This window comes from Nicotiana tabacum, unplaced genomic scaffold, assembly GCF_000715075.1.
Source record: "Nicotiana tabacum cultivar K326 unplaced genomic scaffold, ASM71507v2 Un00144, whole genome shotgun sequence".
NCBI classification, from domain to species: domain Eukaryota; kingdom Viridiplantae; phylum Streptophyta; class Magnoliopsida; order Solanales; family Solanaceae; genus Nicotiana; species Nicotiana tabacum.
Window position 1 is genome coordinate 19,624 of NW_027438382.1, and position 72,089 is coordinate 91,712.

The 72,089-nt window shown below is 39.6% G+C and overlaps 1 protein-coding gene and 1 long non-coding RNA gene across 2 annotated transcripts; both read right to left on the reverse strand.

Annotated features, from left to right (window-relative positions):
- Positions 1–19,009: 19,009 nt before the first annotated feature.
- On the reverse strand, positions 19,010–23,348 carry LOC142179000 (uncharacterized). The gene is made up of 2 exons (XR_012707145.1): positions 23,225–23,348; positions 19,010–21,102 (listed from the first exon to the last, which is right to left on the reverse strand). It is a non-coding gene; the product is annotated as an uncharacterized LOC142179000 (long non-coding RNA).
- Positions 23,349–36,277: 12,929 nt separating this feature from the next.
- Positions 36,278–37,434, reverse strand: LOC142178999 (defensin-like protein). The gene is made up of 2 exons (XM_075248812.1): positions 37,296–37,434; positions 36,278–36,755 (listed from the first exon to the last, which is right to left on the reverse strand). The coding sequence occupies exons 1-2, from the start codon at positions 37,357–37,359 to the stop codon at positions 36,502–36,504; spliced, it is 318 nt and encodes a 105-aa protein (XP_075104913.1). The 5' UTR covers positions 37,360–37,434; the 3' UTR covers positions 36,278–36,501.
- Positions 37,435–72,089: the final 34,655 nt, after the last annotated feature.

The window sequence follows — 72,089 nt, forward strand, 5'->3', positions numbered from 1 at the left end:
CTTTCCATTTTATTGTACTGTTAATTTCTTATTCGATCCTCGAGATAATTTCATTTATTCAATTAGAGTTCGTGACTCAGTATTACAAGTCTTGGGAGGTTGTATTAAATTATATGTTTTAAAAAACAAAGGTCTTGAATTATGATTATAATCGGCTTACTTAGTCTTAGAGACTAAATGCCACCATGACGCCTGCGGTGGGATTTTTGGATCGTGACAAATTGGTATCATAGCTCTAGGTTCATAGGTTCTACGATTCACGAATGAGTTTAGTAGAGTCTTGCGGATCGGTACAGAGACGTCTATACTTATCTTCGCGAGGCTACAGAACTAGTAGAAAAAACAATTCATTTCTTTCATTCCTTATCGTGCAGCATTTATTAAGCTTGAAGCATATATCTTATGTTCTTTTGCATCCACTCATGTATGAAATTGCGCACTCGGTATCAACTATGCGCCAACAGTTCGTGATACTACAGAGGGGTTATAAGGGAGCCAGGGTTGCTCAACCATTGTTACAATGTGTCGTCCAAATCGAGGATGCAAAATTATTGAGAGATCATTCAGTTGTACACATAGGGGTGCAGCAGGTTCTGACATCTGGTTGATAAGATGTCAATAACGTAGACAAGAGTACATCTCCTAACGTTAGGATTCATCTCCTCAAACTGATATGGGTGATTCACCTATGCGTATGGATGTGCAAGTGTTCTACCACAATTTAAGTCAACAATTAAGAGTAAAGACAATGAATGGCACATAAGAAACGATCACCAAAAAATATATAGCGTAAATAAGACAGCAATGAAATAGACGTCACGACAAGCACAACAAGATTAGCTACATAGAACTGAGAAAATAAAGCAACACGGAGGAAAATAATTAGTAGTATGCTAAGGGAAAAAAACAATCAAAGACAAGTGCACAGAAAGGGGGAGCTCACAACAGAGCCCTCCCGAGGTACCACCTTGTAGTCTCAAATAGTTAAATGAATCACAACTTTCCTTATATCACCGCGGAAGCCTTTATATTTAGTTTTTGAAAAAGTATTTTCCTGAAATAGCATCCCGCGTTTTAACCACCTTATCACACCACATGACTTCTAGTAGTTCCCCTACTAGCCATTTCTCACCGCTTGCGTTTCAACACTCAGACTTGATACCACCGCATGCGTATAAATAACAATTGCATGATAAAAACTTTGTGCAACATAATAACAACTGCACTGTAGAAACCTCATTGTGATGATCCAAAAGGTCATATTTAAATTTCATAATTATTTTTGTGTTTTTAGACCTCAAATAGCACCATTCAGCTTTCCTTGACTTGTGTGCACAGTCCGAATAATTTTTCAAAAAGTTTTTATATGAAAAATTGATTAAAATGTGAAATAGAGCTTTAAAACTCAATTAAGTTGACTTTGGTCAACTATTTTAGAAAAAAACCCGGATCAGTATTTTGACAGCTCCGTAGGTCCGTATCGTGATTTGGGACTTGGGCGTATGCCCGAAATTTAATTTAGTGGTCCCTAGCTCAAGTTATGGCCATTTAATGAAAACTAGAAATTTAATGTCTAAAGATTTCCAAAGTTTGACCATGGATTTGATTTTTTGATGTTGGAATCTGATTCTAGAAATTTGAATAGGTCCGTTATGTCATTTATGACTTGTGTGAAACATTTGAGGTCAATCAAACTTCATTTGATAAGCTTCGGCATCGAATGTAGAAGTTGAAAATTCTTAAGTTCCTTAAGCTTGAATTGGGGTATGATTTGTGGTTTTAGCATTTTTTGATGTGATTTGAGGTCTCGACTAAATTAGTATGATGTTTTTGGACTTGTTGGTGTATTTGATTGAGGTCTCTGGGGCCTCAGGTGGATTCCGAATGGTTAACGGATCAAAACTTCGGACTTAAGGAAAATTTGAAATTTTGGGCCTTCTGGTGTAATCGCACCTGCGGATTTTAGACCGCAGGTGCAAACTCGAAGAAGCGAGCCATGCCTATTATAAGCAAGCAGTGCCTCACAGTAGCGGACAGTCCGCAGAAGCGGATGGGGTGTCGCATCAGCGGCCCACGCATCGCTGATGCGGGAAAAGAGGAAATGGGCAGCCTTTCGCAGAAGCGGACTCTTGTCCACAGAAGCGCTCCCAATTTCTGAAAAAGCAGAACCGCATATGTGGTCAAGTGTCCGCAGATGCGAAAAAGCCTAGACAGAACTCATAAAATCGGAAGTTAATCATTTTTACTCATTTTTGAGTTTTGAGTCTCGGATTTAGGCGATTTCAAAGGGATTTTTGAGTTTTGAGTCTTGGATAAGTGTTCTATAACCAAAAGTGATAATATTTCATAAACCCATATCTATATTCATCATTTATTTCATATTTAGATGGAAGAAATTGGAATTTTTGTAAAACTTTCCAAAATTAAAAATTTAAGATTTGAAGGTCCATTTGACATCGGAATTTGATAATTTTGTATGGTTGGACTCGTCTCGGAATGGATGTTCGGATTTCGTATGTTTTTCCGAGATTCGAGATGTGGGCCCCACTTCTAATTCTTTAGATGAATTTCGGATTGTAATCCAAAAAATTAGTAAATTCATATGGAATTAATTCCTACGATTTGTATTGAGCATATTGAATTGTTTATGACTAGATTTGTTGATTTCGGACACGAATTCGCGAGGAAAGGGTTTATTGGAATCTTGAATTTGGTTGCAAAGCGAGGTAAGTGTAGTGGTCAACCTTGACTTTAGGGAGTAGGATTTATTTGTCTATTTGCTACATGATTTAATGTGCGGGTACAACGTATATGTGAGGTGATGAGTACTTATGTGTTGTGCTTGAGTCAAAGCATGCTGGAGGAATTTATTTCATTTTGAATAATTGCTTATTTAATTAAGATATTTTTGCTTAAGTTTATTATTGATTATTTGATCATTATTCATGAAATGTGTAACACCCCGGAAAAAAAAATAATTTCAAAGCACTTAAGTGTAAGGCCTGGTAAAATTTGCAAAGAAAATAATATTTTATGATGCCGGACTAGGCTTACGTGTTTGAGGGTTGAACAATGCACGAGAATGAAAAGAAAATTTTTTGGCAGAAAAATGTAATTCTGCGGTCCATTATGCGACCACAGAATCACTCTACGGGTCGTATAATGGCCGCAGAAATGAGCAGGAGAAGGGCCAGCCCGGGAAAATTATGCGGTCGATTATGCGACCGCATAACTATTTTGCGGTGCATTATGCGATCGCATAACAGTTATGCGGACCGCATAGTGACCGCATACACAGACAGATTTTGGCCGACTTTGGACACCAATATGCGACCGATATGCGGTCGCATATGCGACCGCAGAACCTATTCCGGAGCTTCATTTTTGGGTTTTTAAAACCCGACCCTACTTCATTAAATATACGTTTTGGGCCATTTTTGAGAGATAATCTGACATTTTAGAGTGAGAGAAGGTGCCCTAGAGTTAGAGGTGTTATCCAATAATTGTTCTTCAATTCTTGCCCAAGTTTTGGTAGATTAAGAAGGGAAACTCACTAGGTCTTCATCCTAGAGGTAAGATTCTACACCCTAACCCTCAATTTTGAATTTTACGTTGAAATGGATAATAAGCAAGATAATTTCTGGGCAAGAGGCTGGGTTATTTTACATGCATGTGTTATCAAAGGGTGTAGAAAGATTGTTGAGCTAAAAATAGTAAAGGTTGGGTTGTGGGATGATGGAATCCTCCATAAAAGGACCTTGAACGTTAATGCACACCTAGTGTTTGATAAAATGCTCAAATGAGCTAGAACCATAATCATCTTCCTAATTGTGGTTCAATTTGTTATATTTCTAAAATAGATTGAAGTTGCTAAGAATTCCGGAACGCTTTAGAGTTTAAGGAAGCTCAATTGAGGTATGTTGGCTAAACTCTTCTTTAAGAGTTAGAATTCTCATTATCCTTGTGAGTTTCGAGATGTTGATTTTAAATCGAGTATTCCAAACAGCTTTGTGATGAAGATATATGTTCAACTCGTATTTCAAATGCTCTTATCATATTGCATTATAAATTGAGGATGTGTTCCAAACTATAGATTACGTATCCACATGTTATAATTTCTAGTCGTGATTTATGTGAAAGGTATTATGCCAATTTGTGTAGAGATTGTGATTGTGATACACCTCCACCCTCATACATTAGGGTGAGGCGGCATGACCGCTTTGTGTGAGGATTATGGTAGAGAGATCGTGATTGTGATACACCTTCACCCGCATATATATTGGGGTGAGGCGGCATGACCGCTTTGTGTAAGAATTATGATATTGTGGGACTGCACCTCCTCCTGCTTACATTGGGGTGAGGCGGTACGACCGCTTTGTGTATAGTTTTGGTATTGTTGTGGCACCACCACCCGCATACATTGGGGTGAGGCGGCATAGCCGCTTTGTGTAAGTTCTTAGTACTGTGGTTATATATCCACCCACATACATTGGGGTGAGGCGGCAGGGCCGCTTGATTAGAGTTGTGGTATTGTACGTACACCTCCACCTGCATTCATCGGGTGAGGCGATGGGGCCGCTTTGTGTGAAGATGGTCACTTAGGATCTCATCTTAAATCCTATAAATGTTGTTGATAGCTTTTAATAAGCTTGCTATGGGTGAGACAGTTATTTATATCATTCTATTTCTGCACTAGTTCATCATAATTATCTTGTATTTCTAAATTCTTAAATTGGTGTTTAGTTTTCATACTAGTACTATTCGACGGTACTAACATCCCTTTTGCCGGGGGCGCTGCATCTTTAAATTGATGCAGGTGGTTCTACAGCAGGAGACATTGATCAGTGATAGCAGTACACCTTCTTTCCAGCTAACTTGGTGAGCCCCACTTTATCCCGGGGTCATGTATCTTTTGTTCTTTGTGTATTCTATTTGAGGTATAGCCGGGGCCTTGTTGCCGGCATTATCATTGTACTCGTCTTTATCTATAGAGGCTCCGTAGACATAGTGTGGGTTGTGTATTGGTGTTGGGAAAAGACAAACTATGTTATGTTATGGTTGTATTACTTGTCCATTTGAGACTTTAAAAATGAGGAAACTATTGGTAAGAAATTGGTAATTGCAAATATGACCACTTTATTGTTTAATTAAGGAAAACATATATTCTCTTTATTCATGAATGAGTTTGGGTAGAAGGAATCTAATAGGCTTGCTCGGTCGGGTTCACTCGGTTGAGCGTCGGTCGCGCTCCTTGGTTTTTTTTGGTCGTGACAAAATGTTATTGATTTAATTATTGTTGAACATGGTGAGCATGAGTGTAAAAGCACAAAGGGTGATGCCGTTCCATTTTTATTATTTATACTATCATTGTCATAGTGAGAAAGAGTGTAAAAGCACGAAGGGTGATGTCGTTCCATTTTCAGAGAGTGTAAAAGCACGAATGGGGATGCCGTGCCATTTTCAGAGAGTGTAAAAGCACGAAGGGTAATGCCGTTCCAAAAGAGAGTTAAAGCACGAAGGCTGATGTCGTGCCAATTATTATTATTTATTTATCAAATTATGGGAGGAATGAGAGTAAAAGCACGAAGGGTAGTGCGGTGCCATTTTCATATTATCAGTTGCTCATTTTATTGTTGATGAATTAATTGGCTGCTACGTTACACTTCTCCTGCTGAAATTTCTATATCATTCCCCTTCGCATGTTCCCTCTCAAATTTATAAATTGTTATTTATTGTGTTATTGTTGTTTCGTATTTGTATATACTTGTACAAGTTATTTACGTATATGTCTTGTCATAGCCTCGTCACTACTTCGTCGAGGTTAGGCTCGACATTTACGGAGTACATGGGGTCGGTTGTACTCATACTACACTCTGCACTTCTTGTGCACATTTTGAAGTTAGTCCTAGCGGCGTACCATGGACTTGCTCGAATTCATCTACCTAGAGGAGACTTGAGATATAACTGCACAGTGTCTGCAGTTCAGAAGTCCCCTTCTATCTTGTCTTAGCTGTGTATATCTTTCAAACAGCTTGGATTTTATTCAAACCATTATTTGTATTATCCTAGTAGCTCGTGCACTCGTGACACCAGATTTGGGGATGTATTTTGATGATTCGGTTGTTGTGGTCTTCCGCACTTTATTTCAGTAATTGACTTCCGTTTAAATTGATTCGTTAAAAATGGTTAAGATTTTTCTAACGTTGTCTTGCCTAGCAAGTGAAATGTTAGGCGCCATCACGGTCCCGAATGTGGGAATTTCGGGTCGTGACACTCGTGCGACACAATAACGACCGCATGACAAAAACCTCGTGCAACACAATAACAATTGCACGGCAGAAACCTCGTGCAACACAATAACAACCGCACGACAGAAACCTTGTGCAACACAATAACAACTGCACAGCATAAACCTCGTGCAACACAATAACAACTGCATGGCAGAAACCCTGTGCAACATAATAACAACTGCACGGCAGAAACCTCGCGCAATACAATAACAACCGCACAGTAAAAACCTCGTGCAACACAATAACAACTGCATGACAGAAACCTCATGCAATACAAGACTGAATACAACAACCACAACGACAATAATACAAGAATACGACAAGTAAATCAACTCAAGAACTCCATAATACAAAGAGACGGAAGAAAGAACTCACAAGGAAAGACACAACCGGAAATAATGGTACAACATAGCAATAGTTCAACAAGGAAGAAATACTGCGTAGAAATGATTCCACAAAAGTGCAATTCAACGATAAGAGGGATAACATGAATCAATGAGTCCAATTAAGGATAAGTCAACAATGATAAGGGATAACAAAACTTCAATTAGGGTGGGCAATTACGGAAGAGATTCAACAAAGTCAATTAAGGATAAGCATATTACAAAAAAGATAATTATAACTTCAACTAATGATAAACAATTACAGAAGGGTTGGCATAGCAAATAAAAAGAGGCAACAACTTCAGTTAAGGCACATAAGAATTTAATCAGCAATAATGGTAAAACATGGATCAATCATTTCCAATTAAGACATGTACGAGTGGATTTAGTAAATGGGGAATTTAACATGATAACACAACTTCATATTAAATGGACATAAGAATCTAAGAGCCCTAAACAGTCAAATTTCTACAAATAAGCCTGAGCACGTACTCGTCACCTCGCGTACACGAACTTCACATGACACAATTAGCACCAAAGACTCAAATCCTAAGAGGTAGTTCCACCACACAAAGTTAGACAAGATACTTACCTCAGAGAAGCTAGATCGTTACTCTAAAATAAACTTCTCGAGTGATACAATCTCCAAAAGGCTCAAATCTAGCCAAAATAACTTCAAATCATAAATGAAACTCATAAGGAACAAATTCTGGATAATAAAGCCACAATCTTTAACAAAAACTAAAAAGTCAACAAAAAAGTCAAACCCAGGCCCGCACCTCAGAAACCTGATAAATTTCACAAAACCCGAATAGACATTTCGATACGAGTTCAACCATACCAACATTATTAATTGCCCACATCAATTCGTCCTTCAAATCATCATTTTACATTTTGAAAGTTTTCTTCAAAAATTCCCATTTTCCTCAATTCAAAACACTAATTATAAGATAAAATCAAACATAGAATCATGGAATATAATAAATTTCGGGTGAAGAGCACTTACCCCAATGATTAGCTTGAAAACCCACAAAATATCGCTCAAATCCGAGGTGTACAACTCCAAAAAGGATAAGAATGGCTAACCCTCGAAATAGAGTACTTTTATATTCTTCCCAGTTATAACACATCGCGATCGCGGAAAACGTAATGCGACCACGTACAAGAAATTACACTGCCCAGAAAAAGCACTACGCGATCGCGTGAATAGCACTGCGATCGCGTAAATGACAGTACACTGCCCCAGCATAAGCCCTATGCGAACGCGGACTGGTCTATGCAAACGTGAAGAAGAAAAGGACCAGCCCACCAAACATCCTTTGCAATATCGGCTGCACTTACACGGTCGCATAGAAGGATATCAGACACTAGAACTTCAACATTCCAAAACTTGAGAAAATGGCACGTAGCCCATCCGAAACACGCCTGGGCCCCCCAGAACACCATCCGAACATACCAACAGGTTCCATAACCTAACAAGGACCCGCTCGAGGTCTCAAATCATATCCAACAACGTCAAAACTAGGAATCGCACCAAGAATCGAACTTATGAACTTTCAAATATTTCAACTTCCAAAACTCATGTCCAATTCCGAACACACGCCTAAGTCCAAAATCACCACACGAAGCTACTGGAATCATCAACATGCCATTTCGGAGTCGTTTACACAAAAGTCAAATTCTGGTACACAAAAGCTTCTAAAACAAGAATCCTTCTTCTAAATTGACCCTGAATCATCCGAAGTTGCTCGAGACCTTATGCCACCAAATGCGACTTTAATTATCCAAATGGTCGATCGGGTCATTACCTTCTCCCCCTCTTAAACGAACATTCATCCTCGAATGTGCCAAGAAACGTCTAGAAGTCATCAAATCACCGAATGTATTCATCCTACATATACCCGCTGGATAACCCACATCACTCAAATCCACATAAGCCCGATGACACCATCTCAACTGAAATATATCCCTTCCACCAATACCAATTAGCCTTAGAACCAAAATTCTTACCATCAGATCATCTCTAAAAGACCCGATTCCTACATCCACACCTAGTATCAGCCTCAACCAGCTGCAACAACTTATGCATACACCTACAAGGTACAACCACACGACGTAACACATCACACATATGCCCATAAAAACATCTTTGTCATAATAGCTGCCCGTAATCAAATCCATTACCGGCAATTAGCCTCATATCTGTTAGAACCCTGTTTTAAACCTCCACAATACTGACAATGATGCAATAAACATGAAGATATGATAACTATTCACCCGAATCAACAAGTCACCACTAACACCACCGGGGCACACACCTCACAAGCAAAAATTCAATAAGCACATCACAAATACAGTTAAATATGCAAGGGGAAACACATAAGAAAAATATCAAACAAGACCGACAGGCACAACTCCCTACCAGTACCATTATACGAATCAATTTAACAAGGAAGAATCAAAGTATCTGAACAAATCACAAGGATCTCATCTTGATATAACATCTATCGTGGCACGTAGCCCGGTTCAAACACATTAAATCACATGAAATCGCTAGGGTCTCACCTTCAACTCTGAATCATAAGTATAATACACATCATACCAACTGAAACCTTCCACTAATTAAATTTCGCCAACAAAAATCACAACACATACTGAACTCTCACACTAGTAGAGCATCTAAATCATAGATCGTAACCAATGACTCAGAGATCACATCAAAACCTACCGTAATGGGTAATAGGAGTCACTTATAGTCTCATAACTCTCAATAATGAATAAGAACATAACGATAGGCACGGGCTACCACTATAGGATCTCCCAACAAGGGTAAACACACAAACAGAGTACAAATCATGAAACTCATCCATATATGAAGCAAAATAGGAGGACTCACCCTGATAAGCAGAACCAAAACAAAACGCGAATGACGCTCCTCTATAAAATAAAAAAAGAAACCATACATGTGCATCATCATCTGGTGTAGTGGCCTCAACCCTACCATAGAAAAAACCTCAATGGGTTGGGCCTCCTCCTCTTAGGCACCCTCTACTTACCTAACCTGCAATCTAAGTTGGCGGTGCAAGGATATTAGCAACTGAAGAAAAACTCATAGCCTGAAGACCCCGCTGTAATACATATGTCCGGAGTCTGGGACAAATCTCTCACCATGTGGCTGGTGTCTCCACACTTAAAGTAACCTCTCTGTTGTCGTATTTGTGGAAGTTGTTCGATACGTGCACCTTGAGAGCCATAGGTACTTGAAACACTGTGTGAAGCCTGAAGTGCAAACTAAACTAGTTTACCCACAAAACCTCGACCATGTCGTACCATGCCTCCAAAATAGGGACCAGTAGATCTCTCCGGTCTATGAGGCCTCTTAGCCTCCCTGACCTCTCTTTCCTGACGTCGCATACCCTCAAATCGTCGGGCGATCGTTACTACCTGCTGAAATGAAACATCCGACTCCAACTCCTAAGCCATGCTGAACCGGATATCATGTATGAGCCCCTCGACTCATCTGCGAACTCTCTCTCTAACTATAGAAACCAAAGTAGCAATATTCCTTGATAAATCACTGAATATAACGACATACTCTAGCCCTGACATAGTGCCCTGTCACAACTGCTCAAACTTAACGCGCCATGTATCCCGAAGGTTCTGGGGAACAAACTCTCCCAAGGACATCCCTGAAAACCGAATCTTTAAAAGTGAAGTTGCATCGGCCGGACTACCAAATTCATACACTTGCCATCATTAATATGCCTCTCCCTTAAGCTGGAACCTACTAAAAGCAATCTCACTCGCCTCCACAATACCCATAATGCAGAGAATATGATAGCATTCCTCTAGGAACCCATGCACATTCTCTAAAGCCAACCAACTGAAAGTTGGAGGGTAATACTTCTCGAACCTTGCAAGTCTAAGATGTTCTTCCTCATATGTTGATTCCCTAACCACTGGTTGAACTAGAAAAACATGCTATGTTGGTATGACACCTGGAACTTGACCAATGCTGGTTCGCTGCTTTGGAGTAAGGGCGGCGAAAGTCCGATCTCCTCCCCCGATATGTGAAATAGGTAGTGCAACTGGAATCAACCCCGGCTGAGTCAATGTACCAAACATACCCAGTAACTGTGTTAAAGTCTCATGAAGTCTTGGGGTAACCATATGCGCCTCCGGTACCTGTCCCCCAATAGGAGCTACTCGCGTCTCCTCAACTATTGCTCCGACAAGCGCTCTAGCAGATACATGTGCTCCTCCTCGGCCTCTACCTCTTAATCTGCCTCGGCCCCTAGAAATACCGGCTCTGGGGGCAGCGACATTAGTAACTTCAACTCGTGTACTCACTATTTGTGAGAGAATAGAATGACAGGTTCAAACTCCGAGATCAATGAACCCGCACGATAGGAATGAAGGGAGTGAAACTTTCCTAATAGTTCTGTAGCCTCTCGAAGATAAGAATATACGTCTCCGTACCGATCCGCAAGACTGTACTAAACTCGCTTATGGCTTGTAGCACCTATGAACCTAGAGCTCTAATACCAACTTGTCACGTCCCCAATTTTCTTTCCATAGGATGTCGTGACGGAACCTAGTCTCTAATATTAGGTAAGCCTAACACTTACTAAATAAATAGAAGAATTCAACCATCCAATAATAAATATGAGATAAAATCTTCTACATAATTACAATTTCCCAAAACTGGTAGTACAAGTCATAAGCTCTGCTGAGTTCACTAGGAAATCAATAAATACAACTATTCGGAATAGAATCGAACAGTACAATGAAAATATCAAAAGGTGACTCCAGGGCCTATGAATGCGACGATAGGTTTACTTTGAGTCTCTGTAGCTCTACCAACCAGCTAATAATCAACAACAACCGTGGCACCTGAGTTTGCACAAAAATGTGTAGAAGCGTAGTATGAGTACACCACAACGGTACCTAGTAAGTATAAAGACTAACATCGATGGAGTAGTGACGAGGGACAGTCAAGACCCCTGCCATACTAAACAACATGAACAAGTGTGACGGTGAACTAACAAAGAAAACAATATTAATATAAAGCTAAGCAGAATAAGGAATATAAAACCATACTTATAATGATACACTAAGACAACAATATTTAACAGGAAGAAATCAAGTAATAATGATATAGAGAAAGCTGAACACAGTATAAATCCGGTGAAACAAAATCTTTTCGATTAATTTTTATTATTTTCATTTAATAAATTGAGAGTAATGGTAAGGACGTCAAGTCAAGTGGGAAGCTAATAAGAGCCATTTGGTTTGCTTAAAAATAAGCTTTTAAGAATTTTTTTAGTTTTTTGGAGTATTTGGCAAAAGAAAAAACTGTTTAAAAAGTTAAAAAAGTGCTTAAAAGGAGCCAAAAGGCACAAGTTGGCTGACTTTAGCTTCTCCGTTTTTGGCTTAAAAGCTATTTTATTTTGACCAACGAAATTACTTACTTATTCCTTATACGAAATTACCCTCATAAAGAAAATCCTAAAATATCAGACTTCTCCCATAATCAACAACAACTCAATAAGAACAACCACTTTCACACCAGGTATGTTCACGCAATTCTACGAGTTATCGAACCTCATAATCACAGCTCACGGGTTCTAATTCTTGAACCCTAATCACTTGGAATCTTGTGCCCATATTTCAATTCATAACCACACGGACGGCTCACATGCCAAGAGGACAATTCTCACACAAAAGGCAAGTAGACAAGAGTACATGTAATGGTCAATAATGTAATGATTCATCTCCTTAAACCGATATAGGTGATTCATCTATATGTATGCTTGTGCAAGTGTTCTACCACAATTCAAGTCAATAATTAAGAGTAAAGCCAATGAATGGCATATAAGAAACTCTCTCCACAAAATATACAGTGTAAATAAGACAACAATGAAACGGACGTCACGACAAGCACAACAAGATTAGCTACATAGAACTGAGCAAATAAAGCAACATGGAGAAAATAAATTAGTAGTATGCTAAGGAAAAATAACAACCAAAGCCAAGTGCACAGAAAAGGGGAGATGACAATAGAGCCCTCCCGAGGTACCGCCTCTTAGTTTCAGATAGTAAAATAAATTACAACTTTCTTTATATCATCGCGAGAGCCTTTATATTTAGTTTTTAAAAAATAATTTTTCCTAAATAGCGTCCCGTGTTTTATCACACCGCATGGCTTATAGTAGTTCCCCTACTAGCCACCGCATGTGTATCAATAACTACAGCATGGCAAAAACCTTGCGCAACACAATAGCAACCGCACGGCAGAAATCTCGTGCAAACATAATAACAACCGCATGACAGAAACCTCGTGCAACACAATAACAACCACGCACGACAGAAACCTCGTGTAACATAATAACAACCGCACGACAGAAACCTCGTACAATACAATACTGATTACAACAGACACAACGACAATAACACAAGAATACGACAAGTAAATCAACCTAGGAACTCCAGAACATAAAGAGATAGTGGAACGAATTCACAAGGAAAGACACAACATGAAATAATGGTACACCATAGAAATAGCTCAACATAAGAGATACTGGGTATAAATGATTCCACATAAGTGCAATTCAACGATAAGAGGGATAACATGAATCAATGACTCCAATTAAGGGTAAGTCAATAATGATAAGGGATAACAAAACTTTAATTAGGGTGGGAAATTACGGAATATATTCAATAAAGTCAATTAAGGATAACCAGATTACGAAAAAGATAATAATAACTTCAACTAATAATAAAAAATTACGGAAGGGTTGGCATAGCAAATAAAAATAGGCAACAACTTTAGTTAAGGCACATAAGAGTTTAATCGGCAATAATGGTAAAACATGGAGCAATCAATTCAAATTAAGACACGTACGGGTGGATTTAGTAAATGAAGAATTTAATATGATAACACAACTTCATATTTAATGGACATAAGAACCTAAGAGCCCTAAACGGTCAAATTTTCACAAATAAGCCCAAGCACGTACTCCTCGCCTCGCGTACACGGTCTTCACATGACACAATTAGCACCATAGACTCAAATTCTATGGGGTAGTTTCCCCACACAAAGTTAGGCAAGATACTTACCTCAGAGAAGCTAGACCTTTACTCTAAAATGAACTTCTTGAGTGAAACAATCTCCGGACGGCTCAACTCTAGCCAAAATAATTTCAAATCATAAATACAACTCATAAGGAACAAATTATGTATAATAAAGCCTCAAACTTTAACAAAAACTAAAAATACAACCAAAATGTAAAACCCCGGGCACGCACCATGGAACCCGATAAATTTCACAGAACCCGAGCACATATTCCGATACGAGTTCAAATACCAAAATTATCAATTTCTGACATTAATTCGTCCTTCAAATCATCATTTCACATTTTAAACGATTTCTTCAAAAATTTCCATTTTCCTCAATTCAAAACACTAATTATAAGATAAAAACAAAGATAGAATCATGGAATATAATAAATTCTGGGTGAAGAACACTTACCCCAATGATTTTTTTGAAATACCCACGAAGCATCACTCAAATCCGAGGTCTACAACTACAAAAATGATAAGAATGACTAACCCTCGAAATAGAGTACTTTTATATTCTGTCCAGTTATAACACATCGCGATCGTGGAAAAAAAGTAATGCGATCGTGTATAAGAAATTACACAGCCCAGAAAACGCACTACGTGATCGCGTGAATAGGACTGTGATCACTTAAAAGACAGTACACCACCCGACCAGAAACCCTATGTGAACGCGGAGAAGTAGAAGGCACGCTTCCGCGATCGCGGACTGGTCCATGCGAACGCGAAGAGGATAAGGACCAGCCCACCAAACAGCCTTCGCGATCGCGGCTGCACTTACGCGATCGCATAGAAGGATATCAGACACCAGAATTTCAACATTCCAAAACTTGAGAAAATGCCCCGTAGCCTAACCGAAACACGCATGGGGCCCTCGGGACACCGTCCGAACATACCAATAGGTTCCATAACCTAGCATGGACCCGCTCGAGGTCTCAAATCACATCAAAGAACGTCGACTATGAATCGCACCAAGAATTGAACTTATGAACTTTCAAATCTTCCAACTTACAAAACTCGTGCCGAAACATACCAAATAAATCCGGAATGACGCCAAATTATGCATGCAAGTCCCAAATGACATAACGGAGCTAATTCAACTCACGGAATCGCATTCTGACCCCTATATCATCAAAGTCAACTCTCGGTTAAACCTCTCAAACTTTCAAAACTTCAACTTTTCAATTTTCGCCGTAATGCTTTAAATTACCCTACGGATTTCCAAAACCAAGTCCAGATGCACGCCTAAGTCCAAAATCATTACACAAAGCTACTAGAATCGTCAAAATGCCTGTTCGGAGTCGTCTACACAAAAGTCAAATTCCGGTCAACTTTTACCGCTTAAATTTCTAAAGTAAGAATCCTTCTTCCAAATTGACCCTAAATCATCCGAAAACTGAAGTCGGCAATACATGCAAGTCATAACACATAATATGAAGCTTCTCGAGACCTTATTCCGCCGAACGGGACTTTAATTCTCAAAAAGACCGGTCGGTTCGTTACATCAATTCCTAATATAAAGGGATATTCATTAATACTAATTTGTATATAATTCGTAAATTGTATATGCCCATGTAATTAAGTTAAAACTTAATTGGTGAGGGTAATAAAGTTTCATAAATAGAATAGGAAGGAAAGAATCCCTTTATTTATCCAGAAAATTTAAAACAAAACATGGGGGGCCTTCACGGGATAAATTATGAATTAATATAGGTCTGATTTTGATACCATGGTTAGAAATTGACCTTGAATCTTGTCTTTAATTAACTCTAAAAGTTAAATTAAGGTGAGAATTATTAAGATCATTGTGGCACTCTAACATAGCATGTGTTTGTATTATTGTTGTGTTCAAGTTTAACTTCTATTTTCATTATTTATTATGTATGAAGGGGAGTCTTGGAGCAATGGTAAAGTCATCACTGTGTGACCCATATAGGTCACGAGTTCGAGTCGTGGAAGCAGCCACTAGTGCTTGCATTAGGGTAGGTTGTCTATATCACTTCCCTTGGGATGAGGCCCTTAACCAGCAGGGGCGTATCTAGCTTAAGGGATATCGGTTCACGTGAACCCAATTAAAGTACAAGGGGAGGGGGGGTTAATTGTAGCCTTTTTAAATTTCTAGTCGACTACTCTTCAAACCTAGTCGGTTGATACAAAGATACCCTACACAATACCGTTAGTACTTCGGTTCAATCAAATACTTATCTTAACAAACAGTAATTTCTTATAATAAAATATGAAAGCAATAAGGTAAATGACAACAGGAATTTTATACTGGTTCGGAACCAATGTGGTATTCTACTCCAGTCTCATTGGGTTGCAAGGATGTTATCTCTTGATCTCTTTGTAAAATGAGTTGAGTACAACTTGTATGATTTTCAACATTCACCAACAACGAACAAGGGTTGGTTTTTACTCGCTCACCAATAACGAACAAGGGTTAGTTTTAACACGCTCACCAACACAGTAAAAGGTTGGTTTTTACTCGGTCACCAACAACGACTCTTTGGTTTTCACTCGCTCACCAAAGAAATGAATAATGAAACAACCTCTAAGAATACACCGCCTCTCCAATATTTTTCTGTCTCTCTTCACTCTTTTGTGTACACAGTAAATCTATTAAAAGTGAATTACAATACTTATTAAGAGTAGAATAAAGAACTTATAGTTGGATAGACAAATGTATAGAAGGGTGCATACATTCTTCCTTCATAGAGCTTGTATATTTATAGCCCTTTCAACATGTTCTCGCTATTACATAGCCCAATGGAATTTGACCGTTGCTCCTTTATTTGTTTCCATAATTGGCAGCTCCAGTACTTGTATGCATATGGACAGTATATTGACTTGGAACTCTTTTGAAAGTGGATATACCATAGGCATCTTTGCAACATATTTCCTTTCCTTGTTTGGCTTATTGTATTTGGACAGAATTTTCTCCACTTTCCTTTCTTGAATATGTAAAATCTTCGTTGAGTACCAGCATGAGAATCTTTGTGTAGAGGATTTTTTTCGTTTTTTCTTTTCTTGGTACTTGAGTCAATGAGTTCACAATTTGATCATAAGTAATTTTCTTCACAATTCTACAACATTCCTTTTGTTGATCCTTCATTCACTGCACCTCTTTTTCTTTTTATGGTAGTAGAATATTCTCTCTTTATTTGGATGCAATATCTTGGTTGATCTTCTTTAGAAAACCTTGCATTTCATAATTAATTTTTGCTGTATCTCCACGTGCATCATTCTTCAACCTTCTATAGTATTGATTAAATATTCTTGAATTTCCATAAGAGAAATAGTCATTCTTTACGTGGAACTCAAACTTATTTCCATAAATTATTATCTTTCCATACCAAAGAAGGAATGTAGTTAGAATATTTTCCCATAAATAATAGTAGTATTTTTGAACTCCTATTACATTGAAAATATTCCTTTTTTGATCCTGGAAAATAATCTTCCATTATATAGATTATACTAGATCCATAACATATTTTCTTTTCATAGAAAATATATTCTTCACCTATTATATTTAAAATATTCCTTTCTTGATCTTGAAAAATAATCTCTTTCCATAATATAGATTGTACTACATCTATAATATATTTTCTTTCCATAAAATATATTCTTTCTTGGCCTTGTAGTATCTTTTTCATATAGTATTTTCCTTTCACAAATTAATAGATCTTCTCCATGATTTTAGCAACTTTTCTTTCAAGATATTGAAAAACTTTTCTTCCATAATTTCCGCAGATTCTTCTTCAATTCAATCTGACTTTCAAATATTATTCCTTCTATGACGCTTGGAGATAATCTTCCTTGATAATATTTTTGCTCATAAATTCTTCACATGAAATTCTCTTTCTCATATTTCTTTGGATTTTTACCATCATCTTCTTCCTTGAACAAACTTGTGCAAGAATAAGATTACCACAAGTAAATATTCTTTGATTAATAATTATGTTGGTTTGTTATTACCAAAATCAATACGTGAAACATTGAGGCTAACAATCTCCCCCTTTTTGATGATGGCAAACCATTGAGTACAAAATAAGAGAATTTAATCAAATGATAACTTTATCGAATCAATTGAAAAGTCTAGAAAACTTTCAAGAGGGAAATTCACAAGTTGTCTTAGTTTTTCAAAGCACCCTTGAAATGTAGTAGAAGAGTTGCACCATATTCACAAAACAAATTAGAAAACCTGCAAATAGTTGGAAAGATTTCAACAAGATTTGTATCGAGTCGAAAGATTTGTATATAACTTGAACCTTAGGCAAACTTCAACATATAAACACATAAGAGACAAGATGATAATGAATTAGTTACCATGCTTGAGGAATCATATGGTTTGTTATCATCAAAACGTGAAACCTTGAGGCTAACATCCCTAATCCTTTACTTAATTAAACCATATATAGCAATGTTATATTTCTTTAAAATTACTTAACTATTTGTGTGTGCACCCAAGCTTGAAACATCCTATGGTGTAATAATTATTGGGTGCACCTCTACAAATAAAATAGGCGGTTTAAATCTAACTTTGAACGATCTTGTTTTTGGTATAAGTATGTGTGTGTGTGTGTGTATATATATATATATATATATATATATATATATATATATATGTGTGTGTGTGTGTGTGTGTGTGTGTGTGTGTGTGTGTGTGAGAGTGAAAATCACGTAAATTTTAAAAAGAATATAATTTTGAGCCTATAATTTCAAAAGTTTAGTGAGTTCATGGTAAGAGACTAAAATTAAACTCGTCTAATGTAAATTCTAGATCCATCTTTTCACAACAATGTACCCATTATCTTGAAATTCTTAATTCGGCTCTATTCCTCGGATCCTGTGTGAATGCGGAATACTTTGTGCACCGGGATACCCATTTTTAATTTTTTATTGTTTATGAAGTCTTACTAATGCTGATGTGATTCCGAGTTCTTTTACCAGCTCCGCTTGTCACCAAAATGTAGTAATTACTAGGAGTTTTGTTTTTGGGAGGGGGTGAATAACTAGTTACTGAAAATTTATGAACATGAGGAATATGTGTTATTGATTTATCTCCATTTGCTTCACATATTTATTGGACCAATAAATTTATCTACTCTTTTTTTCTTTTTCATTTATTTTTTGCTTCAAAAGATAAGTAAAAGTTTTCCCACTCTTATGTTTTTAAATTAACTTGCCTTCACTTCAGGCATAGTGCTTTCAGTGTTGGGTCAGGCTAAACCCTTTCCATTCCAGCAAAAAGAAACACCAAAATACATGAGTGGGGAGGGGGGAATAGACCAAACCTCCTAGATTCAAGAGTGCGGGCAACAAGGATGTAACATATTTCCTTCAAAACAATGGGAAATTGAAGTTCTATACCGAAGTCACTTCCATTTCATCAAACTAAAATTAACTTACAAAAAAATTGCATTTGTCATATCTTCTCCTAATACTCGAAAGTTGACATTTATCAAGTTGAAACACTCCCTTCACCTCTTTCGGTAATTGTTGGAAAGAGTAATAGAAAGTACTGTTTCCACTCATAGATGCCATTTTTGCAAGAAAGTATGCCACTTGATTTGCTTCCCTGTAGCAATGAGATATGGTTACTTCTGCAGTCTTCATCAATTGAGAAGTGTATGTTATGATCCTTCTGAGTTTAAGATTCGTTGTGTCTTCCTCCTTGATCATGTTGGAAATAATCAATGAATCAAGTTCCAGGTTGAATTTTAGGATCCTATTCTGAATGCACCATTTTGCTCCATAGTTAGCAGCTGCAGCCTCAATTTGGTTATTGCTATTACAGTGTAAAGGAACTGAAAAGGCCATAATTAAGTCTCCTTTGTGGTTTCTTATAACTCCTCCCATACCTGCTCTATTAATATGTGGAATGTAACTGCCATCAGTTTTTACCTTCACCAAATTAAATGTAGGTCTAATACATGAAACAAGCCTCCAGCTAATAACTGGTTTGAGTCTATCAATAGTGTCACACATATCAGCTCATCTTCCAGAAAGCTTAACATTAGGATATGTTGTACCTAAGGCATCTTTGATAGTCCAACAAATATGTTACCCCATCTTGTTTTTACAGATCACTCTGTGTGTTATGACAACAATAGCACCTGGATCTTATTGGATTGCTAAACATGTTGAACCTGTTGATAACTTCATTAAAGGGTAGCTTCCCTTTGTATAACCTCCACGCCAAGAAGGAAATTTTGAAAGGAATGGATTTGTGCCATATTTTATTCCACTCAAGGTTCTTTTGGCTACTCTGTCTGATGATATGCCATGCTGATTTGTTGGAGTAGTGTCCATCAGAAGAGTCCATCCACACTGCATAGTCATTTCGATGATGTTCTCCTATGTCAATTAGAATTATTTGTCGAACCATGTCCTCTGGTACTACCAACCTGTGTCTGTCAATGTTCCATATACCATTTATGATGTAGTCCTTGACTAGGCTTTTGGAACTTCTGCAATTGTAAGGAATAGATTTGGCCAAAGCTCCCTTTTCAAGCCAGTTATCCCACCAGAAATTGCTCTCACCAATATTAATCTTCCAAACCATTCTTTCTTCAACTTTATCTCTGAGAAGAAGCATGTGTTTCCATAATTGAGAATCTTTATTGGCCACTTTTTTCTTTTCTGGATGACTTCTACTACAATATTTGGCTTTTAAGAAGTTAGCCAAAAGAGAATGTTGAGTTCTAAACCTCCACCATCTCTTCATAGCCAGTGTATTAGCAATGTCTTCCACGCTTCTTATTCCAGCACCACCTTCTGTCTTTGGCATACAAATATTCTTCCATGAGCTCCAATGATACTTGTTTTGATCCTCATTAGTTTCCCAGAAAAATCTAGCAAACTATTTTTTCAGAAGCTTCAAGGTACTTTTGGGTGGACATATTGCAGATAAAATATATGTGGGGAGAGCCTGAAGTACACTTTTTATGAGTACCATTCTGCCTCCATAAGATAACATTTTGCCCTGCCAACCGCTAAGCCTCTTAATCACCTTAATAGCCATGCCATCAAAGTAACTGATCTTCTTTCTTCCCACATAAATAGGGCATCCTAGATATGTAAATGGGAATTGTTTATCCATAAATATCGTGCACACTCTCAATCTATTAATTCTGTATGCACTGGTTTCTGGAGCAGTCAAAAAGAAACTTTTGTTACCATTAACTTTCTGCCCAGAAGCATCCTCATAGTTCTTGATTTGTTTCATAATGAGCTTCACTGACTTGCTATTACCACTATTGAAGATAACAATGTCTTCTGCATATGCTAGATGATTAATCTGAGGTCCTCTGGCATTCATAGAGAAAGGAATAAAGTGAGAGTTGTTATACAAGTTATTCAAGGATCTAGATAATACTTTTCTGCTAATATAAATAAAGATGGGGATAAAGGATCTCCCTGTTTAAGTCTTTGAGAGGAAGTAAAGAACCCTTATCTAGAACCATTGATGATTATCGAGTACCATACTCAAGAGATTAGGTTCTCAATAATCTGAATCCATTTTCCATTAAAGCCAAATTTCTTTAATACATCAGTTATGAATGGCCAAGACATTCTATCATATGCCTTGACCATATCTAACTTCAAAATAATGTTCCCTCCAACATTTATTTTTGAAATTCCTTGAACAATCTCCTGAGCCATCATGAAATTCTCTGTTATGAGTCTACCTATAATGAAACCACTTTGATTGTCAGAGATAAGATTAGGAAGTAGAGGGTTAAGTCTCCTAGATAGAACCTTGGAGATGATCTTATTAGTCACATTGCTGAGACTAATTGGCCTATTGTCTGTGAAACTATCAGGTGAATCAACTTTAGGAATAAGAGCGAGGCAAGTATGCGTATAAAATTTTGTAAGCTTTTTGCCACTAAAGAACTCCAGAACAAAGTCAACAATGTCAGTCTTGATAATGCTCCAACAGGCTTGAAAGAACTTCCCATTATACTCATCCGTCCCTGAACAACTATATCTACTCATACTAAAAACAACTTCCCTCATCTCAATTTCATTAGGAAGATTTGTGAGCATCTCATTGTCTTGAGAAGTAACTATAAAAAGAATGCAATCTAGCAGCGTGGGATTCATGTTAGTCTGGCTGAGGTTAAACAGTTGATCGAAATGCTTAATGGAAACTTTTGCAATCTTGTCATCACCCTGAATCCATCTTCCTCTATGGTTCTTAATTCTATGGATATCCAATTTTCTTCTTCTTTCTCTTAAGACACTATGAAAATATTTGTTGTTATAATCTCCTTGTTGGAACCAGTTGAGTTTAGTTTTTTTTTTGAGAAGAGACTCTTGCATTCCCAGCCATTTAATGTATTCGGTATGACCTTTGTTAAGCTTTGTTCTATCATGTTCTGAATTATGAAGGATGTCCAATTCTTCAAGAATGTGGACCTTAGCTTCCCAGGAGCTAACATGTTCATTAATATCTCCAATAATGTTTCTAGACCATTGGCTTAGCCTTTTGCTTAATGCTTTCAGTTTACACTGTAATCTCCACATGGCATTACCTTGGACTTGCATATTCCAAACTTCCTGGACCAAATCCATAAAACCTTCTTGCTCTATCCAAAGTTTAAAAATCTAAAGTATTTAATACTTTGTTGTTGATCATTATGGCTTTTCATTAGCAATGGCATGTGATCAGAGCCAGTTCTCACTAAGTGTTTAACGAGGTTATGCTGAAATTCATGTGTCCATTGATCATTGACCAGATTTCTATAAAGTCTTTTCCATACCCTTTTAGCAGGTCTCCAATTATTGCAGCAGTTGTGCTTAGGCCCAACAAAACCAATGTCAGTGAGACCACATACTTCCATATGTCATCTGTTGAGCTCTATGTGGCTTGCCCCCAACTTCTCCTCTGGATCCATAATAAAATTGAAGTCACCTCCCATGCACCATGGCCCAGTGATTAAGTGGCTAGTACTTTCAATACTAACCCACAAGTCTTTTCTTTCCCCAGAGGTAAATTTAGCATAAACAGCAGTGACAAAAATATCAGAATTATTCCTGGGGCATTTAAAATTTAAAGTCATATGTTGATCATCATTGGCCAGTACAGAAGTGTTGTTGAGATGATTCCAAAAGTACCAAATTTTCCCATTTGTGTTAGACATACAATATTGGAAACCCAAAAATTTCCTGTAACCCGCTATCTTACTCATAGAAACAAGAGGTTCACAAAAGGCAATGAAAATCACATTGTTAATGTCGGCAATAAGTTTTAGTGTGTGAATTGCTTTTTGGATCTCACCCCCTAATGTTCCAGAATATTGAACTAATCATTGAGAACTGTGTGTGTGTGTGTGTGTGTGTGGGGGGGGGGGGGGGTTTGTTTGTTTCCTTTTCCTCTGTTGGGAGATGTGGACTTTTCTCTATTTTCCCTTCCTTATTTCTTACCTCTGCTTCTACATCTGATAGCAGGTGAAGTTTCAATATGTTGTCCATTTCATTGTTACTAGCGGGTTTGGCGTCTATCGATTTTTCAGTGTTGCCTCGATTTTTTTCTTTCTTTCTGTTTCTGCTTCTCCCGCTTGTGGTAGGTGACATCTCTCCGTGTTGAGACTGTTTTGTATTTTCAGGATTGTTGTGAATAGATTTTGATTCAGAGAGTTTGATCCACTCTTATTTGATTGCCTATAAATACCTCTATTCTGTTAGTGTTCATTCACAACTCTGAATTGCAATCTTTCTTATTAATATGGCTCGCTCCTTGTACTTCATGGCATTTGCAGTTTTGGCAATGATACTGTTTGTTGCCTATGGTTTGTCTCCTTTAATTTGTTCCTCTAAAACATAATAAAAATTAATGGAAATTGTGTGAAGTTTAATTTTCTTTATTGCCATCCAGTCGCTTAAGTACATAACTTTAACTTATATACTCCAATAGTGTACCAATAGTGTAATATTTCTTAACACTATCAGGTCTATGTTATATGTGATAATATTCTACTTGCCTTCTTTTCTCATTTTTTAGGGAGCGCTATCCGTAAATATCTTTTGAAGAGACCTAATACTGTAAATTATTTGTGTTCGTGTGTGTATGTTAAATACCTAATAAATTTTTCAAGTGTGGCCTTTTTTTTTTGATGTACTTATAAGTGCTATTTGAATGATTGTAGAGGTGCAAGCTCAGAGTAGTTGCAAAGCATATAGCAATACATTCTCTAGATTTTATATAACCATAGCAGATGGAAATATATGCAAAAAAGCTTGTATCAGTGAGGGATTTACTAATGGTCATTGTACAAAATTCATCCCGAGGCAGTGCCTTTGCTTTAAGCCATGTGTATTTGATAAGAAGATGACTAAAACAGGAATTCTGTCACATAATAAAGTGCAGCCCTTCTTAAAATGATAGCTAATGTTGTGTTCTAATTGGCTTTTAGTAGCCTTCTGTTACGCTTTAAATAAGTGTGGCACGTCAATCCTTTGTGCAATAATATTGCACTAAGTTTATTTGTGTACTTTTAATGAAAATGGCCTTTTATGGTCTTTGTTTATATTATCCATTTTGCTAGCTTTCCCTTTTGTTATTTTCTCCTTTTTTTATAATCTTTTATAGTAGTAAGTACGAGAGGAGCTTTGGAGTAGTGGTAACATTGTCTATCTATAGATTAGGGTTCGAGCCATGAAAATAGTCATTAATACTTAAATTAAAATAGGTTGTATACATTAGGTGCAACCCTTTCTTATATCATGCGTGAATGCGAGATACCTTGTGCACCGGACTGCCCTAGAGATAATTTGGGCCCAATCTCAAGAACAGAATTTTTTTGAAGAAAAGTTGAAGTTAACTATTTTCTTACTCCCAAAAGGAAAAACAAGAAAAATAAAAAAAGGAACTCAATACTAAGACACTAATGAAAGAAATAGCAAACAATCACACTTATATTAACTTTATTTTAGGGAGAAACAACAAAAAGTGTAAAGTTTTTGTCACGATCCAAAATCTGACCCGCCGTGGTGGGGCCTATCTCAATACTAGGCAAGCCGATAACATCAATAACCCTCGATTTCCTTTATGTTTGAAAATATAATATTTAAATACAATACAAAATTTCACAAATACTGATACGAACACCCCCCAAAACCTGGTGTCGCTGAGTACATGAGCATCTAATATGAATACAAGTCTGGAAAATATGATCTATAATAGTTTAAGACCAAATACAGTAAACAAGGAGGTAGGAAAGGAGAGACAAGGTCTGCGAAACACGGCAGCTGCCTCTGAATCTCTGAAAAATCAACTGTACGAAAGAATCAACACCCGCTATGACCGAGAACACCTGGATCTGCACACGAAGTGCAGGGTGTAGTATGAGTACAACTAACTCAGCAAGTAACAATAATAAATAAGGAACTGAAGATAGTGACGAGCTACACAACTACAGTTCATTTTCAGTAATTCCCGCAGAGATTAGACATGCTTTCAAATCCAACAGTTTAAGTCAAATCAGTTTTATAAAATTCAAGTTCTTGTAATCTGGATATAAAATCTTTCAGAAAATTTCACAACAATGACATATAGCAACTAAGTGCAACAACAAATGAAAAGTAAGTACACCCTCTCAGGTCAACAGTTACTCAACTCGTCACAACAGCTCAACCACCCGGCTCTCAGCCCTCAGCACTCTTACTCAATGGGTACTCGCGCTCACTTGGGGTGGACAAAATCTGGAGGGGCTCCTACAACCGAAGCGCTATAATTTGTATGGACAAATTACGTGTTGCACGGACAACTCACGTGCCATAGTATAAATATATCAATCTGCACGGACAATTCACGTGTTGTACGGACAACTCACATGCTATAGTATATATAAGGATCTGCACGGACAACTCACGTGTTGCACGGATAACTCACGTGCTATAGTATAATATCTCACAACCAGGCCCTCGGCCTCGCTCAGTTATAAATCTCTCTAGTCTCTCAGGCTCTGAACAATCATGAAATCATCCCAAACAACAATGATATGATGCATCAATAATGAACAATAGAGACTGTGATAAAATAATTACGTAAACTGTGACTGAGTGCAAAACAACAATTAAGCAGATAGTTCAACATATACACGACCACTGTTGATCCTAATAGTACCAACATATAGTCTAAACATGACTTATAGTCAAATTTCCACAACACATAGAGAGCACATAGTTATCAATAAGTTATTCAACTTTACAGTTTCCACGGGACGGACCAAGTCACAATTTCCTCGGTGCACGCGCACACGCCTATCACCTAGCATGTGTGTCATCTCCAAAATAATCACATGACATAAAATCAGGGGTTTCATACCCTCAGGACGAAATTTATAACCGTTACTTACCTCAAAATATAAAATTCTTTACTTTGCTATTCCTTTGCCTTGCAAATCAACCTCCGAATGCCTCGAATCTAGTCACAAATAATTTGTTTCAGTCAATCAAAATTATTGAAATAAATTCCATACGAAAATATAATTTTTCCATAAACAATCCGAAATTTAACTCAAAAATTGCATGTGGAACCCACGTCTCGGAACCCGACAAATGTTATTAAATCCGAAAGCCCATTCCAACACGAGTCTACCAATACTAATTTTACAAAAGTTCGACCTCAACTCGACCTCCAAATCATCAAATCTTATTTCCAAATCTCTAAGTTCAAATCTTTAATTTACATCTCAAACACATGTAATCTAGTCGTATTATTCGATGATAATTCAATATTATGGAGTAGAAATGATCACAAGGTGCTTACCTCAGGTTTTTCCGTGAAATCCTTGCTCAAATAGTGCCCAACCCGAGCTTGAAATGCCCAAAAATGGAAAAAGCTCGGAACCCCTCTATTTTTGTACTGCCCAGGGGTTTTTCACACCTGCGGTAACTTAGACGCTTTTGCGCCAACCGCATGTGCGGAAAACGCCCCCGCATATGCGTCATTGCTCGTATATGCACGCCTGTGTGCGCTTCTGCGCAAGTCACTTCTGTGCGCGTCCTTCCTCATCTGCGCTCACACAGGTGCGGAATTTCCCTCGCACCTACGACCACTGCCTCACAGCCCTCTGCCCGCATCTGCACTTGCCATGCTCGCTTATGCGAGCTCGCACTTGCGATGGAATTTCCACAGGTGCGATTACATCAGATGGTAGAAACTTCAGCTTTTTCTTCTAAGTCCGAATTTGATCTGTTAAGCATCCGAAACTCACCCGAGGCCCCCCGGGACCGCAACCAAATATAGCAAAGAGTCCTACAACATCATACGAACTTAGACGAGTCTTCAAATCACATCCAACAACACTAAAAATACGAATCTCACATAGATTCAAGCCTAATGAACTTTGAAACTTCCAATTTCTACAAACGACGTCGGAACCTAACAAATTACGTTTGATTGACCTCAAATTTTGTACACAAGTCATAAATGACATAACGAAGGTATTCAAATTTTTAGAATCGGATTCCAACCCCGATATGAAAAAGTCAACCCCCCGGTCAAACTTTCCGAAAAAATTCAACATTTGCCATTTCAAGCCTAATTCCACTACAGACCTCCAAATAATTTTTCGGACACGCTCCTAAGTCCAAACTCACCATACATAGCTATTGGAATCATAAAATTTCAAATCCGATGTCCTTTACATATAAGTTCACATCCGGTCAACTTTTTTAACTTAAAATTTTCAATTATGAGACTAAGTGTCTCATTTCACTCCGAATTCTCTTCGGAGCCAAACCAACTAACCTGGTAAGTCTTAAAATGACTGTAAATCATAAATTGAGTAGTAAATGGGGGAACATGGTTGTAATACTCAAAACGACCGGCCGGGTTGTTACATTCTCCCCCACTTAAACATACGTTCGTCCTCGAACGTGCCAAGAGTTGTTTCCAAACTATCAAATCACTATTCCATCTTAACACGCACGTACTCGGGGGGTGATCCCACGCCACCCTATTCCATATAGGCCTGACAACACAATACAATTGAAGATCCTTACTTTAACCTTAGTCCTTAAAACATAGAGCCCATTTTCCAACATCCAAAATAAGTCTGATCAAGCTGCATCGAGCCATAACCATAACCACAGATACATTCACATAACATACTACACCACTTGCATGCTCGTAGCACCATTACCGATCACATTAACTACTCCAAAACCAACCTGGTACTGATATTAAACCTCATATCAAACAAAACCTCATTCCAAAACCTTCGTAAACTGCTGATAATGAAAGAAATACGTGAAAATCTCATGACCCCTTATCAGATCAACAAGTCATGGATCTCTCTCGCCCCAACTATAACTATAATCACTTTCTAAGCTGACTTTCAATCTTATCCTCCCGAATATACCGTAATCAAACCTGATAGTACCCATTCTAGGTCCAATGACCTTATATTATTAAACAAAACTAACCCACATACACGCCACATCAATATAACTCCAGCCACAACTGCGCAATCTGTGTACGCAAATATGGGAGATGTCTCAAGGAAGAGAACCGTATTGCAAGTTCAACAAGCACCACGGCAACCACAATGTTACAACCAACTCCTCAAATTTCGTGAAGAGGATAACTGTAGGCGCATGTACACAATTATAGAGGAAGAAAATTAATGAATCAGATAAATTATCATAGAAATAAAATTCCCACACACGGCACGGATAACTTACGTGCCAATAATCTCAATCGCATGGCATGGTCACAGGCCTCTAGTCCCAACATATCATACATGAAAAATTAAACAAGCACACTTGTATATGATAATGAAATAAGATTATCATGCTCCTGAGCTTGTATAAATAGCACGCCATAGTGTAAGCATGTACAAAGTCTGCTATCACACTTCAAATCGGTAATTTTACGCATAATTAGTAACTACCCCATTTATTTAGGGAATCATCTTATTTGTAACCTCAGGTATAGCCCAAATAGTTCTCAACAAAGGTATGAATATGGAAAATGTTATAACTTTACACTTAACAGTCAACTCTAGGCATATTATAGCCTAAGCATTCTTCCGAGTATGAATATTTGCTCTAATGCCCGCACAATGGCTCAAACCTCACATATATGCGCACTCATAGCGCATAGGTATCATAGATATTTAACGCAACTAGTGCCTCCACTGTGTTTTAAATAAAATAGTCACTTCAAATAGGTCGCAACCCCGAAATAATATACTTATGAGAACTCCCAGTCTCCAAATTCATCGAACACATGAATCACTGTAACTGATCCCGACTCTAGCACTAAAATGACTAACACATCTTCCATTCATGATAATCCCATGAGGAATACTTTCATAATTCTTCCGTGCCACATAACAATAATTTGAATATTAACAGTCTATCAAAAAGGTGGGTACTCCAGTACCAATGTCATCCGTAAATCAAAACATAATGCTCCTTTTGAAATGCGCACCCTCATCAGGGATTTCCGAACAGTTATAACATTAATCTAAATATCTGAAACCAACCATTATGTCCAAAATTCGTGATTTCTCTTTCAAGAATGAACTGCCACCTTGTACATGTAAATCTAAATCCCGCACAACACACCACATCTATCATGTGAAAGTCACGAGAATCTCATTATAAACTTTGAGTCACCAGCAAATTACATACCCTATTAATTATAAACCTTTATCTTTCTTCTTTACAGGAAGAAATCACAATACATAACATGTTCCATATACCTGTAGAAAATATCCGGTTCAAACAATGGTAGAAACCATCATGAACACTTTGAAATCCATTTGTACATAACCAAGCGATCATAACTGAATTTATCTAACTCGACCAAGCCACACAGGTTGCCAAATCCGAGAGTATTGCCACCAAAACACCCGTAAAGTCCCACATCATCATAAGAACCAAAAGCACCGAGCATACTATTACTATACAGATCCAGCATGTTACCCATTTGTCCTATTATTTTCGAGTTTCTTCTGAATTACCCTCAAGTTGACATTTCTCCTTGTCAAAACACTACTATCCTTACCCAAATCTCATTACAAGACATCCTAACATAAAACCACACCGCCCTATGGCCCATAAGCCATTGTATTCTTCTTAAGCACCTCCATAGATACCACAACCGTAACACTCACTCTGAAAATATCTTATGCGAATTTAAAATTGTTCCTCTTTCCTTTCTTATACTGAAATGTAGAATCCATAGTCAAAAAGAATTACCGCACGTCCCGATACCATCCAATGTAAGTAACTGATTCTAGTGATATACAAATTCAAAAGATTTTCAATTGCCACATATACATTTTGAATCAATTAGAACCCTATCGAGAGTCATCCACTCTGCTCAAATCTAATTTGCTCCGCCCCAAACGGGCCGAAAGACATGTCCTCCTTTAGCACAATCAAGACCTCAAAGAAGTAACCCTGCCTTAACATAACCAATCAAATTTATACTTTGTGCGCACTACATCCTTCAAAATAACAACTTAATCATTCCATAATTTTCATAAAGTGAAACGTAACCCGTATCCAGGAATTTACTTACCCGAGTCATCCTCGATCTCCACCTATGTAAGTCATTACTAACCCACAAGTATGCCTCAGCCCAAAACTAAAATTTAACACATAACCATGAAATCAAATTGTCAATAGCAGGCTCCCCCACTTAGATTTAAGCTGCAATTATATAAAATTAGAACCCGCAAGGATTTCTCCTTCTCAATTACCAAGATCTCTCACCGTTAACCCGCCAGACTTCTCGAAGTCTTTTGTTAAGCTTTTCATGAACATTCTGAATCACCAACCACAGGCACACACTCGAACTCTTACCGGGTATTAAGTAATATTCCTCGCAGAAGCTTCATCAATATCACGCCATTGCTAACTACTCACAAGAGATAACCTACCTGTGGAATTCCTTACCGACATCTTCCAGCGACGCTGCACTGGGTGCAACGACTACGTAATCAGTAAATTCTCCTGAGCTCATGCTCGCCCACCATTTATATAAGTCTGCACTTTCCCTATTGACATCAACTGAAAGTTAACCAATACCTTCCGAACTCAAGTCAGATTGCGCCTGAAATGATAATCAGATCTTCACATCCCTCTTCATTTCAAACAAACTCCTTTCTGCCATATTCAATCTTTCTCTGTACAGTAACCATCACTCCAAATAAAGTCTGTAGGCCAAATCACATTCTATCACGATTCCAAACCGTTTAACACTTTTCCAAGGCACGCGAGTACCCTACCACAGAATCCATATGCTAATCTGCCACTCTTACTTCGGTTAAACCATCTCCTTTAAGCAACTTCTCAACCTCTACTTCTCCTGCTTGACCTGCTAGTACTTCAACCACCGCGAAACACTTCCTATCATGTCTTCCCTCACACTTTGCTGCCCAACTATTGCATCAAATCAAAATACATCTTTATCGCACCTGAACCAATAAAATGTTACCGACTCTAAGCCTCTTCGAAGATCATCTTTCTCGAGCCATCAACATTAGAATTACCCATTCGCAACAATAATTACTACACAATCACTTACTCTTCTTGGGTCCAAACTCATTGACAAGACATGAGAATTTAATTTGTCCCACAATTTAACAACGTGAAAGATCCTTCAATACACTCACAACTCGAGACTATATGTCAAATCAAGACAGAAATCAAGTACCCAATAGCAAACTCTTGAGTCATAAGAAAACTTTATTCGTCACATTCAACCCATCTGAACACATCCCGCAGTCATATCATACTTATCATATAGCCATTCAATCACTTATGGATCCATAAATTCCACTCCTAGGGACACTACCGGACATATGAGTCCAAATGTACAAGTTCACATAACTGAAGTTATCGAGCTTAGGCTGCGGTCTAACCCTGGCCTCAAGTCCTCCAGACTGGCCCATCACCAAAACACAGAATACATATCACGAATCTCGTTCATGGAATCACAAGCCGGTGATGCACAACTAATACCGAGAGCTCACATGCGCACACGAATGCGTGGAAGAAATTCAAAGAGTTATGTTTCAAGCTGAATCAATTCCGCATGATAGGATACAAGAAGGGAAATTTTCCTAAGGGTTCGGCAGCTTTCGAAGATAAGTACAGATGTCTTCGTACCGATCTGCAAGACTCTACTAAACTTGCTCATGACTTGCGAGGCCTATGTCACCTAAAGCTCTGATACTAACTTGTCACGATCCAAAATCTGACCAATCGTGATGGCGCCTATCTCAATACTAGGCAAGCCGATAACATCAATAACCAACGATTTCATTTAAGTTTGAAAACATAATAATAAATACAATAAAAAATCCCACAAATACTAATACGAATACTCCCCAAAACCTGGTATCACTGAGTACATGAGAATCTAATATGAATACAAGTCTTGAAAATACAGTCTATAATAGTCTAAGACCAAATACAGTAAACAAGGAGGTAGGGAAGGAGAGGAAAGGTCTACGAAACACCGCACCTGCCTCTAATCTCCGAAAATTCAACTGTACGAAAGAATCAACACCCGCTATGACTGAGAACATCTGGATCTGCATACGAAATGCATGGTGTAGTATGAGTACAACTAACTCAGCAAGTAACAATAATAAATAAGGAACTAAAGATAGTGACGAGCTACGCAACTGTAGTTCATTTTCAGTAATTCCCGCAGAGATTAGACATGCTTTCAAATCCAACAGTTTAAGTCAAATTAGTTTTATACAGTTCAAGTTCATATAAACCGGATATAAAATTTTTCAAAAAATTTCACAACAATGACAGATAGAAACTAAGTACAACAACAAATGAAAAGCAAGTACACCCTCTCAGGGCAACAGTCACTCAACTCGTCACAACAACTCAATCACTCGGCTCCCAGCCCTTAGCACTCACACTCAATGGGTACTCGCGCTCACTGGGGTGTACAGACTCCGGAGGGGATCCTACAGCCCAAGCGCTATAATCTGCACGGACAACTCAAGTGTTGCATGGACAACTCACATGCCATAGTATAAATATCTGGATCTGCACGGACAACTCACGTGCTATAGTATAATATAAGAATCTGCACGGACAACTCACGTGTTGCACAGACAACTTACGTGCTATAGTATAATATATCAAAATCAGGCCCTCGTCCTCGCTCAATCATAAATCTCTCAAGTCTCTCGGGCTCCCGACAATCATGAAATCAGCCCAAACAACAATGATCTGATGCATCAATAATGAATAATAGAGACTAGGATAAAATAATCAAGTAAACTGTGACTGAGTACAAAATAACAATTAAGCATATAGTTCAACATGTACACGACCTTTGTGGGTCCCAACAGTACCAACATATAGCGTAAACATGGTTTTTAACATGACTTATAGTTAAATTTCCACAACACATAGAGAGCACATAATTATCAACAAGTTATTCAACTTTACAGTTTCCACGGGGCGGATCAAGTCACAATCCCCTCGGTGCATGCCCACACGCCTGTCACCTAGCATCTGCGTCATCTCCAAAATAATCACATGACACAAAATTCGGGGTTTCATACCCTCAAGATCAGATTTATAACTGTTACTTACCTCAAAACGTGAAATTCTTTACTCTGTTATGCCTTTGCCTCGCAAATCGGCCTCCGAATGCCTCGAATCTAGTCACAAATAATTCGTTTCAGTTAATAAAATTTATTGGAATTAGTTCCATTGAAAATACATTTTTCCATAAAGAATTCAAAATTTAACTCAAAAATCACTTGTGGGACCCACGTCTCGGAACCCGACAAAAGTTACAAAATTCAAAAGCCCATTCCACCACGAGTCTACCCATTCTAGTTTTACCAAAATCTGACCTCAACTTGACCTCCAAATCATCAAATCTTATTTCAAAATCTTTAAGTTCAAATTTCCGATTTACACCTCAAAACACATGTAATCTAGTGGGCTTATTCGATGATAATTCAATATTATAGAGTAGAAATGATCACAAGGGACTTACCTCAAGTTTTCCTGTGAAATCCTTGCTCAAATATCGCCCAACCCAAGCTTGAAATGCCCAAAAATGGCAAAAGCTCGGAACCCTTCTGTTTTTATACTGCCCAGGGGTTTTCGCACCTGCGGCAACTTGGCCGCTTCTGCGCTAACCGCATGTGCGAAAAAAGCCCCCGCATATGTGCCTTTGCTAGCATCTGCACGCCTGTGTGCGCTTCTGCGCAAGTCGCTTCTGCGCGTGTCCTTCCGCATTTGCGCTCACGCAGGTGCGGAATTTCCCTCGCACCTGTGAGCACTGCCTCACAACCCTCTGCCCGCATTTGCGCTTTCCAGGCTTGCTTCTGCGAGCTCGCACCTGCGATGGAATTTTCGCAGGTGCGATTACATCAGATGGCAGAAACTTCAGCTTTTTCTTCTATGTCCGAATTTGATCCGTTAACTATCCGAAACTCACCTGAGGCCCCCGGGACCTCAACCAAATATACCAACAAGTCTTACAACATCATACGAACTTAGTGTAGTTTTTAAATCACATCCAACAATACTAAAAATACGAATCCCACATAGATTCAAGCCTAATGAACTTTGAAACTTCCAATTTCTACAAACAACGTCGGAACCTAACAAATTACGTTCGATTGACCTCAGATTTTGCACACAAGTCATAAATGATATAACAGAGGTATTCAAATTTTTAGAATCGGATTCCAACCCCGATATCGAAAAGTCAACCCCCGGTCAAACTTCTCGAAAAAATTTAACTTTTGTCATTTCAAGCCTAATTCCACTACGGACCTCCAAATAATTTTCGGACACGCTCCTAAGTCCAAAATTACCATACGGAGCTATTGAAATCATAAAAATTGAAATCCGATGTCGTTTACATATAAGTCCACATCCGGTCAACTTTTCTAACTTAAAATTTTCAATTATGAGACTAAGTGTCTCATTTCACTCTGAATTCTCTCCGGAGCCGAACCAACTAATCCGGTAAGTCTTTAAATGACTGTAAAGTATAAATTGAACAGTAAATATAGGAACGAAATTATAATAGTCAAAACGACCGGCGGGTTATTAGAGTTTTGCACCATGAATGTTTGAAAAGCAAAGCAACAAAAAGCTCATTAACTATTAAGTTATTATATACATTCGTCCGTGTAAATTTTTTTATATTAATACACTATTAAAAATGTGCCTTTTTCGAGAGAAGCGTATTGAGGGACAGTGTCAGTACCAAAGTTTGCGATAGATAATTCGACACAATATATTGAAATTAGCAAATTATTTTATTCTCTTTACAAAATTGTCGTATTTACGTGCCAAAATTCGTGCAAATTTGTTTCCTGCAATGTTTATTTAATGGAATATTTAACAGGATAATAGTACAATAATAAATGATTTTTTATCTATGGATAACCATTAATAATACATGTACGAAATTATGTTTGACACATCAATCCCTATAATATGAATTTTAGCTCGCTTTGGGAACTTAATTGTTCTAAGGAGCTCTAGTATCTGTAATGACCTTGCTTAAGTGTTCTACTTTTTGGTAAAGAACACAATTTGCTAAAACGTTAATTACTTTTCATGGTGACTATCACTTTGGCAACATTTCTTTGTCGGCCACGAAATTGTGTGGCAACCTAACCTTGTAACAAAGAAAATTACATGATGAATAATCGAATTCAACTTAACAAGTAAAATTTCATATAGCAGACCAACTACTTAAATTTATTTCAAATATCAGACATTTTAGAAAATCAAAATCTTTTTCTTTCCAATTTGTGCCTCGCAAACAGACGTCTTTCATTTAATAAGTGTGGTTCGATTCTCCCATGTAAAAAAGAAAAAAAAGAATTGTGCCTTGCGGTCTTCATGTGATAAATAGCTTGCGCTTGATAAAGCATGCTCAATATTTAGTCCCACGGGAAAAAAAATTAGTTTCAGCGGTTGGGCGGACAACTATTTAGGTTAAGTCTTCTATTTTTGATAATGGGGTTGATGTTTCTGGGCAATTGTTTGTTTAAGCACTATTATAGAGAAGTTAATTGTATAGCTCACTTTCTTGCTAACATGTGAGAGCATACAAAGCAAGATTTAGCTCTTCCTTTGGTAGCTAAAAACTTTTGAAGAATGATATTGATGATCTACCCAACTTTCGGATTAAAGCACAAATAACGAATTTCACTTTTGGTTATGGATAGCTGTAACATGATAGATGTACCGTGTATGGTTCACTTTTGTCAAATTGTAAAGGAGAAGTCCTCCTCAGTAGGTTTCCTTTTGGTACAACTGTCTAGTAGAAAATTTTCATTCTACCATCACTTTGTATTGGAAGCAAAGATTTATGTCCTCTACCATATTCTCTTCTTTTGTGATATATATAGGTCGGGTCAAGCCTGACCTCATATCGATAAGGTTGTTCTTGAGGGAAAAAAAAGTCTTCTATGTTTTATCGCCTCTCAATAAGGACCAAGAAAATAATGAAGTTTTGTTCTTGGAATATAATGGGATTGCAATGACCATAGAAGATCATTTTTCATTAAAACATACATAAACTTGGTACTAGATCAAAAGGATTGACATGTCACACTTATTTTAGGGTAACAAAGGCTACTAAAAGCCAATACATTAGCTATCCTTTTAAGAAAGGCAGCAACTTTATTATGTGTGACACTGAATTAATCCTTTCCTCTAATCTCTAATTAGTTATCCATTATCTCTTCTTCAAGCAAAGCTGCAGCCAAAGTTTTTGCTTCCTCAGCAAAAGTTTCAGCTCCTGTTTTGATCATCTTCTCATCAAACACACATGGCTTAGTGCATAGGCACCTTCTGAGGATTTTGCTACAATGACCATCAGTAAATCCCTCACTGATACAAGCTTTTCTGCATGGTGGTTTGGTAATGCATAATCCAGGGAATGTATTGCTTTCTGTTTTGCATTCTCTAGCTTGAACCTCTACATTCATTCACGTTTACTAACAAATGTTAGAACAAAAGAAAAGATGGAATTGAAAGAAAGCTTTTAAACATGAATAAATTCACGGTTCATAAAGAAATATATTGAAGGGGCCGGAGCCTTGGAGCAACGCGTTCATTAATGCTTGTATTAGAGTAGGTTGTCTGCATCACACTCTTTGGGTGCAGCTTTTACTCGGAACAATGCGACATGCTTTGTGCACCGGACTCCTTTTTTTTAAAAAGAAATATATTGTCCTATACTATTTTGAAAGAACTAATGCAAACACGCACATTTTTTCAGGATTCCTCAAAGCCTCCAGACATATACTACAGATTAATTAGTCACTCTAACAACAAATGAATCAAAAAAAAGATGACCATGCTTAAATATTTATGCGGTAATCAAAACACAATGTACTTGAAAAAATCATAAGAAGTGTAACTTCATGTTCATTATCATAATTCAAAACCAGTCATGTAGATGTAATTTATATTTTATTATTTTTATGGGGTATTAGAGGAATAAATGGAGACAAACCATAGGCAACAAAGAGCATCATTGCCAAGACTGCAAATGCCATGAAACACAAGGAGCGAGCCATCGTTTCTCTGAATGAGTAAAAAAGGATAGGAATTTTAATAATAAGAAAGATTGCTATTTAGAGTTGTGAATGAGCAGTAACTCAATAGAGGTATTTATAGGCAATGAAATAAGAGTATAAAAACTTGTACTTATCTTTTGAAGCAAAAAAGAAAATGAAAAAAATAATGTGAAGCAAATTCATAAATTTTCCGTAACTAGTTATTCTGCCCACAAGAACAAACAATACCATACTCACAACGGCTATGTAGAGTTCCACAATTTTCAGTAACCAGTTATTCGGAATTGTTTATTTTTAATATTCGTTACGCTTTTGGTCTATTCATTTTGCTGTCATTAGCAAATCTTCTCATATTTGTTCTAACCAAAGTGAAATGAGTAGTTCACATTCTTTAAAAAAAAGACCCAAATTTACCCCACTTTTTATTAGGAGTCAATAATAAAATAAAATATTTTCTAACAATAAGGTAATAATATACTATAGGTGTGATCGAAGATAAAATTGTTCAATTTCGAAAAAGAAAAAAACAAATTTTATGCATTCAACACAAAAATTAGTGACTCGTGAAAGACGAGTGTTCCAAATGGTCCCAAATGTACAACGTAGTCTACTGCCAAATAACGTACTATAGTAGGTGGGTTATTAAGAATAAATGTTTTTTTTACTTGAATGTTAAAAACGTGTCTATTGGCAAACCCTTAGTAATAAGGCCGATCCTGCCATGGTGGAACATATAAGGTTGTCTTTTTAGGATCAATTAGACATTCTTGAAAAAAAAAAAGGGTTTGATTATAAGCTATTCGTGCAGATCGAGTTTTCTTGAGCAGAACCGAAAAATCGGACCCGGATCGCCTAAAATTTTGTCGGTCCTTCACAAATGACCTACGGAACAATAGTCATTGCTACGCCATGGCCGTCCCTTATTTTTTGGCGTTTTAAAGCCATAAAACTGGAATTCCGTCCGATTCCAAGATTTTCGTGTACTAGCCCACACCATATGCATCCATCCGGGTGAACGGACCCGAATTGCCTAACATTTTGTCCGACAATCAAAAATGAACTAAGGAATAATAATCATTGCTTTGACATGACCGTTCCTCACATTTTGGCGTTTTAGGGCCATAAAACTAGAATTCCGCCCGATTCCCAGATTTTCGTGTGCTATAGCCACGCCATCTGCATGGGCATAACCTAATATTTTTCCTGCCCATCAAAAAAAACCTAAGAAAAATTAATCATCGCCTTGACATGACCGTTCCATGTTATTTCGCATTTTAGGGCCATAAAACTGGAATTCTTCTCGATTCCCAGATTTTCGTGTGCTACGCCATCTGCATGGGCCAGGGCGTCCTTACCCGAATCGTCTAAAATTTTGCCGGCCTATCAGAAATGACCTAAGGAATATTAGTCATCACCTCGCCATGGCCGTTTTTCGTTTTTGGCGTTTTAGGGCCATAAAACTGAAATTCTGCCCGATTCCCATATTTTCATATGCTATGATGGCCCACGCCATATGCATGTGCCCAGGCGCCCACACCCGAATCGCCTAACATTTTGCCGTCCCATCAAGAACGACCTAAGGAACATTAGTCATTGCATCTCCATGACCATTCATTTTGTTTTTCGCGTTTTAAGGCCATAAAACTAGAATTTCGCCCGATTTCAAAATTTTCGTGTGCTACAGCCTATGCTACCTGCATGACCCTGGGCGTCCAGACCCAGATCGCCTAAAATTATGCCGGCCTAACAAACACGACCTAAGAAACATTAGTCATCGCCTCGTCATGACAGTTCCTCCTTTTTAGTATTTTAGGGCCATAAAACTAGAATTTCGTCCGATTCCTATATTTTCGTATGCTATGACCCACGCAATTGGCGCAGGCCCGGGCACCCGGACTCAAATCGCCTAACATTTTGCCAGCCCATCTAAAACGACCTAAGGACACACTGGTCATAGCCTCGCTATAACCGTTTCTCATTTTATGCATTTTATGGCCATAAAACTGAAATTCCACCGATACCTAAATTTTCGTGTGCAATAGCCCACGCCATCTGCATAGACCCTAGCTCCCGGACCAGAATCACCTAAAAGTTTGCTATCCCATCAAAAATGCCTTATGGAACATATCCATCGCATCGCCATGACCGTTTCTCTATTTTTTTGTATTTTAGGGCCATAAAACTTGAATTCCACCCGGTTCACAGATTTGTGTATGCAATAGCACATGCCATCTGCATGGGCCCGGGCGCCCAAACCCGAATCATCTAAAATATTGCTGGACCATCAAAAATGACCCAACGAATATTAGTTGTCGCCTCTCCATGACAGTTCCTCATTTTTAGCATTTTATGACCATAAAACTGGAATTCCGCCTGATTCCTAGATTTTCGTGTTCTATAGCCACGCCATCTACATGGGTCTGGGCGTCCAGAACTGAATAGCCTAAAGTTTTGCCTGCCCTTAAAAACGACCTAAGGAACATTAATCATAGCCTTCACATGACCGTTCCTCGTTCCTTGGCGTTTTAAGGCCATAAAACTAGAATTCTGCTCAATTCTTAGATTTTCGTGTGCTACGCCATCTGCATGGACCAGGGCGCCCTGACCCGAATCGCTTAAAATTTTGACGGCCCATCAAAAATGATTTAAGGAACATTAGTCATCGCCTCGCCATAACCGTTCTTCGTTTATGGCGTTTTAGGGCCATAAAACTTGAATTCCGCCCGATTCCCTGCTTTACGTGTGGTATAGCCCACGCCATCTACATGTGCTTGGGCGTCCGCACCCGAATCGCCTAAAATTTTGTCGGCCCATCAAGAACGACCTTAGGAACATTAGTCATCGCCTCACCATGACCGTTCTTCGATTTTGGCATTTTAGGGCCATAAAACTGGAATTCTGTCAGGTAATCAGATTTTCGTGTGGTATAGCCCACACCATTTGTATGTGCTCGGGCGTCCGCACCCGAATCGCCCTAAATTTTTTCGGCCCATCCAAAACGACCTAAGGAATATTAGTAATCGGCTCACCATGACCGTTCCTCCATTTTTGATGTTTTAGGTCCATAAACCTGGAATTATGTCGTGTGCTATAGCTTACGCTACCTACATGGCCTCGGTCTCCCAGACACAGATCGCCAAAAATTATGTCTGCCCATAAAAAGTGACCTAAGGAACATTAATCATCGCCTCGCCATGACCGTCCTCCTTTTTAGTATTTTAGGGCCATAAAACTCGAATTTCACCCGATTCCCATATTTTCATATGCTATGGCCCACGCAATTGGCGCAGGCCCGGACGCCTGGACCCGATCGCCTATTATTTTTCCGGACATCTAAACCGACCTAAGGAACACTAGTCGTCGCCTCGCCATAACCGTTTCTCATTGTTTGGTATTTTATTGCTGTAAAAGTGGAATTCCACCAGATTCCTAGTTGTTCGTGTGCAATAGCCCAGGCCATCTGCATGGGCCCGGGCCCCCGAAACCGAATCGCCTAAACTTTTGCTGGCCCATCAAAAATGACTCATGGAACATTTGTCATCGCCTCGCCATGACCGTTTCTCATTTGTTTTTTGCGTTTTAGGGCCATAAAACATGAATTCCACCCGATTCTCAGATTTTCGTGTGCTATTATTAGCCCACGCCATCTGCATGGGCCCGGCGCCGGACCTGAATCGCCTATAATTTTGCCGTCCTATCAAATACGACCCAATGAACATTAGCCATCGCCTCTCCATGACCGTTCCTTATGTTTAGCATTTTATGGCCATAAAAATGGAATTCCACATGATTTTGAGATTTTCGGGTGCTATAGCCCACGCCATCTGCATGGGCACGAGCTCCCGGACCTGAATCACATAAATTTTTTTCGGAACATAAAATATTACCTAAGGCACATTAGTCATCACCTCGCCATGACTTTTCCTCCTTTTTTGGTATTTTAGGGCCATAAAACTAAAATTCTACCTGATTCCCTAATTTTACCGGCAGAGGCCCAGACGCCCGCACCTGGATAACCTAAAATTCTGCCAGCCTGTAAAAAACAATCTAAGTAATATTATTCATCGCCTCGCCATAATCGCCATAATATGGAATTTGCCTGATTCCCAGATTTTCTTGTGCTGGCATGGGCCCGGGCAGCCGGACCCGAATCTTCTAACATTTTGCTAGCCCATCAAAAATAACCTAAGGAACATTAGTCATCATCGTGTCATGACCGTTCAACATTATTTGGTGTTTTAGGGCTATAAAATTAGAATTCCGCTCGATTCCCACATTTGCATGCGCTATAGCCCACCCACTGGGTGTGGGCCCAGGCACCGCAACCCGGATCGCCTAAAATCTTTCTGGCATATCTAAAACAACCTAAGGAACATTATTCATCGCCCCTCCATGAGAATTCCTCTTTGTTGGTTTTGGTGTTTTAAGGCCATAAAACTAGAATTCAGCACGGTTCCCAGATTTTCGTGTGCCCACACTACCATCGTGGGCTCGAGCGCCACGACCAGGATCACCTAAAACTTTTCCGGCCCATCTAAATAACCCTAGGAACATTAGTCATTGCCTCGCCATGACTGTTCCTTTTTGTTTTGCATTTTAGTGCCATAAATGTAGAAATTCGCTCGATTCCCATATTTTCGTGTGCAATATAGCCCACGCCACTGGTGTGGGCCCGGGAACCCGGTCTCGTATAACCTAAAATGTTGTCACCCATCAAAAATAACCTAAGGAACATTATTCATCGCATCGCATCGCCATAATCTTCCATACTTTTTGGTGTTGTAGTGTCATAAAACAAGAATTCGCCCGATTTTCAAATTTTCGTGTGTTTCGGACGCCTTACCCGTATCGCCTAAAATTTTTTCGGCCCATCTAAAAAAACCTAAGGAACATTAGTTATCGCCTCTCCATGACCGTTCCTCCATTTTTGGCGTTTTAGTTTCATAAAACTGAAATTCCGCACGATTCTCATATTTTTGTGTGGGATAGTACACGCCACCGACGTGGGCCCGGTCGTCCGGACCCGGATCACAAAGGTTTTTGCCGCCCAATCAAAAATGACATAAGGAACATTAATCAATGCACCTCCATGACCGTTTCTCCTTTTTGGCGTTTTAGGTTTATAAAACTAGAATTCTAAGATTCAAAGATTTTCGTGTGTTATAGCTCACGCCACCTGCATGGCATAGGCACACGGACCCAGATCGCTTAAACTTTTGTCGGCCCATAAAAAATGACGTAATGAATATAAGTCATCTTATGGCCATGACCATTCCTCCTTTTTTGGCATTTTAGGACCATAAAACTGGAATTTCGCCTAATTCCCACGTTTTCGTATGTTATAGCCCACGCCACCAGCGTAGGATTAGGCGCTCGCATCGCTTAAAATTTTGACGTCCCATAAAAAATGACCTAAGGAATATTAGTCATCGCCTCTCCCTGACCGTTCCTCCTTTTTTGGCGTTTTACGACCATAAAACTGGAATTCCGCCTGATTACTAGATTTTATTGCGCTATATCCTATGCCACCAACAACCTAAAAACATTAGTCATCGCATCGCCATGACCATTATTTATGTTTTGGCATTTTAGCGTCATAAAACTGGAATTCCGCACGATTCCCAAATATTTGTGTGGTATAGCCCACGCCATCTGCGTGGGCCCAGGCGCTCGGATCCGAATCGCCTAAAAGTTTTCTAGCCCATCAAAACTGACCTAAGGAACATTAGTCATTGCCTCGCCATGACCGTTCCTCCGTTTTTTGGCATTTTAGGACTATAAATCTGGAATTCCGCCTCCACGCCACCGGCGTGGGCCCGTGCCCAACAGATCAGTGGTAACTGCCCAACCGGCCTTCAAATGGTGGTAAATGCATAACTACCCAACCGGTGGTAAATAATAATACATAACTGCCCAACCGGTGGTAACTGTTCGACTGGCCGTAGCTCGGTGATAGATGTATAACTGCCCAACCGGCCGTAGCTCGGTGGTAAATGCGTAACAGCCCTACCGGCCGTAGCTCAGTGGTAAATGAAGATGCGTATATCACAGTACTATTAATATTAACATCTTTATCAAATACTTCAACAGGGTACTAGAAACATTCTTAGACATGCTTGAATATCGCTTTACAGGAATGAATAATATAGATATCCTTAATTGTTAAGAGTAGAAACACTTATAAAATAGCATTACGTTTACGTATCGTTACTTGGATCATGCCAAAATGAAGAATTAGCCTTAACATACCTGGAGTAGGGAAAAATCCGTATGATATTCCTGGAAAAGGTTGCACCATACTCCCTTAAAATCCAAAATCTCACGTTGCTAATGTGCTAATAATTCTCATTGGAATTATTTGGTGTAGGAATTGGTTGAATAATCACGTTGCTACTGTTTTGTAGGAATTTCCATGAAATTGGTAACAATTTATAACAAAGTCACCTTACTAATCTCCAAACCTCACGTCTGATTGTCTATATGGTTTGTATGGAAAGTCTTAGAGTTGAGGTGTCTTGTATTTAATGAATTAAATTGCCTCCTAATAAGAAATGACTAAAAGTCATTTGCTTAAGGAGTGGCTTGCTGCCACGTGGGGGTGGAGGTGGGAAATATTATTCTTTATCCACTTATTAGGTAATTAGGTAGTGTTCCATTACCCGGTAATTAATCAATTACCCGCATAACTAAGAATTGTCTCAAATTACTTAAAATTTAACTTATTTTTGATATACTTTGTACATAATACTATCATGGTCGTATGGTACCATATAAAATAAATACATACACTTATTATTTTATTAAAATATCCATGTAAAAAAATACATATATATTCTCAACTTATAATTTTTCTAATCTCATATAAAGAGTAAAAATTCTCGTACGCTTAATTCTTAAAATGGTAAAAAGATAACCTTCTTTTCTTGTGAGAAAATAATTTCTATCTTTACAATAAATAAAATCTCATAAACTTTCTTATATTATGTGTATAATTTACCATTTTCGAAAATAGTAATAATGGTGACTATCCAAAATTATACTTATAAAACTTTTACTAAAATACTCCACTTAAAAGAAAATACCACATTAACATAATATCTAACAGTATCAATGTTGTTAAACTTACGGAGTCTTACAATAACATAGTCGCAAATCCTCTATAATCTCATGAATGGTCATAATCCCTTCTAGCTCATATGGATTACTACGACTAATTCTAATACTAAATTACGGGATGTAACATCCATCCCCCATTTAAAATATTCGTCCTCGAATGTTAACTCTTAGAGATTTACAAAAATGTTCTCTAGGGTCTCCTGTGTAAACTAAACTAAAATCCAACCTCTATCTGAAGTCTCGACTATTCACAATCTCTTGTACTTGAATATCTCGTATCTTCTTCACCTTTACCTTACTTACCTTTCAATATCGCATCATATCTTCTGTTTCTTTCATAACTTCCCTTCCACATAAGTAGAAATTACATCTACGCCTTAAATCTCTATTGTTATAGCACCTCTGGTGCATACCAAATTCGTAGGAATCTTTATACTGACTTCTTACGGCTTAGCTCTATGGCACGATCTGGAAACAAAAGAAAGGTAATATTTCCTAAATGCCCTATGGCCTCTCAATTATAAATGTGGCGCGCAACAAACCCATAAGTGAGATTCTACTAGGCACGGTTTTGTAGACTCCCTATGACACGACCCGCTCTGATATCACTTTGTCACGCCCCAAACCTGGGGAGGCGTGGCTGGCACTCAGTGCCGTACTGGCCCGAGCGACCACTCTGTAATTTATTTTTTTCTTCTGCAACTATCATGGGCCTACATGTCCATAACTCGTAATGTATAACTATAAGTGGGCAACACTGTATCAAGAAACTATCGCTCTTAAAACATGAATACATATGGGCCGTTAAGGCCGCTAACATACTGTACAAAATGAACCTCTGTCTACAAAGCCTCTAGGATTATTTGACATCAAATGGGACAGGGTACCGGCCTACTCATAAGTCTGTAGAAAACTCTGACACGATGACTCATAGACTCGACTGCACTGCGAATAAGGTGGAGTCTTACCGATCCTTCGCTGAATGCCAATCTCATCTACTATGAGGGCTCGTCAAACTGATTATCTATACCTGCATGCATGAATGCAGCGTCCCCATTAAAAGAACATCAGTACGAATAATGTACTGAGTATGTAAGGCAGAACTGAAACATAACAGTAAGTCAACATTAATTGAAGACATTTAAGAATCAACCCGAATCTCTGAAGTGCGACCGTATATGCATACTTATTAAACTCATATATATACAATGCTTCTATTTCAGACTATTATCCATATCGTATGATGCATGACTGCCCAACTGATCAGTAGTAACTGCCCAACCGGCCTTCAAACGGTGGTAAATGCATAACTACCCAACCGGTGATAAATAATAATACAAAACTGCCCAACCGGTTGTAACTGTCCGACCGGTCGTAGCTCGGTGTTAGATGTATAACTGCCCAACCGGCCGTAGCTCGGTGGTAAATGCGTAACTGCCCTACCGGCCGTAGCTCGGTGGTAAATGAAGATGCGTATAAACAGTACAATTAATATTAACATCTTTATCAAATACCTCAACAGGGAACTAGAAACATTCTTAGACATGCTTGAATATCGCTTTACAGGAATGAATAACGCAGACATCCTTAACTGCTAAGAGTAGAAACACTTATAAAATAGCATTACGTTTACGTATCGTTACTTGGATCATGCCAAAATGAAGAATTAGCCTTAGCATACCTAGAGTAGGAAAAATTCCGTATGATATTCCTGGAAAAGGTTGCACCGTACTCCCTTAGAATCGCAAAATCTCACGTTGCTAATGTGCTAATAATTCTCGTTGGAATTATTTGGTGTAGGAATTGGTTGAAGAATCACGTTGCTACTGTTTTGTAGGAATTTCCACGAAATTGGTAACAATTTATAACAAAGTCACCTTACTAATCTCCTAACCTCACGTCTGATTGTCTATATGGTTTGTATGGAAAGTCTTAGAGTTGAGGTGTCTTGTATTTAATGAATTAAATTGCCACCTAATAAGAAATGACTATAAGTCATTTGCTTAAGGAGTGGCTTGCTGCCACGTGGGGGTGGAGGTGGAAAATATTATACTTTATCCACTTATTAGGTAATTAGATAGTGTTCCATTACCCGGTAATTAACCAATTACCCGCATAACTAAGAATTGTCTCAAATTACTTAAAATTTAACTTATTTTTGATATACTTTGTACATAATACTATCATGGCCGTATGGTACCATATAAAATAAATACATACACTTTTTATTTTATTAAAATATCCATGTAAAAAAATACATATATATTCTCAACTTATAATTTTTCTAATCTCATATAAAGAGTAAAAATTCTCGTACGCTTAATTCTTAAAATGGTAAAAAGATAACCTTCTTTTCTTGTGAGAAAATAATTTCTATCTTTACAATAAATAAAATCTCATAAACTATCTTATATTATGTGTATAATTTACCATATTCGAAAATAGTAATAATGGTGACTATCCAAAATTATACTTATAAAACTTTTACTAAAATACTCCACTTAAAAGAAAATACCACATTAACATAATATCTAACGGTATCAATGTTATTAAACTTACGGAGTCTTACAATAACACAATCGCAAATACTCTATAATCTCATGAATGGTCTTAATCCCTTCTAGCTCACATGGATTACTATGACTAATTCTAATATTAAATTACGGGATTTAACATAGGCGATTCGAGTCCGGGCACTTGGGTCCATATAGATGACGTGGTCTATAGCACACGAAAATTAAAGAATCGGGCGGAATTCAAGTTTTATGGCCCTAATACGCAAACAAGGAGGAACGGTCGTGGCGAGATGATGACTAATATTCCTTTGGTCGTATTTGATGGGTCGGTATAATATTAGGCGATCCTGGTTCGAGTGCCCATGCCCACGCCGGTGGCATGGGCTATAGCATATGAAATTTGGGAATTGGGCTGAATTGCATTTTTATTGCCCTAAAATGCTAAAAGTAAAAGAGGAACGGTCACGGCGAGGCGATGAATAATTTTCCTTAGGTTTTTGTTTATTGGCCGATAAAAGTTTAGGTGATCTAGGTCTGGGCACCTAAGCCCACACCCCATGGGGTGGGCTATAGCATACAAAAATCTTAGAATCAGGCGGAATTCCAGTTTTATGGCCCTAAAACGCCATAAAATGAGGAGCGGTCATGGTGTGGCGATGACTAATGTTATGTAGGTTGTTTTTGAGGGGTCAAAATATTTTTAGGCGATTCGGGACAGGGCCCATATAGATGGCGTGGGATATAGCACACGAAAGCGTCGGGATCCAGATCGCCTAAAAACTTTTTGCCCCATCCAAAATGACCTAAGGAACATTAGTCATCGCCTCCACATGACTATTCATCATTGTTTGCATTTTAGGGTAACAAAATTAGAATTTCGCCCGATTCCTACGCCATCTGCATGGGCCCGGTCGCCCGGACCCGAATCACCAAAAATTTTGTCGGCCAATAAAAAACGACCTAAGAAACATTAGTCATCACCTTACCATGACCATTCCTCATTGTTTGGTGTTTCAGGGCCATATTACTAGAATTCCAACCGATTTTCAGATTTTCGTGTGGCCATCTACATGGGCCTAGTTGCCCGGATCCAAAATGCCAAAAATTTTGCCAGCACATAAAAAATGACCTAAGTCAAATTTGTCATCACTGGCCACGACCGTTCCTTATATTTGGCATTTTTTGACCATTCCTCAATTTTTGGCTTTTAAGGCCATAAAACATGAATTCCGCCCGATTCTCAAATTTTCATGTGCTATATAGCCCACGCCATCTGCATGTGCCCGCACGCCCGAACACAAATCACCTAAAATTTTGCCGTACAATCAAAAAGGACCTAAGGAACATTATTAAATGCCTCTCCATGACCAGTCCTCCTTCTTTGGCGTGTTAGGGTCATAAAACTGGAATTCCGCCGGATTTCCAGATTTTCATGTGCTATGGCCCATGCCACCGATGTGGGCCTAGGCGCTCGGACCCGGGTCGCCTAACATTTTGTCGGCACATCCAAAATTACATAAGGAACATTAGTCATCGCCTCAACATGACTGTTCCTCCTTTTGTGGCGCTTTAGGGTCGTAAAATTGGAATTTCACCGATTTCTAGATTTTCGTGTGCTTTATTCCACGTCCCCGACGTGGGCTCGGGCGCCTGGATCCGCATTACCTAAAATTTTATCGGTCCATCAAAAATGACCTAAGAAACATTAATTATCGGCTCCACATGACCATTCCTCTGTTTTTGGCGTTTTGGGGCCATAAAACTGGAATTTCACCTAATTCCTATATTTTCGTATGCTATAGCCAACGCCAACTGCGTAGGCTTGGGCGCCCGGACTCGGATCGCTTAAAAGTTTTTCGGCCCATCAAAAACAACCTCAGGAATATTAGTTATCACCTCGCCATGACAGTTCCTCCTTTTTGGCATTTTCGGCCATAAAACTAGAATTCCTCCCGATTTACAGAATTGTTGTCTGATATAGCCCACGCCATCGGCATGGGACTGGGCGCCCCGATTGGGATCGACTAAAATATTTTCAGTCCATCAAAAAGGACCTAAGGAAAACTATTTATTGCCTCGGCATGACCATTCCTCCTTTTTTGAATTCCTAGTTTTTTGGGTGCTATAGCCTACGCCATCGGTGTGGCCCCTGGCCCGGATCGCCTAAAATTTTGCCGGACCAGCAAAAGCGACCTAAAGAACATTAGTCGTTGCCTCTCATGACCTTTCCTCATTGTTTGGCGTTTTAGGGCCATTAAACTGGAATTCATCCTGATTCCCAAAATGCATCATACGATATGGATAATAGTCTGAAATAGAAGCATTGTATATATATGAGTATAATAAGTATGCATATACGGTGGCACTTCAGAGATACGGGTTGATTCTTATATGTCTTTAATTAATGTTGACTTACTGTTATTTTTCAGTTCTGCCTTACATACTCAATACATTATTCGTACTGACGTCCTTTTAATGGGGACGCTGCATTCATGCCTGCAGGTATAGATAATCAGTTTGACGAGCCCTCATAGTAGATGAGATTGGCATTCAGCGAAGGATCTGTAAGACTCCACCTCATTCGCAGTGCAGCCGAATCTTTGAGTCATCATGTCAGAGTTTTCTATAGACTTATGGGTAGGCCGGTACCCTGTCCCATTTGATGTCAAATAATCCTAGAGGCTTTGTAGACAGAGGTTTATTTTGTACAGTATGCGGCCTTAACGGCCCATATGTATTCATGTTTTTAGAACGATAGTTTCTTGATACAGTGTTGCCCACTTATAGTTATACATTACGAGTTATGGACATGTAGGCCCATGATAGTTGCAGAAGAAAAAAATGAGTTACAGAGTGGTTCGCTCGGTCCAGTACGGCACCGGGTGCCAGCCACGCCTCCCCAGGTTTGGGGCGTGACCAAGTGGTATTAGAGCGGGTCCTGTCCTAGGGAGTCTACAAAGCCGTGCCTAGTAGAATCTCACTTATGGGTGTGTTGCGCGCCACATTTATAATTGAGAGGCTATAGGGCATTTAGGAAATGTTACCCTTTTTTTGTTTCCGGATCTTGCCATAGAGCTAAGTCGTAAGAAGTCAGTATAAAGATTCCACCGAATTTGGTATGCACCAGAGGTGCTATAACAATAGAGCTTTAAGGCATAGATGTAATTTCTACTTATGTGGAACAGAAGTTATAAAAGAAACAGAAGATACGATGCGAGATTGAAAGGTAAGTAAGGTAAAGGTGAGGAAGATACGAGATATTCAAGTACAAGAGATTGTGAATAGTCGAGACTTCAGATAGATGTTAAATTTTAGTTTAGTTTACAGAGGAGACCCTAGAGAATTTTTTTTTAAATCTCTAAGAGTTAACATTCAAGGACGAATGTTTTAAAGGGGGGAAGGATGTACATCCCGTAATTTAATATTAAAATTAGTCGTAGTAATCCATATGAGCTAGAAAGGATTAAGACTATTCATGAGATTATAGAGGATTTGCGACTATGTTATTGTAAGACTCCGTAAGTTTAACAACATTGATACAGTTAGATATTATGTTAATGTGGTATTTTCTTTTAAGTGGAGTATTTTAGTAAAAGTTTTATAAGTATAATTTTCGATAGTCACCATTATTACTATTTTCGAATATGGTAAATTATACACATAATATAAGAAAGTTTATGAGATTTTCTTTATTGTAAAGATAGAAATTATTTTCTCACAAGAAAAGAAGGTTATCTTTTTACCATTTTAAGAATTAAGCGTACGAGAATTTCTACTCTTTATATGAGATTAGGAAACTTATAAGTTGAGAAAATATATGTATTTTTTTACATGGATATTTTAATAAAATAATAAGTGTATGTATTTATTTTATATGGTACCATATGACCATGATAGTATAATGTATAAAGTATATAAAAAATAAGTAGAATTTTAAGTAATTTGAGACAATTCTTAGTTATGCGGGTAATTGGTTAATTACCGGGTATCGGGACAATACCTAATTACCTAATAAGTGGATAAAGATTAACATTTCCCACCCCACCCCCACCCCCACGTGGCAGCAAGCCACTCCTTAAGCAAATGACTTTTAGTCATTTCTTATTAGATGGCAATTTAATTCATTAAATACAAGACACCTCAACTCTAAGACTTTCCATACAAACCATATAGATAATCAGACGTGAGGTTTGGAGATTAGTAAGGTGACTTTGTTATAAATTGTTACCAATTTCGTGGAAATTCCTACAAAACAGTAGCAACGTGATTATTCAACCAATTCCTACACCAAATAATTCCAACGAGAATTATTAGCACATTAGCAACGTGAGATTTTGCGATTCTAAGGAAGTACGGTGCAACCTTTTCCAGGAATATCATACGGATTTTTCCCTAATCCAGGTATGTTAAGGCTAATCCTTCATTTTGGCATGATCCAAGTAATGATACGTAAATGTAATGCTATTTTATAAGTGTTTCTACTCCTAACAATTAAGGATGTCTACGTTATTCATTCCTGTAAAGCGATATTCAAGTATGTCTAAGTATGTTTCTAGCTCCCTGTTGAGGCATTTGATAAAGATATTAATATTAATAGTACTGTGATATCCACATCTTTATTTACCACCAAGCTACGGCCGGTAGGGCAGTTACACATTTACCACAGAGCTACGGCCGGTCGGGCAGTTACCACCGGTTGGGGAGTAATGTATTATTATTTACCACCGGTTGGGTAGTTATACATTTACCACCGTGCGAAGGCCGGTCGGGCAGTTACCACTTATCAGTTGGGCAGTCATGCATCATACGATATGGATAATAGTCTTAAAGAGAAGCATTGTATATATATGAGTATAATAAGTATGCATATACGGTGGCACTTCCGAGATTCAGGTTGATTCTTATATGTCTTTAATTAATGTTGATTTACTGTTATGTTTCAGTTCTGCCTTACATACTCAGTACATTATTCGTACTGACGTCTTTTTATTGGGGACGCTTCATTCATGCCTGCAGGTATAGATAATCAGTTTGATGAGCCCTCATAGTAGACGAGATTGGCATTCAACGAATGATCGGTAAGACTCCACCTCATTCGGAGTGCAGCCGAGTCTATGAGTCATTGTGTTAGAGTTTTTCTATAGACTTATGGTTAGGACAATACCCTGTCCCATTTGATGTCAAATAATCCTAGAGGCTTTGTAGACAAAGGTTCATTTTGTACAGTATGTTAGAGGCCTTAACGACCTATATGTATTCATGTTTTAAGAACGATAGTTTCTTGATATAGTGTTGCCCACTTATACTTATACATTACGAGTTACGGACATGTTGGCCCATGATAGTTGCATAAGAAAAAAATGGGTTACAGAGTGGTTCGCTTGGGCTAGTACAACACCGGGTGCTAGCCACGCCTCCCCAGGTTTGGGGCATGACAGCCTAGAATCTTTCCGGCCCATAAAAAATAACATAAGGAACATTAGTCATCTCCTCGCCCTGACCTTTCCTCATGTTTTGGCATTTTAGCACCACAAACCTGTAATTTCACCCGATTCCAAGATTTTAGTGTGCTATAGCCCATGCCATCTACATGGGCCCGGGTGCCTGGACCCGAGTCGCCTAAAATATTGCCAGTCTATCAAAACCTACCTAAGGAACATTAGTCATCGCCTCGCCATGACCGTTCCTTATTTTATTTTGTGTTTTAGGGCCATAAAATTGGAATTCCGCATAATTCTCAGATTTTCGTCTGCTTTAGCCCACACCACTAGCGTGGGCCCGGGCGCCTGAATCCAAATCGCCTAAAATTTTGTAGGCACATCAAAACCGACCCAAGGAACATTTTCATCGCCTCACCATGACCGTTTCTTGTATTTTAGCTTTTTTGGGCCATTAAACTATAATTCTACATGATTCCTTGATTTTTGTGTGCTACCGACGTGGGCTCGGGCACGCTTTTTCCAGGCCATAAAAAATGACCTAAGGAACATTTGTCATTGCCTCGCCATGGCCGTTCCTTTGATTTTTGTATTTTAGGGCAATAAAACTGGAATTTCGCGATTCCTAGATTTTCGTGTGCTATAGCCTACGCCACCGGCGTGAGCCCGGGCGCTAGGATCCGGACCACAAAATATTTTTTCGTCCAATCAAAAATGACCTCAGGAACATTATTCATCGCCTTTCCATTACCGTTCCTCTACTTTTGGCGTTTTAGGGCCATAAAACTAGAATTCCGTCTGAATCCCAAAGTTTCGTGTGCTATAGCCCACGTGTCCTGCGTGTGCCCGAGCGCCCTGACCCGGATAGCCTAAAATTTTGTCGGCCCATAAAGAATGACCTAAGGAACATTAGTCATCACCTCGCCATGATCGTTTCCATTTTTTGGCTTTTTACTGCCATAAAACTTGAATTCCGCCTGATTCCCAAATTTACGTGTGCTATAGCCCATGCGACCGGCGCGGGGCTGCCACTGGCGCCTGGGCTTGGATCGCCTAAAATTTTGCGGTCCATCAAAAACAACCTGAGGAACATTATTCATTGCCGCGCAATGATTTGTCGTCTTTTGTTTTGGCGTTTTAGGGCCACATATCTGGAATGCACCCTGATCCCTAATTTTCGTGTGCTATAGACAACGCCACCGCCGTGGGCCCGGACGCCCAGACGCCCAGACCAGGATCGCTTAAAATTTTGCCAGACCTTCCAAAACAAGATAAGGAACATTTGTCATCGCCTCGCCATGATTGTTCCTTTTGTTTTGTCCTTTTAGAGCCATAAAATTAGAATTCCGCCCGATTCTTATATTTTCGTGTTCTATATAGCCCACGCCTCCAGCGTGGGCCCGGCCAACCGGACCTGTATCACCTTAAATTTTGTCGTCCTATCAAAAATGACCTAAGTAAAATTAGTCATCGCCTCTCCATGACCGTACCTCCTTTTGTGGCCTTTTAGGGCCATAAAATAGGAATTCCGCCCAATTCCCATATTTTCGTATGTTATAGCCCACACCACCGATGTGGTCTCGGGCGCCTAGACCCAAATTACCTAAAATTTAGCCGGACCATAAAAAACAACCTAATAAGTATTATTCATCACCTCGCCATGATCGTTCCTCATGTATTGGCGTTTTAGGGCCATAAAACTGGAATTCCACTCGATTCCAAATTTTTCGTGTGCCTTAGCCCACGTCTACAGTGTGGGCCCGAGCGCTTGGACCCGAATCGCCTAAAATTTTACCTGTCCATCAAAAATAACCTAAGGAACATTAATCATCACATCTCCATGATCGTTTCTCCTTTTTGGCATTTTAAGGCCATAAAAAGGGAATTCCGCCTGATTCCCTGATATTCGTGTGTTAAAGCCCATGCCGTCGGCTTGGGCCCAGGCACCTGGACCTGGATCCCCTAAAAATTTGCCGCCCCATCAAAAACTACCTAAGTAACAATATTAGTCGCCTTTCCGTTCATCCTTTTTTGGCATTGTAGGGCCATAAACTGGAGTTTGCCCGATTCATATATTTTCGTGTACTATAGCCCACGCCAATGATGTGGGCCAGGGAGCCCGGACCCAGATCGCCTAAATTCTTTTGGCCCATAAAAAACAACCTAAGGAACATTATTCATCACCTCGCCATGACTGCTCCTCCTTTGTTTTGGCATTTTAGGGCCATGAAACTTAAATTCTGTCCGATTCCCATATTTTCATGAACTATAGCCCACGCCTCCAGCGTGGGCCTGGGTACCCCAAACCGGATCACCTAAAACCTTTTCGGCCCATCAAAACTAACCTAAGGAACATTACACACCGCTTTGCTATGACCGTTCCTCCCTTTTTGGCATTTCAGGGCCATAAAACTAAAATTTTGCTCGATTCCTAGATATCCATATGTTATTGCCCACGCAACATGCATGGGCACGGGCGCTAGGACCAGGATCACCTAAAATTTTGTTGGCCCATCAAAAATGACCTAAGAAAAATTAGTCATCACCTCTCTATGACCGTTCCTCCTTTATTGGCGTTGTAGAGCCATAAAACTAGAATTCTGCTCGATTCCTTAATTTTCGTAAGCTATAGCCCATTCCACCAGCATCGACCTGGATGCCTGGATCGCCTAAAAGTTTTTCGGCCCATAAAAAATGACCTAAGTAACATTAGTCATCATCTCTTTGGAAGATTGGAACAATACCTATGATGATGTTGTCAGATGATTTGTCCTCAAGTCTAGTATGTATAAAAACGGGGCTAAGCCCCACCAGTCTAACCTCCATCTCTCGGATGGCCTCTAGCTGGATGGACTCTACCTCTAATTACCTGACCTCCACCTATAATGGCCTAACATCCACCTATGGCAACCTGACCCCTACCTCTAGCTGGCTGAGCGGGCGGTGGAGAAACCGGTGCCAGAATCATGGCACGAGAACTCTGCTGGTGCATGCCGCCCTATGATCTAGGGAAAATCCATAAAGGTGCCTCAGATCTCCCCAAGTGTAACAAGCCCTCGGCTGCTATAACTGCTGACCCTAGAACTGGTCGTGTCAACCTGGATAACTACTCTAATAACTCTGGATCGGAGGTGCACTAATAGGAGCTGGGGTGAACTGTAGGCTAGCTGCTCGGGATGAGATACATAAAGACCACGACTACCTGAATCACCGTAGGGTTCCTGAAGCGCTGACTGAAATGGTCTATGAGGATGGCCTCTACCAAAAGTACCCATGCCTCCAGACGAGTCACCACTAAAACTACCAAAATGACGAGGCCTCTTATCGGATACTGTCCCCCTCTCCTGACTACGAACCATCTAGATCCGTCTGACAATATCTATGACCCTCTGAAAAGAAATATCATCTCAGGTCTCCTTGGCCATCTGTAGCATGATAGAGAAAGTGAGTCCATCAATGAATCTCCTTACTCTCTCCCTCTCGGTAGGGAGCAAGATAATGGCATGGCGAGCTAGGTCCACCAATTTAGTCTCAAATTGGGTAACAATCATGCTACCCTACTAAAGACGCTCAAACTACCTGCGATAATTCTCTTCTAGAGTGAAAGGAATGAACTTTTCTAGAAATAGTTGCGAAAACTGATCCCAAGTAAGTGGAGGTGAATATAACAACCCGACCGATCATTTTGAGAGTTGTAGCCATGTTTACCTATTTACTTATCATTTTATGCTTTATAGTTGCTATGTAACTTTCTAGGGTAGTTGGTTCGAGTCCGAAGAGGTTTCGGAATGAGTTGAGACACTTAGTCTCAAGGTTGAAAACTTAAGTTGAAAAGGTTGTCCGGATGTTGACTTATGTGTAAACAAATCTGGAATGGAGTTTCGATAGTTCCGTTATCTACGTTGGGTGATTTTGGACTTAGGAGCGTGTCCGGATAGTGATTTGGAGGTTTGTGGTTGATTTAGGCTTGAAATGGCAAAAGTTGGAAATTTAGACGTTTGATCGAGAATGGAGTTTGTGGTTACCGGGCTCGAACTGGGGTTCCGGGAGTTGGAGTAGGTCCGTTGCGTCATTTGTGACTTGTGTGCAAAATTTGAGGTCAATCGGACGTGATTTGATAGGTTTGGCATCAAATGTAGAAGTTAGAAGTTCAACAGTTCATTAGACTTGAATTGATGCGTGATTCGTTGTTTTAGTGTTGTTTGATGTGATTTGAAGGCTCGACTAAGTTTGTATCGTGTTTTAGGACTTGTTGGTATATTTGGTCCAGGCCCCGGGGGCCTCAGGTTGAGTTTGGTTGGTTAACGGATCAGGTTTGGAAGTTGAGAGGTTGCTGAAGCTCACCAGTTCTGGTGCAATCGCACCTGCGGAGTAATGATCGTAGGTACGAGCTCGCAGGTGCCAGAGAGGTACAGATGCGGCCTGGAGTTGAGTGTGCAGTGGTCATAGGTGCAAGGGAAATTCTATACCCACGTGGCCGCAGGTGTGGCGAATGGAGCGCAGAAGCGGGATTTGATTGTGGGTCAGTGAAGCTCAAACGGGGAAGAGTTCTCGTAGGTGTAGGCACACACCTGCTCGTGGGGGATTGCAGAAGCTGAGGCAGTGGAGTCTTGGAAAACAACAAATGCGGGTGATTTCTCGCACCAGCAAGGCCGCAAGTGCGAAAGCACTAGGCATAGTATTAATTTCGAGGGTTTCGTGATTTTCATCATTTTGGACATTTCAAGATCGGGCTTAGGCAAATTTTCAGAGGAATTTTGAAGAAAGTTTTGAGATAAGTCACTTGTGGTTATTTTTATTTAATAATTATGTTTCCCCATTGAAATTTCCACTTAGTTTTTGTATTTTGAGGTGGAATTTGGGAGTTTGAGGATAGGGATTTAGAGAGTTTAATTTGGGGATTTGAGTGACTATTTGATGTTGGATTTTGGTAAATTTGGTATGTTTTGAATCGTGGTTGAATGAGCCTCCAGATATTGTGACTTTTATTGGATTCTGAAATGTGGGCCCAGGGCTAACTTTTGAGTTGACTTTTTGACTTTTGGTTATGAGCTTAGTATTTTCTTATGGAATCAATTCCTTTAGCTCGTGTTGATTGTATCAAATTGTTTATGGCAAGATTAGAGGCATTCAGAGGCTGATTCGCGAGGCAAGGGCTTGCTAGCGGAGTGATTCGAGTTGCTTCAGGTAAGTGTCATTTTTAAACTTGGTTGAGGCACTAGTTGCCTGAGTTGTTGTGATATCCACGTCCTCTTGGTGCGCACACGCGTCGGGATGATCCCATGTGCGGGCACCGAGATTGTATATTCATATTTGGGTTGTGCTCAAGCTTCTATAAGTCTAGAATTGACTGTTAAGCTTCGATATCTAACATGTGGTAACAATTTATATGATCTAATTAAGCCCTGGCGAGTCTACTTAGAAGTTTAATCCCTAAACTAACTTGATAAATGCTTTTCATTGAGGAAATTTTCTGATTGAGCTACAATATCACACTTTGCACATGCTTACACTTTAGCATGTTATTTACACTAGTCGAGGGATAGGAGAATCGTATTTTATTTATTATACATGTATACTTGCTTTATTGCTCCTGTATGATATTTTTGACTGGGGCCTACGGCTATGCCAGACGAATTATGTTATTGGCACGTGAGTTGTCCGTGCAACACGTGAGTTATCCGTGCGGATTCATTTATTGATATTATTGGCACGTGAGTTATTCATGCGGATCCACATATTGATTTTATTGAAACGTGAGTTGCCCGTGTCGCACGTGAGTTATCTGTGCAGTGTGTGGGACTTGTATTCTTCTTGATCACTTATATGATTTACTTGTTTCCTTACGATACATGCTATAATATTGTTGAACAGGGTATTTGAGAAACAGCACACGTGCACACATGGATATTCTTCTCATGGAGCCTTATGAGTTAGCTTTAAATTTTATACTGTGTTGGCTTAAAAGGAGTAAATTGCACTGATGTATCTAGTGACCTCAACAAATTTAGCTTCTCTTACCTTGCCCTTGTTTATTTATGATACTTATTGAGTAGGTTGTACTCACACTACACCCTGTACCTCGTGTCCAGATCTAGGTATTTTTGGGTACGAAGGTTTCTGCTAGATCAGTATTATCTATTCGGAGATCATTAAGGTAGCTGCTTGAGCATCCGCAGACCTTGACTCTCCCTTCCTTATCTTTCGGCTTCATGCACTTGGTTTTGACTTTTCATAGACAGTACTTTCAGACTCGTGTTGTATAGATGCTCATGTACTCTGTGACGCCTCAATTTTGGGAAGAGTTTATGTATTAACTTATGATATTCTATCCTATTTTATGAGATTTCTCTTTATTTATGCTGGTTTACTATTTCAAAAATTGAAGGTGTTGGAAATACCTGAATAGACTATGAGGACCCGTGCTACCGGGCAGGACGGACAACCACCAGTACCACCGGCTAGGACCATGAGAGGCTGGAGTCGCGATAGTGGCCGTGGTAGGGGCAGAGGTGCATCTCATCCAACAGCTAGAGCATCACTTGCATATCCCCAATTTCTCCAGATATGGTTGAGCCAGTGGGGATAACCCAAGCACCAGCTGTGCCTATTTTGATTCCACGCCTCTAGTAGGCTTTGGCTCAGATATTCACTATGTGCACCAACCTTGCTCAGGCGGTTTCTGTTCCGGCCATAACAACCACTTCTTAGGCTGGGGGAGGTACTCAGACTCTCGCCACCCGTACTCCAGAGCAGGTGATGCATGGACTTCATACATCAGGGGTACTACTAGCCCAGCCAATTGAATCTCCTCAAGCCCAGGTGGGTATCGTTATGACTGATGTTGAGCAGACGAGAGTAGAGAGTTTTGGGAGGATCCAGCCTCCATCATTCAGTGGGGCTGAGTTTGAGGATGCCCAGGACTTCTTGTATAGGTGTAGTGGATTCTTCGCACGACAAGTATTTTGGAGACTAGTGGTGTCAGTTTACTGGGGTTGCCTTATGATGGTGGGAGGCTTATGAGAGATGCAGGATGGTCAGTGCACCACCACTTACATGGCATGAGTTCTCCATTCTCGTTTTGGAGAAGTTCGTGCCACAGCCTCGCAGGGAGAAGCTGCGTAGACAGTTTGAGCAGCTACGTCAGGATAGCATGTCTGTGACCCAATAGGAGATGAGGTTTTCAGAGTTGGCTCGGCACACAGTTTGGTTGGTTCCCACAGATAGGGATAGGATTAGGAGGATCATTGATGGACTCAGCTATCAGTTGCAGTTGCTTATGACTCTGGAGAGGGTATCCGATGCTACATTCGATGAGGTGGTTGATATTGCTCGGCAAATAGAGACGGTCTGTAATCAGGAGCATGAGGAGAGGGAGGCCAAGAGGCCTCGTAGTTCAGGTGATTTCAGTGGTGTTCCTTCTGGGGGACAATCGTACCACAGCAGGTGTCGTCCTTATAGACCCGCTTAGATGACTCTTCCAGCTCATCATGGTGCATCAGTTAGCCATGTTCTTATAGTGCGTACGAGAAGAGAAAGACCTAAGTCGACTCAAGTGTGGATCAACCAGAAGAGGTACGCATAAAAGTATTTGCCTTGCTCAGGCTAGTCTTCATTTAGTGCACTAGCAGCGCAGGTTCTCATCATCCCTCATCTACTCAGGTTTATACAAGAAGTTCCACGGGTTATCAAGATCAGCAACTCCATCAGAGGATGGGTTGTTTCGAGTGCGGGGAATTGGGTCATATCAAGAGGGATTCCCCTTTATTGTTGAGTGGGGCTACACATAAGAGTTCACAGACGATAATAGCATCACCAACAGTTACACCACCCACTCAGGCAGCTCGGGTAGGGCCTTGGCTGCTAGAGGTCTCCCTAAATGGGAGGCCGATTGGGTGGCAGTCAGGCCCGATACTATGCTATTCCTGCCAGGCCGGATGTCGTTGCATCAGATGCAGTGATCACAGGTATTGTCACAGTATGCCACATGGATGCTTTTGTATTATTTGACCCTGGTTCTACTTATTCGTATGTATTATCGTATTTTGCTCATTATCTGGATATGCCCTGTGAGTCCTTAGTTTCATCTGTTCATGTATCTATGCTAGTGGGCAATACAATTATTGTGGACCGTGTATACCAGTTATGTGTAGTGACTATTGGGGGATTGGAGACTAGAGTTGACCTCTTATTGCTTAGTATGGTTGAGTTCGACGTGATCTTGGGTATGGATTGGTTGTCTCCGTGTCATGCTATTTTGGATTGTCAGGCTAAGACCGTGATATTTGTCATGCCGAGGTTAACAATGATTGAGTGGAGAGGTTCTTTAGAGTATGTTCCCAGTAGGGTGATTTCTTATTTGAACCCAACAGATAGTTGGGAAGGGTGTCTGTCTTATTTGGCCTTCGTGATGGATGTTGGTGCTAATACACCCACTATTTATTGTGGATGCTAATACAACAGATGGTGCGAGACTTTCTGGATGTATTTCCTCCAGACATGTGGCATGCCGCCCGACAGGGATATTGACTTGGCGCCGGGCACTCAGCTCATTTCTATTCCTCCGTATTATATGGCACCATCTGAGTTGAAGGAATTGAAAGAGCAGTTTCAGGAACTTCATGATAAGGGGTTGATTAGGCCTAGTGTGTCACTGTAGGGTGCACCTGTTCTGTTTGTGAAAATGAATGATGGTACTGTGGATGTGCATTGATTATAGGCAGTTGAACAAAGTGACAATCAAGAACAAGTATCCTTTGCCGCATATTCATGACCTATTTGACCGACATCGGGGACCGAGGGTGTTCTCTAAGATTAATTTGAAGTCTGGGTATCACTAGTTGAAGATTCGAGTTTTGTATATTCTAAAGACAACATTCATCACCAGTTATGGTCATTATGAGTTCGTTGTGATGTCCTTTTGGTTGACCAATGCCCGAACAACATTAATGTATTTGATGAACAGTGTATTTCAACCTTATCTCGACTCGTTTGTCATAGAATTCATTGATGACATCCTGGTGTGCTCTCATAGCTAGGAAGAGCATGCCCAACATTTTAGGATTGTGTTGCAGCGGCTGAGGGAGGAGAATCTTTATGCCAAGTTCTCCAAGTTTGCATTCTGGCTTAGTTCGACGTCGTTCTTGGGGAACGTGTTGTCCATTGAGGGGATTAAGGTGGATCCAAAGAAGATAGAGGCAGTTCAGAGTTGGCCCAGATCGTCCTCGACTTTCTCGGCTTGGCCGATTATTATTGTCGTTTCGTGGATGGTTTCTCGTCTATTGCATTGCCTTTGACTAAATTGACTGAGAAGGGTGATCCTTTCAGGTGGTCGGATGAGTGTGAGGAGAGCTTTCAGAAGCTCAAGACTTCCTTGACCATAACTCTAATTCTAGTTCTACCTTCAGCTTTTGGTTCTTACATAGTATATTGTGATGCTTCTCGGATTGGTATTGGGTGTGTCTTGATGCAAGAGGTTAGAGTAATTGCTTATGTTTTGCATCAATAGAAGCCTCATGAGAAGAACTACCCTATTCATGATTTGGAGTTTGCTGCTATCGTTCATGCATTAAAGATTTGGAGGCACTATCTCTATGGTGTGTCTTGTGAGGTATTTACAGATAATCGGAGTCTCCAGCACTTGTTCAAGCAAAAGGATCTAAATTTGAGGCAACAGAGATGGTTGGAGCTGCTAAAGGACTATGATATTACTAATTTGTATCATCCATGAAGGCCAATGTGGTGGCCGATGCCTTGAGTAGAAAGTCGGTGAGTATGGGTAGCTTGTATTCAATCCTGTTAGTGAGAGACCTCTTGTAGTTGATGTTCGGGACTTTGCCAACCAGTTAATGAGATTAAATATTTCGTAGCCCAGTCATGTTCTAGCTTGTGTGGTTTCTCGGTCTTCCTTATATGATCGCATCAGAGAGCGCCAATATGATGATCCCCATTTTCTTGTCCTTAAGGACACGGTTCAACACGGTGATGTTAATGATGCAACTATTGGGGATGACGGTGTATTATAGATACATGGCAGGCTATGTGTGCCCAATGTAGATGTTTTGCGTGAGTTGGTTCTCTAGAAGGCTCACAGTTCACGGTACTCCATTCATCCAGGTGCCGCGAAGATGTATCATGACTTGAGACAACATTATTGCAGGAGGATAATTAAGAAAGACATAGCGGATTATGTAAGTCGGTGCCTATATTGTCAGCACGTGAAGTATAAGCATCAACGGCCAGGTGGATTGCTTCATAAGCTAGAGATTTCAGAATGGACAAAATATGAGCGGATCACTATAGATTTTGTTGTTGGGCTCCCACAGACTTAGAGGAAGTTCGACGCAGTTTGGGTGATTGTGGATAGGTGACCAAGTCGGCTCACTTCATTCTAGTTGGGACTACCTATTCTTTAGAGCGGTTGGCTGAGATTTACATTCGCGAGATTGTTTCCTTTCACGGTGAGCCAGTGTCCATCATTTTAGATTGGGGCACACAATTTACATCACAGTTTTGGAGAGTCGTGCAGTGAGAGTTGAGCACCCAGATTGAGTTGAGCACAACATTTCACCCTCAGATGGACGGGCAATCCGAGTGCACTATTTAGATATTGGAGGATGTGCTACGCGCTTGTGTCACAAAATTTGGGGGTTCTTGGGATTAGTTTCTGCCGCTCGCAGAGTTTTCCTACAATAACAGCTTCCAGTCGAGTATTCAGATTGATCCATATGAGGCTTTGTATGTGAGACGGTATCGATACCGGTGGGTTGGTTTGAGCCGGGTGAGGCTAGGCTATTGGGTACTAACTTGGTTCAGGATTCTTTGGACAAGGTCAAATTGATTCAGGATTGGCTTTGCACGGCACAGTCTAGACAGAAGAGTTATAATGATAGAAAGGTTTGTCGAGTATGCATCCAGTATTTCATGTTTCTATGATCCGGAAGTATGTCGGTGATCCGTTTCATATTTTGGATTTCATCACGGTTTAGTTGGATGGTAATTTGACTTATGATGTAAAGCCAGTGGCCATTTTGGGTCGTCAGGTTTGAAAGTTGATGTCAAAGGATATAACTTTAGTAAAGGTGCAGTGGAGAGGTCAGCCACTCGAAGAGGCTACTCGGTATATCGAGCGGGAGATGCGAAGCAAATATCTACACCTATTTGAGACTCCAAGTACGTTTCTAGACCCGTTCGAGGTTAAACGTTTGTCTAAGAGGGGGAGGATATAACAATCCGATCAGTGGTTTTGAGAGTTGTAGCCCTGTTTCCTCCTTGATTGCTCATTTTATGCTTTATAGTTGCTATGTGACTTGCCGGGATAGTTGGTTTGGGCCCAGAGATGTTTCATAATGAGTTGAGACACTTAGTCTCAAGGTTGGAAATGTAAGTTGAAAAGGTTTATCGGATGTTGACTTATGTGTAAACAATTTTGTAATGGAGTTTTGATGGCTCTGTTAGCTCCGTTGGGTAATTTTGGACTTATGAGCGTGTCCGGATTGGGATTTGGAGGTCCGTAGTTGACTTAGGCTTGAAATGACTTAGAAGTTTGACTGAGAGTGGAATTTGTGGTCACCAAGCTCAGATTAGGGTTCCAGGAGTTGGAGTAGGTCCGCTGCATCATTTGTGACTTGTGTGCAAAATTTGAGGTGAATCGGACGTGATTTGACAGGTTTCGGCATCAAATGTAGAAGTTAGAAGTTCAAAGTTTATTAGGCTTGAATCGATGTGTGATTCATGGTTTTAGTATTGTTTGATGTGATTTGAAGGCTCGACTAGGTTTGTATTGTATTTTAGGACTTGTTGGTACATTTGGTTGATGCCTCGGGGGCCTCGAGTCGAGTTTGGATGGTTACCAGATCAAGTTTGGAAGTTGAGAGGCTACTGAAGCTCACCAGTTTTGGTGCAATTGCACCTGCGGAGTGGTGATCACAAGTGCGAGCGGGTAAAGCACAGATGCGGCATGGATTTGAGTGCGCAGTGGTCGCAGGTGCGATGGAATTTCGCACCTGTGTGGCCGCATTTGCGACGAATGGAGCGCAGAAGCAGGATATGATTGAGGGTCAGTGGAGCAAAGATGCGGAAGAGTTTCCGTAGGTGCGAAAACATAGGGCACAATATTAATTTTGAAGATTTCCTGATTTTCATCAATTTTTGACATTTCAAGCTCGGTCTTAGGAGGTGATGTTTGAGAGGAATTTTGATGGGATTCTTGAGGTAAGTCACTTGTTGTTAGTTTTATTCAATAATTATGTTTCCCCATTGAATTTCCCACCTAGTTTGTGTGTTTTTGAAGTGGAATTTGGGATTTGGAGGCTAGGGATTTTGAGAGTTTAATTTGGGGATTTGAGTGACAATTTGATGTCGGATTTTGGTAAATTTGGTATGGTTAGACTCGTGGTTGAATGGGCTTCTGGATTTTTTGACTTTTATTGGATTCCAATACGTGGGCCCGAGGCTAGCTTTTGAGTTGACTTTTTGACTTTTGGTTATGATCTTAGTATTTTCTTATGGAATCAATTTCTTTAGCTTGTGTTGATTATATCAAATTGTTTATGGCTAGATTCGAGGCTTTCAGAGACCGATTCGTGACGCAAGGACTTGCTAGCGGAGTGATTCGAGTTTCTTGAGGTAAGTATCGTATTTAAACTTGGTTGAGGCACTAGTTTCCTGAGTTTTTGTGATAGACACATTCTTCTGGGTGAACATGATTGCATATTCATGTTTGGGTTGCGCTCGGGCTCCTATAAGCCCAGAATTGATTGTTAAGCTTCGAGCTTCGATATCTAACATGTGGTAACAATTTATGTGATCTAATTGAGCCCTGATGAGTCTACTTAGAGATTTAATCCCTAAACGAACTTGATAAATGCTTTTCTTTTATGAAATTGCCAGATCGAGCTACGATAGCACACTTTGCACATGCCTACACTTTAGCATGTTAGCTACACCAGCCCAGGGATAGGAGAATCCTATTTCATTCATTATATACCTGTATACTTGCTTTATTGCTCCTGTATGATATTTTGGACCGGGGACTGCGATTATGCCGGGCGGATTACATTATTGGCACGTGATTGGTTCGTGCAAAACGTGAGTTGTTCGTGCAGATCCATGTATTGATATTATTGGCACGTGAGTTATCGGTGCGGATCCACATATTGATATTATTGACACAAAAGTTGTCCGTGTCAAACATGAGTTTTCCGTGCAGGTTCTATGGTTAGCACATGAGTTGTCTGCGCAGTACGTGAGTTGTTTTTGCAGCACGTGAGTTGTCCGTGCAGTGTGTGGGACATGTATTCTTCTTGATTACTTATTTGATTTACTTGTTTCCTTCCTCTACATGCTATAATATTATTGAACTGGGTATTTGAGAAACAGTATATGTGTACACACAGATATTCTTCTCACGGAGCCTTATGAGTTAGCTTTATATTTTATACTCTGCTGGCTTAAAAGGACAGAATTGCACTGATGTATCTAGTGACCTCAACAAATTGAGCTTCTCTTACTTGCCTTGTTTATTTGTGACACTTATCGAGTTGGTTGTACTCACACTACACCCTGCACCTCCTGTGCAGATCTAGGCATTTCCGTGCACGACGGTTGTTGATAAACGAGTCTTATCTATTCGGAGGTCATCAAGGTAGCTACTCGAGCGTCCGCAGACCTTGACTCTCCCTTCCCTATCTTTCAGCTTCATGTATTTGGTTTCAACTTTTTTCAGACTTGTATTGTATAGACGCTCATGTACTCTGTGATACCCCGGTTTTGGAAAGAGTTTATGTATTGACTTATGATATTCTATCATGTTTTATGAGGTTTCCCTTTATTTAGACCGTTTTAATATTTCAAAAATTGAAAGTGTTAGAAATACCTGAATAGAAGATGTGCCTAGTACCATGATAGGTGCCATCACGACAGGTTGGTTTTTGAGTCATGACAATGAACCAGCTAGTCCTGTTAACAGATAATATCTCCACCATATCTTGGTAGAACCGGTCATATGGAACACTGCAAAATCGACCCCATTGGTCTCAACTATATCCATGTTGCGCAACACCTCGTGGGAACGGTCAAAGTAATCATGTGTGTCCTCGAAGGCACACCACTAAAATAAACATGGAAGACCTTGGTAAACTTATCCAACCTCAACAAGGTCTCAGAAGACATAGCAAGCCTATCAGTGGGTTGTTAAGGCATATGCCTATCATAGGCCCACTATGTCTTCTGAGGCCTTGTTGAGGTTGGACATGTTTACCAAGATCTTCTCTATTCATTTCAGTGGTGCATCTTCTGAGGACCCACAGTATTACTTGGATCGGTTCCATCAGGTGCTGCATGACATGGGTATAGTTGAGACCAATAGGGTCGATTTTGTAGTATTCTAGATGACCGATTCTGCCAAGATATGGTGGAGGGATTATGTGTTGACTAGACCAGCTGGTTCACCTACACTTACTTGGGATCAGTTTTCACAGCTATTTCTAGAGAAGTTTATTCTTTTCACTTCTAGAGGGGATTACATCAGGCAGTTTGAGCGTCTTTGGCAGGGTAGTATGACTGCTACCCAGTACGAGACTCGATTTGTGGGCCTAGCTCACCGTGCCATTATTTAACTTCCTACTAAGAGGGAGAGAGTGAGGAGATTCATTGATGGGCTCACTTTCAGTATCAGGCTACAGATGGCCAAGGAGACTGGAATTGGTATCTCTTTCTAGAGGGTCGTAGATATTACTAGATTGATCGAGATGGTTTGTGGTCAAGATAAGGTGCGGGTGTCTGATAAGAGACCTTGTCATTACGGTAGTTTTAGTGGTGCGTCATTTGGAGGCAGGGGTACTTTTGGTAGAGGCCGTCCTCCTAGGCCATTTCAGTGAGCGCTTCAGGCATCTCACACTGCTTTGAGGAGTTGTGGTCCTTATGTATCTCATTCTGGGCAGCCAACCTACAGTGCACCATCATCTCTTATAGTGTACCTCCGATCCAGAGCTACCATCCTGGTTATCTTGCCCGTTCGGGTCAGTTTCAGCTTTAGCAACAACAACAGGATGGGGATACTGGTAAAATTTGGAGGTTTCGTCCGATATTATTGAGCAGCATGCCATAGTAGAGTTCTCGTGGCATGGTCCCGGTGCCAGTTGCTCCAGCTAGAGGCAGGGGTCAGGTAGCTAGAGGTGGAGGTTAGACCATTAGAGATAGAGGTTAGGCCGCTAGAGGTGGAGCCAAGCCAGCTAGAGGCCGTCTGAGAGATGGAGGTCAGGGTGGTGGGGCCTTTCCCCAATTTTATGTATTCCTAGATAGACACGAGGCTGATCTATCTGACGCCATTATCACAGGTATTGTTCCAGCTTGACATAGAGATGCTTCAGTTCTATTTGATTCGGGTTCTACTTATACCTACTTGTCATCCTATTTTTCATTATATCTGGTTGTGCCTCGTGATTCTTTGAATGGTCCTCTATATGTGTCCACGCCTGTGGAAGATTGAATTATTATAGACCGTGTCTATCACTCGTGTGTCATTACTATTGGGAGTCTTGAGACTAGTGTAGATCTCCTACTTCTTGATATGGTGGACTTTGCTATTATTTTAGGCATGGATTGGCTATCACCTTATCATGCTAGATTGGATTTTCATGCCAAGACGGTGACCTTAACCATGTCAGGATTGGCTCGAGTATAATGGAGAGGGATTCCTGGCCATTCTACCAGTAGGGTTATTTCTTATGTGAAGGCTCGGTGTATGGTCGAGAAGGGATGTCTAGCATATTTGGCCTATGTTCGTGATTTGAGTGCGGAGGTATCTTCATGGATTCAATACCTGTTGTACATGAGTTTCCAAAGGTGTTACTTGTAGATATGCCAGGGATGCCACCCGAAATAGATATCAGCCCATTTCTATTCCACCATACCGTATGGCCCCGCCGGAGTTGAAGGAATTGAAGGAGCAGTTACAAGATTTGCTTGATAAGGGATTCTTTAGACCTAGTGTCTCACTTTGGGGTGCTCCCGTGTTATTTGTGAAAAAGAAGGATGGCTCGATAAGGATATGTATAGACTGTTGGTAGTTGAATAAAGTCACTATCAAGAACAAGTATCTGTTGCCGAGGATTGATGACTCATTTGATCAGCTTCAGGGTGCCAAAGTGTTTTCGAATATTGATTTGAGGTCTAGCTACCATCAATTAAAGATTAAGGCATTGGATGTCCCTAAGACGACTTTTCGGACTCAGTTTGTGCATTATGCGTTCCTAGTGATGTCGTTTGGGTTGACAAATGCACCAACAACATTTATGGATTTGATGAACCGGGTATCTAAGCCCTATTTCTTTTGTGATCATATTCATTGAAGAAACTTTGATCTACTCCAATAGTCGAGAAGAGCATGAGCAGCATCTTCGGATTGTACTTCAGACTCTTAGAGATAGTCAATTGTATGTCAAGTTTTCAAAGTGTGAGATTTAGTTAGACTCAATCGCCTTTTGGGGGCATGTTGTATCAGCATAGGGCATAAAAGTGGATCCTAAGAATATTGAGGTAGTTCAGAACTATCCTAGACCTACTTCAGCTACAGATATTCGGAGCTTCCTGGTTTGGCATGATATTATCGTCGGTTCGTGGAGGGGTTTTTATCCATAGAAGCCTCATTGAGTATGAAGGGTGCTCCATTTAGGTGGTCGGATGAGTGTGAGTTGAGCTTTCAGAAGCTCAAGACCGTTGTTACATCCCATGTTTTTGTACGTGAAAGTACGCCATAAGTAAATTGATGAAATTTCAGAAATGATATGTTACATCCCGCATTCTCGTACGTTAAAGTTTCGTCGTAAGTTAATCGACGTAGACTCGAGAATGAGATTATTTTTGAGGTTATAAGCATTTATGCTATTTATAACATGCGATAAGTAAGTGTCGTGTAGGTTAGAGGGTAAATAAATCAAAGAAAATAAGTTTCGTTGAATGTTGTCAATTTGGGATAAATTATGGTCCGAGCTATAATACCCGGTATTTATGGACTAGTATAGTACAAGGTATCACACGACCATGATAGTAAGGTGTATAAAGTGTGTTAAAAATTGAGTAGTGTTTTAAGTAGTTTGAGATAATTCTTAATTATATGGATTATTAGTTTAATGGGAAATTAGCAAGATAATTAAGAAATTGGTGGATAATTATTTGGGTGGGAACATCAGCAACGTGGCAGCAAGGAGTCTAATTGTTAAGATCAAACAATAACTCCTTAGCTTAGATGGCTGGCACTTATAGGAAAAGTTGGCAAGGTAATCCTTATCAAGTGGGGCCCACACCCACATTGATAAAAGGCCTCCCTAATTCATTAAAGGGAGATGCATATGTTTGCAAAGTAACAGATGAAAGCCACAAAATTCATACGAGATTATATTACGTAATAGCAACGGGATTTGCAATTATAAGGGAGTACGGTACAATCTTTCTCAAGAATATCATACGGATTTTTCCCTACTTTGATCCGCCATTACGTGTTTTTCGCAAAGACGTGTGTTAGAGGAATTGTCAACAGAATCGAATCAGGTATGTTAAGGCCGTCCCTTCTTTCTTTTTGGCATGATTCATACGATACAAACGAAATGAACAAACACACTGCTTTATTATTATATCCATAAATGGGTGCCTATGTTCTTGATTCCCCATATGAATTATTATTATATCTCTTGTTCATGGGTCTTAGAAAAATACGTATTTGATAAGGTTTATCCGAAAGGCATATTGATCTTATGACATTTCCAGAAATCCTATCAACTTATTTCTTATGCATTTCATTCATTTATACATGTATATTGACCCATGACCAGATGGCGTTGTATATGCATATATTATATGTATATCGGATATGGAAAAAGATTACAGGATTATATATGCACCACCACCTGATCAGCTGGTATATGTTGATGATTTTGCCCACAGTGGCCAAGATGATATGATGAGATGCCCTCAGAGGCTTGATGCTGTTATGTACACATATACCTATGCATGGTATGACATTTATACGCATATGTATTACATTATAAATATGAAACGATTCACAGAGCTATTCAGACTTATTTGTTGAGTCTTTTACTCCATGTTTCTCTCATGTCTTTTATTTACTGATATTCATTCCTTACATACTCGCTACATTATTGGTACTAACGTCCCTTTTTGCCTGGGGACGCTGTGTTTCATGCCCGCAGGTCCCGATACACAGGTTGAGAGTCCTCCAAGTAGGTTATCAGCTCAGCGGAAGGTGTTGGTGCGCTCTATTTGCTCCGTAGTTACTTATTTGGTCAGTATGATTTGGACATATATTGATTAGTATGGCGGGGCCCTATCCCGACCTTTATGGTATTTATCTACTCTTAGAGGCTTGTAGACATATTTTATGTATGTGAAATATTATATGGCCTTGTTGGCCTATGTTCAGTGCACGAGTGATCATTTTGGTCTTATAGGCCCGTATGTCAGATGTATAAGTTTGTATTATATGTTGGGTCGTCCAATTTTGAGTATTTCTCAGGTTTTATTCTACTTATCTCACGATAGCCTCTCCGGCTTATTTACCTGTGATATTATGATATGAATGATACGTTAGGTACTCGGTTGAGTAAGGTACCGGGTGCCCGTCACGGCCCATCGATTTAGGTCGTGACAAAAGTTGTATCAGAGTAGTTCTGTCTTAGGGAGTCTACATGCCGTGTCTAGTAGAGTCTTGTTTATGGGTGTGTTGTGCACCACATTTATAAGCAGAAGGCTACAGGGCATTTAGGACTGCCACTCTTTCTTCTTACTCTAGATCGTGTGATAGAGCTCAATTATAAGAATTCAAACTATTAAACTCTATTTTATTCGTAATACAACGATACCTACATCCAGAAATACATTTGGCAAGAGATTGCATGTGGATGTGGAAGAGTTGAGTCAGAGGAACTCAATTTTGCATGATGCTTATGATGAGTAAATGTAAGGTTTTCAGTAGATCATGTGTGTACTAAGACATGTAAGTTTCTTGATAAGGAGCCCTAAGGCATGAATAACTATCCACCCATATGGTAAAAAGGAATAAGAGAATTTTAAGATAGATACAGTTTCAACAAGTAAAAGAAGCAAGGTAAATGAGGGTACGAGATACCCAGTTAATGAAGATTATCAGTATTACAATTCAGGCAGAGAAATATAAGCATTTTGGGTTACCTTCAACAGTAATAGATGTATGAACCATTGGCCACATCGATCTCAGTTATTCCCTATGGGAGCTAACAGATATGGCTTAAGAGAAGGACAGAATATCAGGATCCGGCTGGGGTTAGAGTAACCCAAAATGGTGGATGGAGTGTTAGTGTTAGTTGACATTTCCGAAGGATAGTGCAAACGTGGTAATGGATCACCTTGTGAGACACCCAGATGGTACACTCTAAAATAGTACAGCTAGATATGAGTACTACAAAGATAGGCACTGGATTCCTGGAAGGGATAAATATTACCTTAGTGTGGCTCCCGTCTCTAGTAGAGAGAGAATGTTAGGCAACCCGAAGAGCCAGTGGATGGAGCAAGAGGAGCTAAAAGCAAAAGAATGTCTTGTTGAAGTTTTCAGAATAAAGTGATAAACACAAAATGTTAGCAGGAAAATAAGAAGAGAGTTAATGAA

Excerpts from the sequence above, each read along its gene's own strand:
- LOC142178999 (XM_075248812.1), bottom strand. The coding sequence starts at position 37,359 with ATGGCTCGCTCCTTGTGTTTCATGGCATTTGCAGTCTTGGCAATGATG. Across the intron at positions 36,756-37,295 it reads GATGCTCTTTGTTGCCTATG|AGGTTCAAGCTAGAGAATGC; the intron begins GTTTGTCTCCAT and ends GAATGAATGTAG.